Genomic DNA, 71075 nt, shown 5'->3' with positions numbered 1-71075 from the left:
TCCCGTGGAAACAAATGAGCAAGGACACTGCAAGCCCTGGGCTCTGAAGGGGTCGCCCAGGGTGCCCACCCCTCCTGGGAGCACAGTCGGGTCCCTCACAGCTCGGCACCCACCGGGCCCCAGGGGCAGGGCCACCCCTGACGCCCCGGGCCCCCTCCTGGATGGAGTTCTGAGGAGGTGGATGGGAATTACCTGGTCCAGTGGTTCTCCACACACGCCGGTCAATTGAGGCTCATCTGTCACTGTTCGTTAACATCCCAGGGTGCACCGGGAAGCGGCAAACAGATACGGAAAGGAAATTCGATTCTCTTCCCAACCCTCTCTCCCACGAAGAGAGCACAATGCACAAAAGGCGTCCCCAGTGGCAGCAGGGATGTTCGGCGGGACAGGAGGGAAATGGACTGGCAGGGAGGGCAGCTCAGGGGCGGCATGTTGTGTCAGAGAAGCCCCTGCAGGTCAATGTGGTGGAAAGAACACGGAATGTTGGAACCAGGCTGCCTGGGACTCGGCGTCTCCCAGCCATGTGGTCTTTAGCAAGTCTTTTCGTTTCCCTTTGTCTTAGTTTTTTCATCTGCAAAATTGGGATAAAATTACCATTAACCTCACACAGGCTTGTTGAAGGATTAAATAGGGTAATTGATGCAAAAGCTCACTGTAAACTTGTAGATCCTATACAAACGTCACTCTTACAGGAGTTCTGGAACACCACGCTGGACTCTAATGCTGTGGGTTCTAGATGTGGTTGGTTTCAAGCATTCTACAATGGTGGCTCCATCCGTTAAGCGTCCGACTTCGGCTCAGCTCGTGATCTCTCACTTCCTGAGTTCCAGCCCTGCATCAGGGTCTGTGCTGACAGCTCAGAGCCTGGAGCCTGCTTCGGATTCTGTCTCCCTCTCTCTCTGTCCCTCCCCTGCTCTCATTCTGTCCCTCTCTAAAAAAATAAATAAACATTTTAAAAATTTAATTAAAAAAAAGAATTCTACAATGGGTTCCAGAATTAATGGACAGATCTAGAACAGGAGGTGGCGATTTTTTTTAGAAAGGGTCAGATAGTAAATAGTTTAGGGTTCAGAGGCCATGCTGTGACTACTCAACTCTGCCACTGTAGCTCAAAAGCAGCCACAGGTGATACATAGGTGAACGGCCATGGCTGCGTGCCAATAAAGCTTTATTTACAAAAACAGGAAATACACCGGATTGGCCCGGTGAGTTCTACTTTGCCAGCCCCTGGTCTGCAATTGCCTGTGTAGAAAACTTGTTTTGGTGAAGGCTGCTTTTCTCCTCAGAATTGAATTCTCGCTCCTCTCCGTCCTTCCATCCCACACACCTCCCCCTCCTCCCACCCACTCACACACATACCTCTCTCTTGGCCCCAACTTCTTAACCTTCCAGACTCAGTTAGAGTCACCTCCTCCAAGAGAAAATCGCAATAGTCTCTTGGCCCTTGTCTACTTGCCTCGTGGATCGTGAGTTCCTGAGGGCAGCCAGCTGTGTCACCCCAGGCCCTCGGTCTCAGTGGATATTTGCAGAATAGATCTCCGGAAAGACACGGCATCCCAGGGAACTGGGATGTTGTCATTCCCTCGGGAGGTCTATGAACTGGAGTGGTTTCAAAACCCTTATGTCTGCCATAGTTCCTCTAATTGTGAGCTGCTAAGTCAGAGCTTGTAGAACAATCCGAAGGCAGGATTACCTTTGCAGACATGGGCCAACATACGTGCCCGCCTTACAAGCCCAGGGGCCAACCTGCTCTCTTTGCGAGGTATGCTGAAGCCCTGGGCAGCGGGCCAGCCGGGCAGCAGCGGGTCAGTGGAAGGTGACACTCCGTGGCCGCCCCCCTGACGGAAGGTGCTCCTGTCACAGAGCACACAGTCGTGTCTGTGACAGTGCAGTGGCTGTTGATGCTCCCCTCAGGGAGCCTCGGCCTCCACTAGCCTGGACAAGCGACGTGATAAGATGGAAGCTTCCGGAAGAGCGACAACCCTTTTGGCTTTCACATTTGCGGGCTTTCCTCGTCCTCCCCCTCCCGGGCAGAAGGAGACAGGCAGGATGGGGTTGTGTAACTCACCCCTGAGTCGCACTCGCCCCAGCACCGCGTTGGTTTTCTGCCTCACAGAGCCAAGTGTCCTCGGGACAGCCAGACGGGCAACTGTCGTTCAAGAGTCAAGGCTGGGGGATAGGCTCTTCTGCCCCTAGTACACCAGCTAAGAAGATGTCCCTTTTCATTACCATGGTGGGGGGGGGGGGGGACTCGAAACACGTGCGGGTGCACGCATACAGTGGGGGTTCATCGGGACGTGCAGCACACGCGTGTGTGCTCCCATCATCACATGGACCCGTCCTTAGCACAGGCTTTCGAGCCGCCTGGGTGGATGGTGGGGGCACGTGTGTGTACATGCGCGTATTGAGGCGTGTGCTTTTGTGTACGTGTGAGGCCGCGTTGCTCCTAGGTGTGCCGGAAGCGTCTGCCGGTCGGGCAAGTGCTTTTGCCCGGCTGGGTCCGCGCGTGTCTTCAATTCAGGGCTCCGCTTCTCCCGGAGGGCCCCGTACCTTCCGTCCTCCAGCCTCGGCAGATGGACATTTTACTACCTCGCTTTTGCCACGGCGCTGGGCAGCCTTGCCGTGGGAAGCCGGAGCGTGACGCGCTCCGGGGAGGCAGAGACCGAAGCTCTGATGCTGGAGCCCCAGAAAGTAACGCACCCCTGCGACGAGGCCCCGGGAGGCCCCGCAGAGGCTGCTCGTTAGTGTCACGAGGAACCGATGACTCAGCCTTTCTCGCCGCGTCCCCTGACAGCGCTCCCTCTGACTGGACAGCGGGCACACCCATTTGACGGGAGGCTCGAGGGGCTCCTCCTGGAGCCAGCCCAAAGCTGTTTCGTTCCAATCCCCCAAATGCCTCCTCCTGCCATCGAGGAAGATGTGGGGGAACAGAAGGTCACGGTGTCACCCAGAACGGCAAGCAGAGGGGTCTGACTTCGCCCCACGCTCTGGGAATGCGGGTGAGGCAACAAGTCGGGGGAAGGCCAGCCGTGCTGGAAACCACAGTTCACGGAGACAGCATTACCCTAGCCTTGGGGCCCCCCCGGGCGCTCAGCCCAGGGGGGGGTCCAGCCACATGCTCCCAAGAAGTAGACCCCCAGACAAGGACCTGGGAGCAAGTAGCTTATCTGGAAGGTGATCCCAGTCCGGGAGCACTGTGGGGAGCCCGGGAAACAACCCGTTGATTCAACGGGAGCCGGTGAACAATGCATTGATGAACAGGTTTTGTCTGTGGCTCGTGCTGCTGCAGTCTGTCTGCCCACCGAGGGCTGGGCACCAGCCCACCGAGGAACTGAGGTTCAGCCAACTCTCACCTCATTGGTGGAGGGCTGGCTGCCCTAGGGGCGAACTAGCGCCCTCCGCTGCAGACCCTGGAAAGGCCAGGGGCAAAGGGCTCGGCCACACCCTGGGGGTGGGGGGGAATAGCCTGGCCATCTGCAGGTGGCAGGCGCTAATCTGGGCCTCTGGACTCACCTCTGCTGCTCTCTCCATCTTCCCTGCCGACTCAGGCGGTGGCAGGAGCTCTGCGGGTTGGCCTCTCCACAAAGCTCAGGAGCCGGGATGCCCCCGCACCCCGCGCCGGGAGTCGGGGCTGGGTCGTGTGAGGCAGGGGCTGCCCGGCCATCATCGGCTGTGACTGCCCCGCAGAAGCTCTCCGAGCCGGCGCTCCTGGGAAGGGGCAGAGAGGCAGCCGGGCTGGAGGCTTCCGAAACTCTGCAGCCAGACGCACGGCGCAGCGATCCAGCCATCGCACGGAGAGTCGCTGGGTGCTGACTGCCTGTCCCGGAGACTCAGCACGAGTGAGACGGAAGAGGCTTCAGAGAAGAGGATTCCAAAAGTAAACACGATAGCGAGAACCAAACGGGAAGCCTTCGTGCATCTTTCCCACCTCCCCTGCCCTCTCCCCCCCTGCGAATCCCAGGCACGCTTCATCTGGGTCTCTCCTGGGGTTCCTCAACTTAACTGCTCCTCATTGTTGTTCAGCTCTGTCAGGGATGGCGATAAGAACCATAACTGTAATTGCGAGTGAGCTCCTCCTTTGTGTGGAGCCCTGTGCTTAGCACACACTGTTTGATGTAATCGCCACAACCGTGCAATAAATTAGGTACTCCTGTCTGTGTTCTAGAGAGAAGAAAGCTGAGGTTCTGAGACGTTCCGGTCCTCACCTTAGGTCACGCTGCTCAGAAGGGACAGAGATGTGTCTGGCTCGGTGCCTGTGGTCTAAACACACTTGCCGTCTCTTTCCTACTGTTCTGTGAGTTCCCGGAGGACGGGGACTGATCTCTTCACCCCCAGACGCTCCGCAGAGCCCGGTACCTTGTCCAGCGGGTGGGGTGGCCTTTGAGTTTAGGAGTTCCTCTCCTCCCTCTGTCTCCCCCGCTGGGAATTACTGGGTGACGTGCACTTCGGCAAACATCCACTGGAAGGTCTGTGACCAGCTCCAACCTCCGGTGTTTCAAGCCACTTCCCATATCCTTGGACCACCTCCCACGGGGAAGAGCGCAGGTCTGCCCGCCGGCTTTGTGTTCCGTTGGAGCGGTAAATAAAATTCAATCGCACGCCTCCCAGCTGTGTGGTCCCAGACAGGTTGCTTAGTGTCTCTGAGCCTCTGTTCCCCGCAGTGAGGGATTCTGCCTCCCTCCCAGGAATGCCGCGAGGACAGTCTTCGAGACATGCCCATCAGGCCTCCGGAAGGCAGCAGAGAGCTCGACTTCCAGGAAACTCTTAGAAACAGACCCCACCCTGACCAGACTGTGAGTTCTCTCAGGGCCGGGGGAGGGTTGTAACGTTCTGTCCTGTCTCTGTCTCCACCACACCCGTTCCAGGACCCAGCACCGTATGGATGCTTGACAAACCACCGTGCTGTTGAGCTGTCCCCAGTGCAGCGGTGTCTCTAAGACTTGCCCTGACTTCCCGGGCCTCGACCAGAGAACAGACAGACAGGCGGGGGCTTTGCAGCCAGGTGCAGACCTCTGTGTGCAGTTCTTTGAAAGCATAGCCCTTCCCTCCTTGCCCTTTGTTTTCCTTTGGCCACCTTCCTTGGTCCCACACCTACAGTCAAAGGCTGTGGCCACGAAGTCCCCCGCCTACGTTGAGTGAAGAGGCCCGAGGGCCTGCAGACAGACGAGCAGGGCAGACCGGCTCTGTCAGGACGTTAGGCCCGTCTCCAGCTCCCCGGCCACCGCAGGAGCACACCCTGTCACCCGGCCCTGACCTCTCCTACCGGTCCAGCTCTCCTGTGGTGAAGGTGCCACGTTCCAGCTGCCAGAACCCCGAGCTGGGGCTTCCGCTGCAGCCCGGGCCTGAGCTTCCCCCCCAGTTTGTTTCTTCCTGAGCCATCTCCCTGGTGGTGCCCAGGGGCGGCCCCTCCACCGTCCGCCCCCTCCCCTTCCCTGCCTTCCCGTGTTCCGAGGTGCCCATCCCTCCCTGCTCTAAGTGTTTTTGGTGCCACGATGCCTCTCCCTTCTCCCCTTCCCCTGTGATAAAATCCTTCTTTCTGACTTTATTCTGTACCATCTCGACTACAGGTGGTGGTTCTGCTGTTACGAGTCTGGCTCAGCAGCGGGCTGTCGAGAGATTCCCACCGTCCGGGCAGTACGTCGGGACCCATCGCGCCCAGCCGGGACCGCGCCCATCTCCTCGCTCCTTCCCCTGGGGGTGGGGGTGGGGTGGGGCGGATGCCTCTTCGCCCTGCCCCAGGCCTGAGTGGGTGGGGACCCTCAGAGCCCAGTTCCTCCCGTCCACCCACGGCCGCCGCGGCTGGGGCTCACATGCCAAGCCTGGCACCAGCGGCAGGCGCCATGGAGGGCAGACGCCTGGTGGGGGATGAAAACCTCCATTCACGACAATATCAAATCCCTGGCTCCGGAGAGACAGGTCTGCTGCCGGTCCGAGACACCGCCTGAGAAGGGAAAGGCGATACCAGGAGAGGAGCGTCTCGTTAATGCGGGCTCTGTTCTTTTCACCTGGCAGGCCAAACACAGCAGCTCACTTGTGCCTCTGAAATCCTAACTGGCTCCTGGCTGGGAGCTTTGGGGACCGCGTGGGAGGCGTTAGGCGGCGTGTGCCAGGCGCACCCAGCCAAATCCCAGCGCAGCCAGGACAAGGACTGGAGGGGAAGCCCTGGGGGTGGTGGACCACACCCACACCTACGCCCGCACTGTCCGGACGGGGCTGGAGCCCGCTCTCCAACCTCCCCGGAGTCCCTCAATTGCCTTTTGCTTTTCCCTGGACTCCTTTCCAAGTATCCACTGCAAGGTGAGTACAAAGGAGCCAGACGAGACGGGTGTGGAGGGCCCTCGGTAGTTCTTTGAGTCTGTTTCTCAACTTTTTAGGGTCACAACCCCCTTCATCAATCTGTTGAAAGCCATAGATGCTCTCCCAAGAAAAACGTGTGCCCCAAATCAAGCATGAAAATATACAGGATTCAGAGACCACTAAAGCCCACTCGGCTAGCCCTCTCGGGTTCCTGTGAGGAATATTTTCCAGTATCTCCTTCAATGGTTGGAGAGACCAGAGCCAAGTAGGAGGACTCGACCTGTCCAGGAAAACACAGCACGCAGTTGGCAGAGAGTTGATCATATTTAACATCTATTTGGTTAGGAATAAGTGGGACTCTTCACAGAATGGATTTTGCAAATATGAAACATCAAACTCAGAGAGTCAAAGGGCGTACACAACATTATCCATTCATTGTCCCTTCATGGATACATAGTCTCCTTCTTCCGCAAAGGAGGGTTTGTTTTGTTTTGTTTTGTTTTCGTTTTTTCAGTGTTTATTTAATTTTGAGAGACAGAGAGAGACAGAGCGTGAGCGGGGGAGGGGCAGAGAGAGAGGGAGACACAGAATCCGAAGCAGGCTCCGGGCTCCGAGCTGTCAGCACAGAGCCCGACGCGGGTCCCGAACTCACGAACCGTGAGATCATGACCCGAGCTGAAGTCGATCGCTTAACCTATTAAGCCACCCAGGAGCACCCCAACAAAAGGAACGGTTTTTGAGGGGAGCACGTGGCAGCCAGCAACTTTCAGTGTCCCTTATAGCCGTGTATGGTCTTGCCTCTAAGTTCAGCCGATGGAATGTTAGCAGATTTCTGAGTCCTATCTCTGGAAAGAGTGAGTGCACCTCACTTCCTTGTTTCCCCCATACCACTGGACGCAGTTGTGACTGCGGGATTCAGAGCAGCAATTCTGGGCCACGTGATCAAGGCTGGGGCCTGAAGATGGCCAAGCAACAAGATGGAAGGAGGCTGGATCTCTGACAATTGTGGAGCCAGCACACCAGCCTGGGACTGCCTAGCTGTTGTTTTGAGTTTCTCTGCCATAACATTAGAATGAAAAAAAAAATTTTTAATGTTTATTTATTTATTGGAGAGAGGGAGGGGGGAGACAGAGAATCCCAAGCAGGCTCTGCACTGTCAGCAGAGAACCCAATGTGGGGCCCAAACTCATGAACTGTGAGACTGTAACCTGAGCTGAAATCAAGAATCAGACGCTTAACTGATTGAGTCACCCAGATGCCCCTGGAATGCAAATTTTAACTGATAGCCTAAGAGACCAGAACATCGGTAGCCTCCACTTTTCCCTTATCCGGGTGGTCTCCAAGGCCCTTGAACAGTGGGTGTCTCTATCTCTCTTGCCCCCTCTTCCCAAACCTGTTGCCACCCCTCTCCTCCAGCTGGTGTCCCCCCTGGGACCACCCGGAAGCACTCCAGGGGCCTCCTGGTAGCTCTCTCTGGCACACCCCTCCTGCCTCCAGTCCAGAGCGGCATTTCTGAAATGCACACATAAACTGGACCCTCTACTCTCCAGCCCTTCAATGGCCCCTCGTTCCCTTCCCAGGGAAACCCACTCCACCCGTAGCCTGGCTCCCAGCCTGCCTCACCAGCACCACCTATTGTCACGTACTTTGTGCACCTGTGCTCCAACATGGAGAATCGGCTGTCCTTCCACCCCTTCTCAACAGCCTGGTGTGTTCATCCTTCAAAGAGCTCCTCCTTGGCCAGCACTTTCTCCAGCGTGCCCCACATCACCTTGTCCGTTACGGCACATGACTCGAGTCGCTGACATCGTCCACGTCCTGTGCGAGATTACCAGCACCCCGGTGCCGGAATGGCTTGCCTAGATCCCCAGGTGCCACCAAGCTTCCAGGAATGGGGACTGTGCCCGAGAAAACCCCGCTGAACAGAAATGCGTTGCTGGAATGAGAAACAGTACCCAGCCCGTTTTACACCTCTCTCAGGGACTGTCCTGCTCCATTGGGCTCTATCGATTCCTGTGCGGAGCTCGCTCCTTCCCTCCTCCTCTCCTTCCTTCCTTCCCTCCTCCTTTCCTCTTTCTGCAAGCACAATCCCAGTGCCAGCACGATGCCTGCAGAGGGAGAAGAGCTGTTGGGTTAGTATTTGTAGAATGCGGGGACACATGCGTGCAAGAAGTGGGTGTTACATTGTGTTATGTTTGCTGGGCTCTGAGCTGAGCACGGGGAGCACAGAGGCAGAGAGACTCTGGCCTGCCCCCAAAGCCTTCCCAGCCTGCCGGGTCAGAGGAAGCCCCGGCTGTGGAGGAAGACGGACGCGTCTGCTCCCCAGCACCTCCTGGGTGAGTCTCTGCAGCATTTACTTTCGCTAAGTGATGTAACAGGACCCGAGGAACTGGTCTTCCCCGCTCCCGTGGGCGGGCTGGAAGAGGTGAGAGGTGGAGTGATCCGAGCCTTCTGGCAACGTGATGAAGTCATTTGCAGAAAGACAGTTTTGTTCTGACTTGAGTGTTTTTCCACATGCCTTCATCCCCCGGCAGGCCCGGCTCGGGTCTTATTTTTTGATGGGCCCCAGCCCCAGCTGCCTACAGAGAATGGCCCCTGAACCCTTCCCCGGCGGCTATGCCAGGACAAGCGAGGTCTGTTCTCCACCCCGGGGCCCGGCACCTGGCTGTGCCACCCACCGCCCTGTGATGCAGGCGGTGCCCGCCGCGGCAGGAAGATGGCTCACGGGGGCCGTGGTCCAGGCAGGGCGGCCGGCGGGGGAGACCCATAGAAGCTGTGGACAACGGCTTCCCTCTAGCATGCCCAGAGCTCACTCCGAGGTATCTCTGCCCCTCTCTGCCCTCAGTTTCCTCACCTGCAAATGGAGGTGAGCATCACTGTGGGTCCCCAAGGTCTCTGGGAGAATTCAGTGACACAGGACCCTGTAGTAGGTCATCATCACTTAAGCTTTGACTGAATACCTTCTTGGGCTGGGACCTCCCACGGTGTCCACAGACCGATGAGGAAAAGAAATGGTCCTAAATCAGTGTGTGAAGGCAGCGTGAAAGGGGTATGAGCCATGTGCGGTGGGTGCCCGGATGAGTGAGCACTCAGCCCTGTGGTCAAGGCCGGCGGGGGGAGGTAAGGAAAACTCAGAAAGAGGTTCTTGAGTCAGGTCTTAACAAATGAGAAGCAGGGGGCACCTGGGTGGCTCAGCTGGTTGAGCGTCCAACTCTTGATCTTGACTCAGGTCACGATCCCAGGGTGGTGGGAATCGAGCCCTGTGCCAGGCTGTGCAATGAGCATGGAGTCTGCCTGAGATTCCCTCTCTCTCTTTCTCTGCCCCTCTCACCCACTCTCGCACACTCTGTCTCTAAATTGAAAGCGAAAAAAGGAAAAAGGAAAGAAACCGTGGTCAAAACAAAAGCAAAGGGAATGGGCGATCCAGGCAGGGGGTTGGAAGAGGCCAGCTCGGAAGAGGTTCTGTCAGAACACCTCCAGTAGGAGCAAGCAAGTCCCAGAGGGTAATGGTATCAGTGGGCAGGGGTGTCGTCTCTTCCCAAGAAGAGCACAGCACAGCAGCACGGCCCCAGGGTCGTCGTACAGAGCCCCAGCTGTGCCCTTGGCAGGGACCCAGACCTGACCCACATTTCCCAGCCTTTCTCCGTGTCCGGGCTTTTTGCCCTTCATGTGTTCTCTCACATGATCCAAACGTGGCTGCTACCCTGCCAGATACCTCACCTGCCCACAAAGATGCTCAAGGCAGGAGGAAGGGGACGGCCAGACTCCAGAGAATCCCCTTCTACTTACTTTCTGTCCCGAAGCTCCCCTGCAGGCACTCCAAGCTTCGTCTGTCCGGGCTGCTCTCACAAAGTATCAGTGACCGTGTGGCGGAGGACTGTGGGCATCCATTTCTCACAGCTCTGGGGGATGGAAGTCTGAGGACAGGGTGCCAGCAAGATCGGGTTCCGGCGGGAGGCAGCTGGAGGCTGTCAGCTTCTCGTAGTCTCACGTGGCAGACAGAGGGAGGGAGAGCTCTCTGGGGTCTCTTGTATAAGGGCACTGATTCCATTCCCAGGCGAGCCCTCGTGACCTAATCATCCCCCAGAGGCCCTACCTCCTAACTCCATCACCTTGGAGGTTAGGATTCAACATATGAATGAGGGGGCAGCAAACATTCAGTCCGGAACAATCCCCTGTTCTCACTCACTTTGTCATGGACTGGTCACCCCGGTTGTGAGGGAGACCGGGGAAGTGTCTGGGGAAGGGGATTAGGATTCCCGTGATCAGTTTACACGGGGGCTGTGGAGGGGCTTTGCTACAGTGTCTCTGCCTACCAATGCCAGCATCAGGGCTCCAGGAGCAGGGAAGACGGGCAGCTGGAAGGGGGAGGAACGGCCACCAGGTGGACAGTGAGCGGGGCTGTCACATGTGTCTGGGGCCAGTGGTAAGCATGAGGTTCCACGGGGCCGCGCATGGTGAGGGATAGGGGTGGGGGCTGGGTAGACAAGAGTCCGAACAGAAAGCTTCTGGGGCCTTAAACTGAGAGTACTTCATCTAAGGGCTCTGGACCTAGGGTTCGGGTCTGTTTTAGAACGAGAGCTTTGTTGGCTGTAAGCACTACCTGGGGGAGGGGGTGCAGAGACTTGCCAAGGGCACCTGTATTATTGAGGCAAAAGGCTGTGGGTCCCTGGGAGTGGGGCTGTGTTGTTCATTCCAATGTCCCTGAGACCTTCCCTGTGCTGCTCCTACCAAAAAAGGATGGCCAAGGGAACGAATGAATGAATGAATGAAATTCACGACCTCTCCTGGCTTCGGTTTCCTCTTCTGTATCTTGGGATCAATGATAACAGTTCTTGTCTTGCAGGACTGCTGTGAGAAGGTGAGGACGGCTGGCACGGTGCTTCACAAACAAGAGGGCTGCAGGCGGAGAGGAGGAAGGGAGGGTCATCTTGAACCCCCCACGGTGCCGAGCCAGGCCCCTCCTGCTGGCACCACTCACCACTGACCACACTGAATAGCCTGCCGGTGCCCATAGAGCCGCCCCAGATTCTCAGAAGAGGGGGCAAGGAAACACCTGGAGAGGCCCAGCGGGTCCTGCCGAAGATCGCGATGGGAAAGTGATGAGGATAAACGGCTGTCTGTCTCTGGTAACGCAATTAGGAGCTAAAATATTAAACACTTTACGACAGGACATATATCTCCGGCATAACGAGCTGCTTCTTGCAAAGCAGGCATTGTCTGGGTGGGAGGCAGGCAGACCCATATCTCAGACCCAGCAGCTTCCGCTGAGGGCAACAGAGTCACGTGCCGTCCTCATCTGGGGACTCTGACTTCACCGCCAACGCCAACATCATCATCATCATTTGCAGCTTGCAGTTGCAAGTTCCTGAGTGACTACTATGTGCCAGGAGCACTGTCGGGGACCTGTGCATACGCTGAGCCACTTTTTTTTCACGGCGAAACCCCAAGCCGGTTGGGGTTGGTGGGGGGGGGGGGGGGACACGGGACAGCTGGAGCTCAGAGATGTCATACGACTTGTCCACGGTCAGCCACCTCGCAGGAGGCAAAGCTGTTGGTTGCCATCCTTGCAGGAAACCAGGACAGAAGAACCAGATGGAGTGGCTTGGTAGGTAGAGAGTGGGCAATCTGGCTTGTCCTGGGATGGCCCGCAGAGCTGGTGCCCTGCTGTGCCCCTGGTGTCCCAGTTGCTGGGGCGCACGGTGGTGAGGCTGATTTGGATGCAGAGCACCCAGATTCCCAGGCTGTTTGTGTCTCTGGGAAAGGGCTGCCTGGCCACCTCTCTACTTTGATGGCGAGTGATGGATGATTCTCACGGGTTCTGAGTTGACACGGATCTGTGATAAGAACCGTGGATTCCAGGCATCAGCAAAGAGTTAGGATGCTTCACAGCACCTCTGAAAACATACTTTGTAGGCAGGCAAGCACTTCTGGATACATGTTTACAGAGCCTGTCTGTGTCTAGATCTGGGTTGCGGGGGTGGGGGGGCGGTGGTGTAAGAAGGAAGGCCACGCAGCCCTTACTCGAGGCGAGGGGGCGTTTGCCAAAACGCTTTTGCATTCATCATTTCGTTTTCTTCCCACGGGAATCTTGTGAGAGAAATGCAGCTTCAACCCTTTTTGTAGATACGGAGACTGAGGCTGAAGGCTTTTCAAACGGCGTGGTTGGCCCGGGAGACAGGACCTGTATTTGCTGAGCACGTGCTCTGTATTAAGCTCTAACAGACATGAGGTCCATCCTCGAGAGGCTTCCGATCTAGCCCAGGGGAGGGCTTGAATAGAAGCCATGCAGGTAAAGCAACAGCTATAAACTGAGATCAGGGCCATGAAGGAGAAGAACCAGGTGTTTGAAAAGGAAATAAGAAGAGGCTTACGTCGGTAAGGGGGACACCTCTCTGAGAAAGTGGCATTTATGCCGAGATGGAGGCTGAGTCACAGGAAGAGCTCCAGGTGAAGGGACCAGTGCGTGCAAAGGCCCTGAGGTGGGAAGGATCTGGCATGTTCCTGGAGCGGAGAAGTGGCCAGTGCGTCTGTGGGGAGATGAGCAAGACCCAAACCTTTGCAAGGCGCCCCCATGATGAGCCAAGCCTTCTGGTGTAGAGCTGAGCTCTAAGTCAGAGTTCTGACTTCAGTCTAGAGACTTCTCCATACCTCTCTGGGGCCTGGTCAGCCCCAGCTTTGGGCGGAGCCCCACCCTGCCACAAGGGAGCCCCTAGGCTCTGCCTGACCACCTCATCTGTCACGATCCCCCCCTCCCCCCCCCACCGCAGTATACAGACAGCCCCACCAGTGTGGCCTTGTGCTCCCTGCCTGGTGTGGACCTTCCACCTCTCCCGGACTACCCCCTTCCTTGAGCCGACAGGCAGCATTCCTCCGAGTCAGGGAGCGGGGGCCGTGGGGGCGAGCCGAGGGAGGGCTGTGCAGGCTTTCAGGAGCATTACATCTGGAGAGGGAGACCGGAATGTTTGTGTCTGAAATTTAGCTAATATCCCAGGAATTTCTCCTGGCGGTTCAGAGGGTTCCTAGGGGGACTGCAAAGCTGGGATGTCTGGGTTCTGGAGGCGGGCTGGCCTCGCTCAAAGCCTCTTTGTCCTCGTGGCTCTGCCTGTGTCGATCTGGCTAGGCATCTGTATGCCTTTGTGTGTGTGTGTGTGTGTGTGTGTGTGTGTGTGTGTGTGTGTCTGTGGGTACCTGAGTATCTTTCTTGGTCTACATCATGGTGTGACTGGAGTCTCTGTGTCTCTCCGATTCGTGGTACGTCAGTGGGTGAGTCCCTGCTGTCTGTGTGTCCTTGTCACTTGTCTGTACAGCCATCCGTCTCTGCCCTTTGCCTTTGCAGAGGTGTGGCTCTCTCTGGGACTCGGGCTTTGCCTCTTGTCCCTCCTTCTCCACCCTAGGGCTAGGGCTGGGTCGTGCCCTCCCTATTAGTAGGGAACAGACTACAGACAAAGAAGAAAGAGTAAGGGGTAGGAGAGACAGAGTCGGGAGACGAGTTCATGTGTGTGTTGCGGGGGGCCGGGGGGGTGTGTGTATCTGCTCCTCTGCCCAGTCAGGGAAGGGCCCTTGCAGGCCAAACCCTCCCTTCAGCCCCGCCACAGAGAAGCAGTTCCCTCACGCTGCCCATGAGTCCTCCGGCTCAGTGGCCTGAGTCACACCCCACCCCCCTGCCCTCTCCCTTCCTCCCATTTGGTCACAAAGCATTGTTTCATCCTCCAGCCGAGTCCCCTCTCCCCTGCTCCCCACCATGCCCTCGCCTCTTCCCGCTCCGTGCTCTGTCCTGGTCCCCCACCCTCCAGTCTGATGTGGCCACATCACGCTTTGGGGAGCATGTCGTGCCTTCCCTACTCAAAGGACTCCTCCTTAGGAACCTCTTGGAGCCACTCACTCACCCCTTCTGCCCGGAAGCCTCCCTGGACTCCCCAGGCGGGGAGAAGGCTCCTTGCTCCGATCCCCTTGTATTTTCTCCTACGAGCTTCTGTGACCCTCGCCCCTCAGGCTGGGGTTGTCCACCTCCTGGACTCCTGTCTCCCTGTAGATGGCAAGAGAGAGGGCATGGTTTGGCTATATTTCCCGCCACTGCCTGGAACACAGGGATCTCCACAATACCTGCCCTGGATGAGCAGAGGGCCCCCAAGGCCCTTAAGGTCAGTAAGGAAGCTGGGGGACTCGATTTCCCATGATTCCCTGCCAGCTTCTCTCTCTGCCGTCTGCTCTGACGCATTGCGCACCCCACACAGGCACAGCACGCGAAGACCCCGACACCGGCCCAGGTGCCCCGGACCCCGCCGATGCTCAGCAGCCTTTGAAGCCAAGCACAGGCCACCCCCCGCAGTGTCGCCCATGGCTGCCTGCTGGCCTCTCGGCCCCAGAGCCGCCATCATACAGCCCCTCAGGGGCCTCCGACCGCTGGAGGCCTCGTCACCCGTCCTGGAAACATCTCAAACACACGGACAGTCCATTCTAAACGTTTCGTTCTTTATGTGGTGTATTCGTTTTCTAGGGCTGTTGTAACACATACCACAAGTTGGGTGGCTTAGAACAGTCCCGAAGCCCAGAGGTCTGACATCAGGGTGTTGGTGGCGCCTTGCTCCCTCTCGAGGCCCCAGGGAGGATCCCTCCTGGCTTCTTCTGGCCTCTGGCGGTTGCTGGCAATCCTTGGCGTTCCCTGGCCCGTAGACACATCCCTCCAGTCCTCCCTTCTGCCTTCACACGGCTTTCCCCTGTGTGTATCTGTGTCTCAGATCTCCGTCTCCTTGTGAGGCCCACCCGCAATCCAGAACTCTCTCTCGTCCTGATCCTTAATTACATCAGCAAAGGCCTGATTGCCAAATGAAGAGACGGTTCACCTTGCCGGGTACTGGGTGTGTCAGGACTTGGGCATATCGGGTGAAGGAACGTAATCCGGCTCACTTCATGGCAGCTGTAGTTCTAGAAACTCAACAATAGCCCGTCGACCTGAATGGTTGATGATGACAAATGACAGAGCCCCCAGGACTGTCTGGGTTAGAGGTCCCCTAGCACACCTGGCAGCGGGCCCCCCACACGGTCTCTGGGTAAGCTGAAACACCTGCGGACACAGAAAGCCCATCACGCCCCGTGCACGCTGGCTTACGAGGGGGCCCGGGGTGGGCGGCCAGGCTGTCAGGAAGAAGGAAGGGTGCCTCCTGCCTTCCTGAGGGCTCAAGGCTTCGTCACTTTCCGACACTGAAGGGTAGACCCTGGTGAAACGAAGACGTCCAGCCAGCTCAGGAGGCAGAAACGGAGCAAGAAAGGGAGCAAAAGCGTTCCGAAGCCAGGCTCTCCCCGGGACGTGAGTGGGGTGGCGGCAAAGTCCTGTTTCCTGGTCCTTGCGCTACATCTGCTCTTGCAGAGTGGGCCTGGGGAGGCCTTCGGGCTCTCTGGGCGTCAGCCGTGTGCTGGAATTGCAAAGGCTGGCCCTTCCTGTCTCAAGGCTACGGCGAGGCTCTCCACCGCGTGGATCTGGGCAATCCGTGCCTACGAAGGCCGAGGCTGTTTTCGTGGCTAAGGAAGTAGCTAGAACGAGAACAGCAGCAGGCAGCTTGCTTTATGTGAATCCCGCACCCTCCAGGAGAGCTACAAGGCAGCAAACGGGCAGGCAAGTGGCATCGTTGAGCACCGACTGTATGCCAGGCATTCTTCTAGGCCAGGGGCTACAATTTCTCATCTAACTGTGCCAAGGGCCCTGCACGGCACAGGGGTTAGGGAACCCGTATTTTTTTCAGGGGAGGAAAGTGAAGCAAAATATCAACCAAGATCACATCGCCAGAAGGTGTTTAGAGATCTACAAAGAAGTCACTGGCAAGTGGGTTGAGGTGAGGGCCGGGGCGATGGAGAGGCAGGTTCATTATGAAACATGGATACAAGTCTTCGAGTCAAAAGGAATAAATAAGCGGCTGATTTCCCTGGAGGGGACTCAGGCCACCTTTCATTATTTCATTGGCTCAGGAGCCCAAACAGCTGCATTTTATCATTCCTCAGAAATCCATAAAAGGGATGGAAAATGCTGGTGCTTGTGGGGGGGGGGGGGGGAATGGATGAGCACTTAAATTTAATTGTGGCCCCCGCTGCTCCACAACGGGGCCTGAGATACCCCCTACCAGGTCTTGGGGTCACCGGCACCCCAGTGGAGAGAAATGCTTAGCCTCCAGCCCCAGGCCCATCCTGACCACCCCCTCCTCTGGCCTCCGGCAGCTTCTGTCCCGTCCCTCCTCACACCCAGGTGGCTGTCCCCAGTTGCTTCTGTATGTCATTGTGCCTGGCCTCCTGCCCCAGGCTGGGAGCTCCATGCGGCTGCCTGGCGGGCTGGGCTCTCCCGGCCACTGTGGGCCTGCGCACAGCCACACTGACAAGGGATCTCCCTCCCGTCCCGACAAGGGCCTTCATGCCCGGCCCTCCCAGCTCAGCCTTCTTGGCTGGAACAGGCAGCCTGAGCTGCAGGCATGGGCTCCGGCCCGGCCTCAGGTGCTGACTGTGTGATTTTCAGGATGCTCGGTTGTTGACTGTGCAGGGGACCCTAGGACTCGCAAGCTCGATGGTTCTCCTCCCTCCGTGAGCATGTGGATGACCTGGGCCCTGGGGCAGTGCAGGTTCTAACCCAGCGGCCTGGGACGCATCCCTTTCAACTAGCCCCCAGCGGGGGTGGGGGGAGGGGGGTCCAGTGCTGGCATATTGCAGACTTGTCCCAAGGCTCTCGGTCGTAAATGAGTAAACTGAGACCCAGAAAAGGGCAGCGCTGCCTGGGGTTACACCATAAAAGAGCGTGGCCGAGAGGGACTCTCACCCAGTGTTCCATCCCCTGGTCCGAGATTCACAAACTCAAATGCCTCGGGGACTGGAAAAGCAGAGAAACGACTTCAGGCAGACTGCCTCAGTCTGCTTACCTTGCACGCTGCACATGGCAGGACCCAGCCTTCCTGCTCCCGAGTGCCAAGGCCAGAACAGGTCTCCCCCAGGCACAGCCGTACTGTGGCCAGTGGCCCAAGGAAACAGGCCGTACGTTCCGAATGGCGGCACGCAGAAGGCGGGCTTTTGCAACTGGCAAACTTGGGTGCCCATATCAGCTTCATATACTTTTGACTGGAGCCTCTCCCAGCCTCAGTTTCCCTCAATGTACAGTGGAGACCCTACAGAGACTTCACGCCCGTGGAATGAGATGCAGAAGCAGTTCCCTGATCCAAGGCCGTGGCTCAGCCCAGAGGGGCCCCTCTCCTGGTGTCCGCTCCCTGTGACTGTGCTCTCCACACCCTGCCCACTGCCAGGGGCTCTTGGTACTAAGAGCCCTTTACACCAGCTGGATCGCCTCTCCCACCCCCGTCCCGATTTCCTGCTGCATTTTTCACTCAAGCTCTGGCTTTTTCTGGAGGGGCCGGACTCTGGAACAGCAGCCTCTCAGCCTACAGTGTAAGGACGGAAGGCAGATTTCATGTCACATACAAGCTCTGCTCGGTTGGAAGCGGCTGCCTGGAGCACTCTGGCCTGAGAGGAGCTCTGAGACAGGTTCCTATCCAGGGGGAGGAAGTGCGGCGATCGATTGGTGATGTCTGCCTTGGGCTCAGTAGTGGGGAGGGAGGGCTCATGTGCATGCTATTTACCACCCTTCGACCAGTTGCCCGGGCGGCAACCCTGGCAGCTCTTCACAAACCCTCGTTCTTATTCACTCACTCCTCAAAGCCACACTGTGAGGTCGCAGGTCGTACCCCATGGGATAGATGAGAAAAGCAGAGACACGGGGAGGTGAGGTGACTCACCCAAAGTCCCCCGTAAGCACCAAACGTAGGACCAGAGCCGGCTTTGCCTGAGTTTCCTTCCCACGCTTTTCCTGCTGGCCTCATTTCTCCCCAGCCTGGAACGGCCAAGGTCCAGGGTCAGGAGGACATGTCACGGCATCCCCAGACATGCCCCGTGCAGCGTTTGGGTCCTCTCTCCCTAAGCTTGTCCACTCATATCTAGAGAGAGCGCAGGCCTTGGTGTCTCCAGACCAGCCTGCATGGCCCTGGGAAGCGTCTCTCCGTGTCTAGGCCTCAGTCTCCCCATTTAGCTGGTGTGGGAATTGTGCTTTCTATCAAATCAGTGGACTGGACGATGGGATCCAGCAGGAAGTGCTGGCCTCCCAGGAGACAGCTCATAGCTCTTACCCCTGTCTTCCTCCTCCCTCCCCTTCTCCAGCAGACCTGATCCCTGCGGCTCTCAGAGAAGGGCCTCTGACCCTTCTCCAGCCTCCCCCGGGGGCTGTGGCTCATTCACAGGCCTGCAAACAGCCCCATGAGCAGCGTCCTGGTGGCCTGCAGGAACCTTACACCAGCTCACCCCCACCACCCTGAGACTCTGCCAAGGCCACCACCCCAGGACAACATTCCTGTGACTCAGGACAGCGGGGCCAGCCGCTGCTCTGCGTCGGTGTCCACGGTCAGACGCCTTTCCTGCATGCCCAGTGACTCAAACGGGTGCCTCTGCCTGGTGAGCCACAGAGGCTGGTGGCACCTGCCCGGAGCTGCGTCACCTGGCGGGAGAGTGGGATGAGGTCACGTCTGCACTGGGACTCAGCTGTGGTGAAAGAAAGCTCTTTGCACGTGTGGCCGAGCCTTCGGTTATTTATTTATTTTTGTTTGCAGCTCTCAGCCCAGCTCAGCAAACCAGGTCATGAGGGGGAGAAGCTCGTGTCTTTCCTGCAGCCTGATTCCCATGAAAAGGTCCCAAGTTTACATTTCTGGGGTTCTCAAACTAAAAGCACCACCCAGGTCGGGAACTCACGAAGCCGAAGAATGTCTTTGGACCAGCAAAGGTGATAAGCCACCCAAAGGAGTTGGAGGGTGTTCTAGGGACAAAGGATGAGATGGCAAGGGGAGAAACAGATCGTTAGTTTAGCACCTACTATGCCCTAGGCACTCTGCTAGACAGTGAGCTCATTTATTTTCCAAACAATCAGCGCGGGCTGGTGTGCTCAATCCCATCTGCACAGAGAACTTGTAAACATCACCAGCGGTTCTGATTTAATGGTTCTGGGTGGGTCCCAGGCCTGGTATTTTTTAAAGCTCCCCAGAGGATTTTCATGTGTAGCCGGGAGTAAGAACGGTGGCCCAGTGCGAGGCTTCTCAAACTTCTCCGTGCACAGTAATGAGTCTTATGGACCCTGTTAAAATACAGACTCCAGTTCAGCAGCACCGGGACAGAGGTGTATTTCTGTTCGGCTCCTGGGGGATGCTGCAGCTGCCGGTCCTTGGACCGCACTTTGAGTAACAAGAGCGTGTACACTGTCAGGTCCGTGTTGGCTAAGACTTTCGTCTGTGACTCGCTGGATCCCAAGCACCACCAACAGCACTGGAGGAAGACAGCCACAGAATAAATATTTGTCAAAGGCATAAAGAACTGAACGAGAGTCGGAGGTGGGTGCTCTGTGGCCGCCCTTTTATGCAGCGAGAAAGCCAAGGTCGATGCAACGCCGGGAGTCAAATGGGCTTGGGCAGGGGCTGACCTGCACGAGCAGGTGCCTGCTGGGTGACAAGGGGCCCAGGGATGACAGAGCAAGGGCTCAGGCTCTGGGCGTTGCCTCCGTCGGGCACCCACCAGCACTGGCCCCAGGAGTGGGGGCTGAGCCGGGTTGGGTGACTGAGCACAAGCCACTCAATGTCGCATTCACTCCCTTTCTCATCTGAAAGGTGGGAACGATCATATTTTTAATTCCAAATAGTTATTTTGAAGATTCAATGAGATGATGCACAGACTGAACATTCGATGATATTAAGAATTATTGTTCACGCTTGTAGCTATGATAACAGCTCCTTCTCTTTCTTTCTTTCTTTCTTTCTTTTAAATTTTGTATCCAGTAGCCACACACGCTGAGGTATTTATTTACAGGTGACATGACACTATGTCTAGGACTTGCTTTGGACGTTCCAGCAGCGAGGGAAGGAAGGAAACAGAGAAGACGGAAAAGGAGGAAGAGGAAGAAAAGAGAGCCAGGAGGGATAGATGTTCAGTCATTAGGGAAGCTGGGTGAGGGCCCGGGCTTCATTACCACCCTGTCTGTTTCTGATTGCCTTCGAACATTTCCACAATCAAAGGTTCCGAATAATAAATTAAAGAGTGATGAGGCAGGTCACATGCTTGGCTCGGCTGCTGATTCATAGCAAGTGTTCAGTGAACATCAGCTCTTGTTTCTCCAAGGTGAGCAGGGCTTGGAACACGAAGGTGAGGCAGCAGGTGGGGGGGGGGGCTAGCAGGTGTGTCCCCAACCCAGAGCCATGTGCCTGGCCACCCTGTGTCAGCAGGAGCAAGACTGAGGTTTGAGAGCCAGCCTTCAGCCCACAGGACCACACAGCTAGCAAAGCCGTGTAAGTTTGCTTCCAGAACAATTAGAATCAGAGGCGGTGGTAAAAATAATAGCCGAGAGAGGAGAGCCTGGGTGGCTCAGTCAGTTAAGGGTCTACTCTTGATTGCAGCTCAGGTCATGATCTCATGGTTCGTGGGTTCGAGCCCCACTTCGGGCTCTGTGCTGACAGCATGGAGCCAGCCGGGATTCTCTGTTTCCTTCTCTCTCTGCCCCTCCCCTGCTCTCTCTGTCTCTTTCTAAAATAAAGAAACATTTAACAGATAAAATAAAATAAAATAAAATAAAATAAAATAAAATAAAACAAAACTAACAGCCACTATGGAGGACCAACTATGCCAGGGCTTTTGCATCCATTTATTTAATGCCCACAAAACCCTGAGAGGCGGATGGCATTCTTCCCGCTTCGCAGATGAACAAATGAACACCGGGCCAAGGACACATTGTCTGCCACTGGGCATGCCCAGCATGCAGGGGGGCAGTCCCTCTGTCCCCCTTTCTTCATCTGCATTGTGTGTTTTGTGGCTTACTTTGGCTCGAGCTGTCACCCCGGTCCCAGCTCCCATTGGCCCCTCCCACCTTCCCTGCTCTCAGCTGTACCCAGCGCCTGCACACCCAGCGTCAACAGCTCTGACCCGCCTGCCAGGTCCCGGCAGGGGTGCCCAGGCACTCCAAAAGCACAAGCCCCTCTCCTCTCCCCCCTGCCCCCAGTTCCCTGTCTGAACCTAACAGGGTGGGATTTCCTCCAGGTCCAGGGGCCTGGCTGTTGCAAGTGCAAGGCTGCCTGCTCCTCCTGGCTGCACGCTGCGTCCTGCTGCAAATGCCACCGTGGATGGCAGCCGTTCTTTGCCCAAACTCCAGCTCACCACCACTGTGCAGCCTGGGAAGGGAGACCTCAGCCTTCCCCAGGCCTGTAAACACTGAAGCCACACACGCAGCAGGGCCCCCGCAGCCAATAAATCTTGGCCCCAGGGTTCTCTTAAAGAGGCAGAACAAGGGACAGAAGGCAGGCTGGGCCCCTAGGTAGCTGCGGTGGCACTTTTTGTAGCCAGTGCCCCCACCCGCCTCCCCTTATCCCAACCCCAGGAGGCAGAGAGAGAAAGCAAATGTTCATCTCGCACTTTCCGGCAAGACTTTTTGTCTTGCTTTATAACATTTAACTTTTTTTTTTTTCCTCTGCTGCTCACCCTGGGGACAGGATACTGTGGAGACCTACCTGTGGGGATGAACACAGGGTTCGTTTTCCGGAAACTGGAGCCCCTGGGCTGGTGGAGGGAACCAGGTGGGAAAACAGAGGTCTTGGGCTTTGCACCTGGCCAGGCTCAGGGAAGCCGAGGCGGACAGTTGGGGTCAGACGGAGAAGCAAGCCCAGGACAGATATATGTTATCCAGAAGCAGCATCTGTCCTGAGCAGATACAGCGGTGGCTGGGGAGGACACGGAGGCCCACAGTGCTGGCAAATGACAGCTGGACGCGGACATAGGGACGGCACCTGTTCATTCCACCCTGGGAAAAGTGAGGCCAGTGAAATCCTAACAGGTGGGGCCAGGGCACAGCCACGGCTAGTCGCTGCTTCTCCATTAGAGGTGATCTGGTTTGTCTGTTCTTGGCTATGAATATAGCTTGATGTGAGGGCTGATATTTAATCACATTCCCCTAGACATGCCGTGTCCTGTTATTTCTGGAATCGGGTTCCCGTGTGTCTACACACCCACTAGACAAAAACCTTCCCAGAACACTCAGCTCAGCATGGACCTCAGCAGCACGCAGCCTGGCAAGCAATCTGTGTGCCCTTCTCGGTCCGCACCTGGCACCACGTGCTGGGGAAGACGCGGGAAGACGCGCTAAGGAAGTGCACGATCTGATAGAAGCCGAGGGCTGTCAGCCCCACCCCGGCTCTGTGTCCTTTGATTATCTGTGTTGCGCACTGGGTAGACTTTCACTATTACCTACAGGCAGAGGACAGAGGGGCCAGGTGAGTGAGACAGAGCATAGAGGATGCTCTTCCCGAGAGGAGGGTGGCGGGCCTGGGGAGAATCTGGGATCGTTTGGATTTCAAGGATCCAAGCTGGAGGGCAGAACAAGAAGTCCCTGCAAAGCCAAAGAGCCAGAAAGCCCCAAGTGTGGGAGTTCTGAGGAAAACGAGTATGAAGACTGTGCCCGAAGGGGAGAAGCAGAGAGGAGGTAGCCCGGTCCCACACTGCTTTTCCAGCCTTTGAATCCATCCGGGAGCAATGCCTTTTGTATAACTACCCTTAAATCCCAAACTCGCATTTTACAGATGAGCCAGCCGAGGCCACGGTGGACAAAGCGACTGCCCAAGGTCACCCGGGTAATTGGGGTCAATCCAGATCAGGAAACGTGCCCCTGAGCTTTGTCTTGGATGCGTGATTTTATTATCCCGGTGTAGGCAACTGGTGAATGCGGAAATGGAGTGTGTTTGCTTGTGTTTTGAGGAAATGATTAACTTCTGACCTACTGACCCAGGTTACCCCGTTGCCAGAGTACGATCCACCGGGCAGGTCACCTGGGCCAAGGAGGCCTTGAGAAAGGGCGAGAGCCTCTGTCCTGAGCCAGACTACCTGCTCGGGCCACCCTCTGTACCTTGGCACCATGGGAGCCCATGAGGACACCCGTCCCTTGCTCGGGGAGAACATTAAGGCCCCGAGAGGGAAGGAGACCGGGCTGATGCCCCACAGCTGATGGGAGACACGCACAGATGTCCCCGGACAACGGGACACACAGCATGTCCTGGAGAAGAGGAGAGATGTTCCCTCCAGCAAGTAGCACTGGCTCCCCAGCCTGGTGTGGGGGGAGGGGTGCCCGACACGGGAGGCTGTGACTGCATCGAGCACCCTGAACTCTGGTGCTGGGTTTTCATGCCTGACCCTCTTCATGCTTCACTACAGCCCTGCGAGGCAAGCATTGTCCGGCCCATTTTACAGATCAAGAAACCGAAGCTCAAAATTACAGAGAAAGGACACGCATGTTAACAATGTTACAGTTAAGGCTTCCAACCCAGTCACCCTGACTCTGGAGACCTGTTTCTTTTCTTTCTCCCTCCCCACATGGTCCCCGCCCCTAGGAGTTCTTCTTCCAACAAGAATGCCCCAATAGTGGGGAACTGGCCCCCTATTTAACTGCTTTCTAAAAGTCTGTGTTTGGGGCACCTGGGTGGCTCAGTTGGTTAAGCGGCCTACTTCAGCTCAGGTCATGATTTCGCGGTCCGTGAGTTCGAGCCCCGCGTCGGGCTCTGTGCTGACAGCTCAGAGCCTGGAGCTTGTTTCAGATTCTGTGTCTCCCTCTCTCTGACCCTCCCCCATTCATGCTCTGTCTCTCTCCATCTCAAAAACCAATAAACGTTAAAAAAAAAAATTTTAAAGGTCTGTGTTTTACAAGTTCTATGGGCAGGAAGACGTCCCATGGAGATGGGTGGCCAGGGGCTGGGGAAGGGGTGAGCAAAGCCACCTCTTCCCAGGCCTGGGGAGAAAGGAAGCCTTGAGAGCAAGTCAAAAATGGACGACTACAGGGTGGCCTCTGGGTTCTCATGCAAACAGAAGGTCCCCAGCTTTGTCTCCCTCATCCCGTGCCCCGTGTTCCTATTCTTACAAGAGACGGAAACGTCTGAGAAGGAGAAAAAAAAAATGTCCTTTCACATGTACGATCCCCCATGCCCAGGGAATTTTCAGCTGTGACAACAGACGCCATCCAGGACCTTGCCAACGCTGGCAGTTTCTCCAGCGTCCAGCACGAATAACTTCCTCTCATGACCACACAGTGGACACCGGAGCCCTCGAGCGTACCGTCTCCCAAACCTCAGTCATCCTGTACGGCCCCCGGGGCTTGCTGTACCCAGCCGCTAGCCTTTACCTCCTGGCTGTTGCCGCCTGATTCGTTTCCATCAAGTGAATGTCATTTTAAGCTTCCAGAAATGCGTTTCAAATGCATTTCGTATCACCATCATCAAAGAGAAATGTGTCTTTTTCTAAAACATTACAATAAGTATGAAGGTAAAAAAATAATTATGAAAATAACAAAATTTTTAAAAATATGAAACAGGGGCGTCTGGGTGGCTCAGTAGGTGACGCGACCGACTTCGGCTCAGGTCATGATCTCGCGATTTGTGAGTTCGAGCCCGGCGTCGGGGTCTGTGCTGACAGCTCAGAGCCTGGAGCCTGCTTCGGATTCCGTGTCGCCCTCTCTCTCTGCCTCTCCCCTGTTCACACTCTGTGTCTCTCTGTCTCTCTCAAAAATAAATATTTAAAAAAATGAAAAAAAAAAAAAAAGAAAATATTTGAAACAGTGTCTGTGTACCTGCCCACACCGCTTTGTTCAGCCTGGGAAAGCTGCTTCTGTTCGACCCTCCCCCACCACCCAGCCCCTCTGACGCGTCGGCTGCATCAGTGCTCAGGCACCCTCACGACAAGGACTCCATCACACATCTGTCCCCCTGTGGACCTGCCAGTCCTGGGCCAGAGCCTCCTCATGTCCTCTGCCCCACGGCTCCTCCTCAGGACCGTCTTCAGCACCAGCCAAGTTCAGCTGGGGGAGCACACCGCTGCTCACCACGTGGGGACCCCAGGGCCACAGACTGTGAGGACGGTGGGACGCAGTGCGAGCCATTTACTGCCCATGGCACCACGCTCAGCCTGTCATGAGGACGCGTACAGCAGTTCGTCCCCTACAAACTTCTTTTTTTTTATGTTTATGTATTTATTTTGAGACACAGAGGGAGTAGGGAAGGGCAGTGAGAGGGAGAGGGAGAGAACCCCAAGCCGGCTCCACTGAGCTGTCAGTGCAGAGCCCGATGCAGGACTCGATCCCACGAACTATGAGATCATGACCTGAGTGGAAATCAAGACTCAGCCGCATAACCGACTGAGCCCCCCCCCCCCCCCCGCAGGGAACCCCCTCTACAAACTTCTTAAGGATCCGGTTCCACCGCTTAGTTCCAACTCAGATGTTCTCCCTAAAGCGGCTCTAATGCGAGCTCTAGAATTCCCTCCACCATCTAGACTCCTGCAAGGTGATCCTCGGTAAGACTTTATTTGTTTCAGTTTGGGAAGCACAATTCCCTTCTCTCTGTCCTGCTTTCCTGAAGCACCAGCACCTTACCCTGCCGTCTCCTTCCCGTTCCCACTGTGCTTGGCAAGGGAAACTGGTGAAATGCTTGGGTGAATGAAGATGCCGTTGGGTGAGCCACCTCACCCCACATTCTTCCTATGGGCTGAGGCTTTTCTCACGCACGTTGTTCTGCCATGTCCCACGGCAATCTGGTCAGCTGGGCTTTCAAAATATTCCCAGACGCCTCTCCTTCCCACCAGCCACTCTGCTCCTTCCTGGTCCAAGCCACCATCACGCCCCTGGAGCAGAGCAACCTCTTCCTAAGGGGTCTCCCGCTTCCACCCTTGCCTCCCACACTGCCTGTCTTTACTCAACACAGCAGCAAGTGTCCCTGTTAAAATGTAAACGAGATCACGTCTCTCTTTGGTGTAACAAGCTTCCGTACCTCCCTATGCTGTTCAGAGAAAAGCCTAAACCCTAACAAAGCCCTACCTGGCTTGTCCCTCCCTGGTCTGCCTCACCATCTCACACCTTTCTGTTTTCACCTCCTGCTCCTCTCTGCCTCGCCCACTCCGTCCCAGACACAGGGGCTTCCTCGCTGTTACCGACACACTAGGCACATTTCTGCCTAAGGACTTTTCTGGTGCTGTTCCCTTTGCCTGGAGCCCTAATACCCCAGGAAGAGGCCAGGTAGACATGTGGCACCTCACCAATTCCTGTTCTGCCCAGATGGATTTTAGTGGCTCCTTCTCTGGACATCTTACCTGAAATGGCATCCCAACCCTGTCATTTCATATTCCCCTGCCCAGATGGAGTTTCTGTCGGAGTATTTAGTGCCATTTGATATTAATATGTAATTGACAGTTCAGTATCCATATCTCCCTACCATCTCCTCTTAGCCTGCCCCTCCCTATCAAAATATCAGTTCCCCGGGGGCAGGGACTTTTATTTTTTTTTTGTTCTCTGGGATATCCTCACATATGGTGACCCATTGAATCCAGGGATATGGGGACTAGGGTACCTTTTTTTGTTTTTTTTTTGAGGAGTCCGAGGCTCAGAGAAGTTAAGAATGCTGTCCGAGATGATATGGCTGGGAACGGTTGGAGCTGTTACAGACACTCTTATCTATCTATCTATCTGTCTTCCGTCCCACTCTCCCTCTCATACTCATGATGATGATTCTGCCAGACATGGTCTTGTGTGCTTCAGTCCCTTTGCAAAGCAGGAGAGGCAGTTGCAACCAGATTCCCCAGGACTTGTTGGTCTCCCCACATCATGGATTTCCAGGACAAGAGGCTCCTTAGAGGAAGCAACCGACAAGGGCCAATAATTCAATGCCAGCTGCTGGGAAAGTAAGGTTTTTTGGTTTTTTTTTTTGTTGTTTTTTTTTTTGTTTTTTTTTTTGCTCGTTTTGCAAGAAAAGAAAAATGCCATTTGGCCTCAGAAAGATGTTCTTGCTGCCAAACACATGATTTTTGCACATGGTGAGGATGTGTGATTTTTACATATGTATTTTTTTTCTTTTTTCTCTTTTAGTAAAAACAGATTCCTCTTTGGCAACAGGGTGAAAGAAAGGGAGTATAAGAAGATTGCCATAGAAAACCATTACTTTGCGATTGCAGAAACCAAGAGCCAAGAGTCTGGAATTGCCATGGATGAAAAGGAATAAAGAAAAAAAAAAGAGGAAGTGAGGCAAAAGACTACCAGCGTTTATGAACCAAGAGCTAGATTTGGGAGTTGTGTCCATCCTAAAGCACCCCAGGTCTTCAAGAGTACTTAGATATTTCTAAATTCTGAGATGGCAAAGAAAGGGCAGAAGTGATGCCACTCTTCCCTTCTTTGCCCAGGGCAGACATTAGTAATCGATCACAGCATTCTTTCTCACTGAGCTGGGATGCAGACTTGAGACTCTAGGAAGCATCTACTGATTGATGAAGGTTGGCAAGTAAGATGAAACAAGGTTGCTCTTCTGCCCTAACCAACCCCTTCATTTTACATGAAGTGATTGAGACACAGAGAGAAGAAGCAAGCAGACAGAGGTTACACTGAATGTTCACATAAATAAGTCCTCTTTCAGCTTTGCTGCTGCCTCCCAGGCTAGGGCTTACTTCACAAAACTCCCCATCTCCCCATCTGCCAAGTCCCTTCACAGAGGGTGAGAAGTTCTAAGGTCCCTAAGAGAAGACTCAGAGAATTATGTCTGAGAGCTTAGGTTTCTCACCTCTCCAGACTCCCATCGGTATCCATGCAACAGGCCATTGCTCTCTGCACATCACCTCAGGTCAAGATGGATGCCCAGATGGATGAAAATCTCCGTTCAAGAAGCAAGGCTGGTCGCATATCTGTGAAGATCATTCTTAAAAGGGAACAGTTGATAGCTAGGAAGGCTCAGCATTCCCCCAGGACACTGTCACCTCTCTGGAGACAGTTCTTGTATATTTTTCCTGAGTCTAAGGATAAAGTTTTCCATTAGATTAGCATTTCCAAAGTGTTTTATGGGAAGCACATTCTCAAGATGTTCTAGAAGATTTTCCACAAGATAGCATAAAACTAAAATACAAATAACATAAAATAGAAAAGACATGTGGCCAAGTATATTGGAGGAATTCAGCATACCAAACCCTCTGGTGGAAACATATTACATCTTAGACTCTAGAAGGCCCCCAGACGTTCTTTAGTAAAGTCCTGTATATTGCATTTTTCAATATGTGTTTGTCCACAGAAATCTGTTTGCACGCAGAGTTTATTAAAGTTCTACTGGACCTTCTTTAATAAAGACTGATGTAGAGGCACCTGGGGTAGCTCAGTGGATTGAGCATCTGATTCTTGATTTCAGCTCAGATCATGATCTCACGGTTCATGAGTTCAAGTCCAGCATTAGGAGTGCCGGGCATGGAGTCTGCTTAAGATTCTCTCTCTTCTTCTCCCTCTGCCCCTCCCCGCCCTGGAAAAAAAAAAAAAAAGACCAGTATAGATGTAGCACAGTAGAGGGGAAAGAACAGAGGAGTCCGATTCAGAAGAACTACGTCTGAATCCTGGCTCTGTGTCTTTGATATTTTATTTTAAAGAGTTTGTACTTCAGTTTTTAGGTAATATAAAATCATCCAGATTTAGTTTAGATTTTTAAAATACATTTATTTGTTAGAGATAATATAGATTCATTATAGAGAATTTGGAGAACATAAAAATGTATAGGAGAAAATTAAAATTGCCCATAATTTCACCATCTAGAGATAAGCACTAGCTAAAATTTTTGATATATCCCTTCAAATCTCTTTAGTTTATTAAAAGAATCTGTAGACATTCACTTTTTAGAAAAACAAATCATATTATAATATGCATAATTTTATATTCCATTGGGTTTTACTTTTTGGTTTTCACGATAAGAAAAAAGCGTGATTAAGCAAAATATCCAACCATGTTCCGTGGGAGCATGAGCTTAAGTGATGTCACAGAATTATATCCTATGGATAATGTCTGGAATCCTTGAGGCCAGATGTTTCAGAAAACATTATTATTTGGACTTGAGAAAGTTAAGACCAGGCAAAAATGATACATTATGAAGCACCTACAGTTGAACGTCAACAGCAGCCTGGAACCAAATGCACTATGTGAGTCTGAAAACATTTGAACAATCCCACTGAGATAAATAGTGTCTGTAACAAACAAAAATTCTCCTTATATTCAGTCCAGGTCAGATTTCTGTCACCAATGAACTTGAAGCAAACTTACACAAACCTGTCAGCTCAAAGAGCTTTGTGGATTTCGAAATTGCACACATTGAAATGTAGGCCTGTGGTGTGACTGGCAATCAAGCCAACCCTTCATTGTTGACTGTTTTGGGTTGTGTCCAAGTTTTCATCATTGTAAGGAAGACTGCAAAGAGCAAGACTGTCTACAATTTTTTTTTTGCATATTCATGATTGCTTCCTCAGGATATGTTCCTGGAAATTGAACTCCTGGGTCACAAAGAAATAATACTTTCAAGGTTCTCAATGTATCTGCCAAACTGCTCTCCAGATAGTCGAACAATTTACGTGGCGAGCATCCTTGTATGAGATGGGCAATTTCACCACCCAATAGCCACACTGAGTATGATCACTGTTTGAGGAACGAATTCCACTTTGAAGAGCAGAAATTCCCATCTCTGTTTGAGTTGCATTCCCTTTACATTCCTCTTTTTATATTGTCTTTATATTTTCCATGCAAATCTTTTTTTTTAGATGTATTTATTTTTGAGACACAGAGAGAAACAGAGCACAAGTGGGGGAGGGGCAGAGAGAGACTGAAACACAGAATCTGAAGTGGCCCCCAGGCTCTGAGCTGTCAGCATAGAGGCCGACGCGGGGCTCGAACTCCCGAACCATGAGATCATGACCTGAGCCAAAGTCGGATGCTTAGCCGACTGAGCCACCCAGGCACCCCTCCGTACGAATTTTTTTATTGAGATGTTCATATTTTCCCCTTTGCCTTTCAGAGCTGTTTGTAGATTAAGTATATTAAAACACAATGGAAATCACATATGTTATAATACTACCCTAGTTTTGTCATTTGAATTTTATCTATGCTGTTTTAACAATTCCCCAAATTTAAAAAATAAAACATATATACGTGTGAAATTGAATAACAAAATGCTTAACACCATGTAAGAATGTCAAACAAAAGACCTTACCTGAAACTCAGCCTCCCAGAAATAACCTTACTACTGTTTTAGCATAAAATTTCCTAATATGTTCTGCTTCTGTCAAACAGGGATGTATCATTTTGTGTATAGCTTAGCCTGGTTTGCTTTCACTTATTTTTATGAATTTTGTTTCTGGTTTAATAAATATTCTGTAACTCAATTTTTGTGAATACATAGCATTCCATTGCATCCAACCAGCACTTACTTAAATATTCCCTGGTTTCAGACATTCAGGTTGTTTCCAATTTTCATCATTATTTGTAATGCCCTGGTGAATACCTTTGTCCCATCATCCGTTCTCATGTCCCTAATAATGACTTTGTAATGAATTTCTATACTTTCTGGGACAAAGAGCAGGTATATTTTAAGTTCTTTTCATTGTTTTGTCAATAATAGATATAGATTTTTTAAAATTTTAAGTAAAGTGGTTTTCCAAGAAAAGAATCATCAGGGTGCCTGGGTGGCTCAGTTGGTTAAACCTCTGACTTCAGCTCAGGTCATGATCTCGCAGTTCATGAGTTCAAGCCCCGCATCAGGCTCTGTGCTGACAGCTCGGAGCCTAGAGTCTGCTTCGGATTCTGTGGTGCCCTCTCTCTCTCCCGTCCCCCACTTCAACTCTCGGTCCCTCTCAAAAATAAACAAACATTAAAAAAAAAAAAAAGAAAGAAAAGAATCACGCATAATTTTTCCACCCAGAAGCAGGTACTATTGGAAGTGTTAAACTTCATCTATACCTTTTCATCTGTGCATGATGTTTGTATAAAAATAACAGGGATTATGCTGGACACACTGTCTTTTATAGAAAATCGTTCAACTTTGCTACATCGTCAACATCTTGAGTACAGATGTAATGTTCAACCAACAAACTCTTACTGGTCACATTATGTTGTTTACACATTCTTTGATTTATTTCATCATCTTTCTTTAAGAGTTTCAGGGTTAAGGTGATTTGGGGGTTTTGTTTCCCAAATTCCTGAAGTTATCTGTGCACTGTGATAAACACCATTGTCGTATTCTGAATTATGTCCTCAGGACACATATTTACATACGGTCGCTTCCAGTGAGGTCAGTGAGTCAACAATATGTCCATTTTTGAGGACATTGATATATACTTGTAGATTGCATCATGGTCTTTGACCCGATTTATGCTCCGTTCCGCAGTGTGCAAGACTGTTTTCCAGAACCCTGACAACTATAGGGAATTATCTTTTAATTAAAAGTATTTGGTGAAATGTGGCATTTTACTGCTGTTTTAATGTGCATCATTTTTTTTTTAAACAACAACATCAAACAGTCTTTCATATGTTTACTGACCATTTGGCTTTCTCTTCTGTTAATTACTTATCACGTTTGCCTGTTAGAGTGTTCGTCTTTTTCTCATTGTTTTGCAAGCTTTCTTCATAAATTAAGCTTCTTAACACTTAATATGCTGTGGTTGTGGAGTATTTTTCCAGTTTTACATTTGCTTCTGATTTTTTTAGTATGTTGTTAGCATATAACAGGAGGAAACTTACATAGTCTGACCTACCAAACTAGTCTTTGTACCATCTTCTTTCAACATCTTCCTTAGAAAGACCCTCTCTGGTCCCAGCTTCTAAAAAGACTGACCTACATTTTCTTCTAGTGCCTTTGTGACTTTATTTTTATATACATATCTTTAATTCACCAGAAATTTATTTTAGTTTATCACGGAGCTAAGGATCAGGGTTAATTTTTTTCCAACATCATTTATTGAATAATCCATCCTTTCCACAAGGATTTGAAATGTCACCGTTATCACATACTAAATATTTATACATACTCCAGTCTGTCTCTGGGCTTGCAGTTCTGTCCCATCGATCTCTCTGTCTATTCTGGGGCTGAGGGGAGAGAGATTTCTGGGGTAGAACAGGCAGGACTTGATAAGTGATTACACTTGGGAGGAGCTGAGGAGGCCTTCAAGGTCTGAGACTGAATAACTGGACGGATGGTGTGGCCATTAATCAGGAAAATGGAGATGGGGGAGGGCTCGCTCTGTCCCAAGTCTCTCCTCTTTTCAATCCATCACTCACATTTCAGGGGGAATAAATTTTTTAATACATATTTATTTAATATCTTGGAAAAATCATGCATGCACAAGGTAAAAAATACTCAATCAGTACAAAAGGTTTACAGTGAAAAGTCTCCCTTACAACTCCCCTTAAATTCCCCTCCACAGAAGCAACGCTGTTAAGAAATTTTGTGTGTATCTTTACAGGATTGCTTTCCTTACATAAAGCCTAGATAGACAGACCCCTCCACGCATGCACGTTCACACACATCTTCTGGACAGATAGAACCATGCTACAAACGCCATGCAGCACCTCGATTGTTGTACCCTCAATGATTTATCTTGGAAATGGTATCATATGAGCACACCTCGTTGTTCTTAATCTCTACTTGAAGTTCTACTGAATGATGCACCATCATTTTTTTAACCCAGCCTTTTCAGAAGGACACTTTAGGAATTTGTTCCCATTAATTTTTCTTCTTGAGCATAGAGCTGACCATGTTTCTCTTCTGTGGAAAGTTCTCCCCGGCTCTTCCTTACCAACAAAACACAGCTGAGAGCTCTGGGTCTGAAAACTGGAATATTCACAACATGGCCTCCTTTCCTGTCGAAGCTCACCTCAAGCCATGTCTCACCTTGGCCCTCGGACTCACCACCTCAAACTTCTTGGAAGCCCCTCCAATTCTCTATGCTTTTTCATGTTCTATGGCCTTTTAGATGCAGTCTCTGTTGTCTTAAAACTCTGCTCTGCCTTGTCCAACTTGGTGGGGGGGGGAGCTCTTACTTTTCCTTCAAAACTCTGCTCCATATCCACTTCCTCTGTGAAAACTCCTCTTAATTCCTCCTCACCTTTGTAAACATATGTACTTGTGCATTTGGGCACATACATGCACACACGTGTACCTGCACACACACACACACACACACACACACACACACACATACACACATGGACCAAATGAGTTATGTCATCCTCGGTGCTCTCAGGGCATTTTCCTCATGCTCCTAATGCCCCAAACTTGCTATGTTGTAACTACTATTCATCCTTTGCAACAGGGGTACTTGGGTAGCTCAAGAGTTAGCTCCTCTGGGCAGACTCCCTTGAGCCCTCCCTTACCAGTGACCATTCTACCTCTCACTTCACTCTTCTACACCTATCACAGGATCCATGGAACTTCATTTCTAGAATTTTCGTGGCCCTTTCCTTCCCTGTAGAGTAGAAGATTGTGAACTCATAGAAAATACATCATTATCTCCTTGGTTGTTGCAGTTCCCATGGTCCAATGCCGTGTCTGATACGTCAGGTGCCCAGCTGGGCACACTCAACTTTGATAGAGTAGGGAGGCCATGCGGTTGGTCATGTCAGTGCCTGTCCTGACTGGCCAGGTGCCCATGCCCCTGCCATTACTGGACACCACATTAGCACTCCATAAATGTTGATTGAACAGTAACCATTATTTATAGGTCTATAATTCTCATTAGACTGCCTCTGATTCAAAGGCAGGATGTGTCATGTTTGTTTTTAATTCCTCCAGGACCGATAGCAGTGCCTGACTTGTAGTAGATAGTCAGTCCGTGCCTGTTGAAAGACTTGAGCGGATGCATACGTATAGAAACAGAATTGCTTTGGGGTCGTGCTAGCAACTAAGCATGGCTTCCCAGCCTCTTCAGTTACTGCTTACCACTGTCTTAGGAGAAGGGCAAAGTCCTTAAAGTGGCCTTCAAAGTCCTGCATGGTCTGGCTCCTGCCTGTCTCTATGAGTTAGGGTGATGCTCAGCTGTGAGTGGTAGAAACTCCCAAATAGCTGTCACTTGAATATGACAGAAATGTCTTTCTCTCATCAACACGAAGAGACAAACGGTCGTCCGGGCAAGAAATGCAGGTCCTTGGTCGTCAGAGACCCAGACTTCTCTTTTGTCATTCTGCCATCCCTAATACATGATTCTACAGCGTGGTCTACGATGGCAGCTCGGGCTGCGGACATGATATTTGAGCTTCACCCAGAGGGAAGGAGTAACAGACAAAGAACGTTACCTTTAAGAACATTTCCCAAAAGGTGCATGTAGTACATTCCATTGACTGGAGCTTATCTACATGCCCATGGCTAGCTGCAAGGGAGGCTGGGAAATGTAGTCTTTATTCCAGACTCTCTTGGGCCCAGTTGAAATAAAAGGCTCTCTAGTGAGAAATGAAGAGGAAACTATATCTTGGGGGACAAAGAGCAGTCTTTTCTATACTTCTCCACCCTGATCACAACCATGTTCCCTTCCATTTCTCTTCTCACCACCTCCTTCCTGCCACGCCCCCCGGTGACATGAGATGTCTGTTCATGTTGTTACCTCTCCCCCCTCCCACTTCAACCTAATTCACTTCAAATCATCCATCTGAATTCAATTAAACCTTTATCTGCATAAGAAACATCCTCACTAAGTCAAAACATCATTCATCAGATGTCAAAGGGGTCATGTACCTCCCCTTTAAAACACCTGTCATAATCCCAAGTTTACATGTAGTTGTGAGATTATTTCCCTAACATCCACCTTCCTCCCTAGACTGTAAGCCCCACTGGGCAGCCATCTTGTCTGTCAAGCACAGGGTCTTGTCCATATTCGGTTCTCGATAAATTAGCAGGGTATATTGATTAATTAATTGTGTGTATAGTGGGCCATTTGAGATACAGCTCTGGGGCCAGGGAAATATGTCAAGCTACAGACATTCTTGCACAGACATGCATAAAATTATGGGAATAGTTAAGGTTCTTCAGAGTAGAAGAGAAAGAGACAGAAGAAAACACATACCATTTATATGTATTCCATAGATATATATGGCAGAAAGCTAGAAAGAAAGAAAGAAAGAAAGAAAGAAAGAAAGAAAGAAAGAACAAGAAAAGAGAAGAAGAAAATGTTCATTTGCCATGTCTTGTGATGGGCTCATCATTTGAGGTCTTATTCTCCTTCGCGGCAGCCCTGAGACCTAGTTCTTGGTGCCCCGATGAAGAGGGACAGACCAAAGCTTAGATAAAAGGTAGTGTGACTTGTTCAGGATTTGGGCGAGGGCCATCTGACTCTAAGTCCATACCTCTTGATGGGGATTCGCCACTGAGAACTTGCTCCCGAGGAGAGAGAAGTTGAGGAGAGGCCAGTGTCTGAATAGCACAGGGTACAGAGTCCTAAAAATCCAGAAGAATCGGAAGGGCCTCGAGCAGAGAGGCCAGTGGCTGGGCCCATTGGAAGTCACTGTGGAAAAATGAGCCCAGAAAAGTTGTGACAGTCCCCCGAACGATGAAGGATGGGCAGCGCCCATGTGTGTGTCTCTGGGATCTGTATCTTCTAGAACAATTTAGTAGTAAAAAGAGCAGATGGGGATGAGACTTTGGCTCTAAGGAGAGAATAACCAATGCTAGCTAATGCAGTAGAGGAACCCCGCATCTCAGTGGCTTATCCCAGAAGAGGTACGCTGCGTTCCTTTCATAGTCTGATGACAATCCTGGCGGCTGTCCTGCACGGTCCTTTTACAAGTAGTGACTCAGTGACCCACGCTGCACCCACCTTGCAATTCCATCTCGGAGACCTCAGCGTCCAACTGCATGACAGGAGAAGGTGCTGGGTGAAGGCTTGCCTACTTGCTCTTAACTACCTCCCAGCAGAGGTGGGATCTCATTTCTGCTCATTTTCCGTCGGTGAGAATTAGACCTACAACTGCATGGGGTCTGGGAATACGCTCTAATCAGGTGTCCTGGGGGAAAAAAAAGTGGCTCCTTAAATACACAGAATTGTCTCTGCCACTCAAAAGCTTTCTAGACTACAGGATAATTTGGCACCGTTATAAGCAGAGGTAGAGGGACTGGCAGAGAGGGAGGTATGAAGGCAGGAGAGAGTGGGTAGGGCCTGGTGAAGGGCTCTGGCTGGAAGAGAGGAAGGTCCCTTCCGAGATTGGAGGGTGGAGAAGGTCCAGGCCCTTCTCAGGAGCCTATTTGCATGGCAGGGAAGAGCTCAAGCTCTTGAGCCAGACTTTCCAGATGAAAATGTTCCCTTCACCATTTACCAGCTAAGTGACCTTGGGTAGGTCGCTTAACCTCACCATGCCTCGGTTTTGTCATCTGTGAAATGGGAACCTGTGCCGTATTTGTGTGTATAAAATAAGTTAAGTTACGGAGTATGGACTGGAGTACTAGACATATAATAATAGTTCCAGAAATACCCTAGATCCATACAGCCATTCATGTGTGATACATGCGCACACGTGCTTTGATCCAAAAGGGTGCACCCACAAATCCCGGGCATCTACTGCTTCCCGCTCGAGCCCCGCACGGTCACCCATCAGAACGCGTATGTGGCCTTCTGGTGCGCACATGCTCATCCTTCATTTAAACAGGCTCCTCCAATTGAGCACGTGGCGGTTTCCGGTCCTTAATGACGCTCATCGTGTAAAGAGTGCTAGAGCGAGCATGCCAGGACTCATGCCTCGGAGTACATGGGAAGGTCGATCTGTTCTAGAGGTGGAATCGTGGGGTTCAAAAGTACATGTGCTTCACTCTAGAGACCACTGTCCCCAAACTGTCCTCCATGAGGTGGCACCTTCCTCAGTCCTCCCCGGAGCCCTCGATGAGGGTGCCTGCTCCCCTTGTGATAGATGTCTGTTTAATGAGTAAGCAGGGCTCTTTTAGCCACTTGACACCCTAAAGTCTATGAAAATCTTAGGGATATGGAAACACACACACACACACACACACACACACACACTCCAAATTAAGAAAAGAACACTGCTAGCTCCAAGTGAGTATTTAATTCGCTCCCCAAACTGGGAGGTGGCTCTGTCTGGAGACAAAGAACAGAGGCTGGAAGAGGCTTGGGCTGCCCTTGTCCTCCTCTGTGCTCCGGCACCACGTGACCTGGGCAGGACGCCTAGGCTGCGTGAGCCTGAGACGCTGCCTCTCTAAGATGGAAATACAGACGTCTTAGTACGTGGGTACCTAGGACCATGCCTGACACATAAAACGTCCCCTATAATGTCATCTACTAACGTCTTATGTCAAGAAGGCACCTGCAGTCAAATATTGCATCGTTATGTATAAATTATATCTACTGTGGGATGCAGGTGCAACTTCATATCCTGCTATGACGAGGGGCGGTCCCCCCGCAGGAAGGTAGTTCAAGCCCCGAAAATGGCTGTGTGGGTGAGTGAGGGAACAAACAAACCAATGGAAGTGGAGAGAAGATGACAGGTGCTTGGGGGCGGGGTAAGAGAACCCAACGTCCTGTGGCTCCTGCTGAATGCAAAGAAACCCAGCCATGTTCCCATCTAAAATAAGGGCAAAGACTAAAGCCACAAGGTCTGGGGAGAAGTTCCCACATGTGCAGACAAACACGTGAGGAGCTCGAGGGCATGGCAGATGCTTCTGGTCACACTGAATCACATGTAGATAAAGTCACTGCATTTTCTGCTCTCTGCCAGTTCTCCTGCTCAATGTCTGTTCCCCTCTTAGGCAAGCTCCCCGAGGACACAGATTTCTGCCTGTTTGATTCCCTGGTGTGTCCTACGTGCTTAGGAGCGCCTGGCACATAGAAGGCTTTCAATAAACATTTGTCAAGTGTGATTCAACAAAATTGGAAGTTTCATTTGGGAGCTAATATGTCTCTAACACACCTCCAAGACTTTTGAACAAAGAGACAGAGGTTCTTGGGCTCAGAATCTTCCACAGCAAGAATTGAACCACCTTGCTTGGGGGTCGTTGTGTTTATTATGGCTATCTGTCATGGTGGTCATGGGCTGCTCACGAATGTTCCAGCTCTCCTCCTAGGCTCATGGTGGGATTGCACCCCAGCCCACTTTAGATGCAGGCAGGCCAAGTGCCTTGCCTTGGCCAATGAGATATGCCCCAACGTGACAGGTGTCACTCCCAGGCAGGACTTCCAAAGTCAGTGCCTGGTTTCCATCACCTTCCCTGCATGGGGGGCTCAGTAGCAGGGGAAGCAGGTGCCGGACCGGGCTGGCTTCAGCCTGAATATCTAGGTGGCTTTGAGGAGTCAACCTCCCTCGCCTACCATGTTTGCATATATATCACTAGAAGGAAATGCCTTCTTGCCATCAGCTAGATTTTGAGGTCACTTACTGTCATAGCCCAATCTGTCCTAGTTCTGGCCATCAATTCTGCTGAAGGACAGGGAATGCCCACGGAGTGGCCGAGCATGGAACCAGTGGAGGACACGCTGACACAGAAACAAGAGACTCAGGGGACCCAGAATGCCTCCCGATAGAGGGCAGAGAAGGTCCAGCTGAGGGTAGAAGCATGGGTAAGACTCCTCAGGGGAGGGAATCCAGCCTGGCCATCGCTGTAACCACCCCCCCTGAGGCTCCAAAGCAGAGCCTTGTCCTTACATGTGCCTAATACAGTTTGCTGGATAAATGATGGATAAATGGATTAATTTTAAGAAGCCCAATGCAGTGATTAGCATTTGGACCTCTGACAATGGACAGATCAGGGCTCCAAACCCAGCTCCATCACAAACTGCACATGTGACTGGGAACCAGCCCCTTAGGCGACCTGAGATCCAGTTTCCTCATCGCAACAACGGGGATGATCCTAACACCCAATAGTGATATGAAGCATCACACGCAAAGTGTTTTGCTTATAACACCTGCCAGTAGTGAACACCAACGGGTTTCAGCCCCGACAATGTGACCCCGGCCAGTGATGTCTTCTTCAAAGTCCCTTCATTGCTAAATGGACATAATGCTATCTAGTTCACAGGCTGGCCATGGGCATTGAATGCGGTGACATAAAGAACCTGGCACCGTACCAGGGACGGTCAGCCCTGACGTTCCCTCCCTCACACGTTCCTGGAGAATTCCATGGGATGCAGGCTTGGAAACAGGATCCTGCCACACCCACCAGGGTCCTGTTTCCAGGTCTCACGTCTCCAAAGTAGCACCTCATTATGACAGATGAAGCCAACCAAGGCCATTAATGGAGGATAATGGGTTAATTTGTTACATCTCTTGGGGTCAAATCGAGAGTTGAACCCCACAGTCTAATGGCTTTGCTCGGGCTCTGTTAAGAGGCTGCGTGGCAGGATGGGGTACTTAAAGGTGATCTATCTCTCGGGGCTGTTGGAACAAAGGTGACGGATTCTTCCTCGGTGCAGCGGCCCTGGGGATGCTGGCGTTCACAGGCAACAGTGAGCTCAGGGCTAGAGAATTCAGAACAGGCATGGGAGGTTCTCAAGCCTAAAGATCCCTCTCTTTACAGCTACAGAGCTCTACCCCCAGCCCCAGCCGGACCCTTCACCGACACACTATTCACCAGCCGTTATTGGTCCTGTCCCCCCCTCATCTAGAAGCTGCTCTCTTTTCCATTGACATTATTGAGCACCCACTGTATACCACGCCCGGCACATTACCAATGGCCGTTTCATTCAGCCCTTCTAGAGACTGTGAGTTACACAGCATTGACCTCATTTTCTAAACAAAGCACTGAGTTTGGGAAATGATCATTAAATGACCCCAAATCAAGGGAGGGAGATGACTCATGTTCTCATCCAACCTCAACATCAGTTCCTCTCCTATCTCATTACCATGCCTCTCCAGGCTCTAAAGTAAAGAAAGCCCGCAAGGATGACAAACCGCGTGTTCAACAAGGAGCATGGGGAGGGCCCAGGGGTGGCTCCGAGGAGGGGGATCGAGGACACGGTCTGATGCCCACGGGAGGAGAGGTGCCGCCGAACAGATCTCTGCATCAGGGTTGCTGGGCTCGCCACACTAGAGGTTTGAAAGCTGCAAGGCTGAACCCCCTCGTCATGAGAGCTCCTCTCCAGGAAAGAAAGTCTCTGCTGTGTGTGACAAGTGCAAGTGACACCTCAGAAGCTCTGGAGCCCAACCCTACAACTTCCGGGGGAGTCAGCAGTTTCCCCGAGGTGTCGAGCAGGCTGCTGGGAGAAGTCCTGGCCGCCCATCCGGGGCTGCCATGGGCCCTGCGGAGGCTGAATGGGACGGCCCCGTTCTGCCCCTCTGCCCTCTCTCGAAAGGGAGCATTCCCTGAGCGCCCCCGGTGGGGAAGGGGGCCCAGGCACTGCCCACTCCGGTCTCCCAGCACCAGCCTCTCCAGCCCAGTGCTTCACCCGGGATATGGTGGCAGGTGTGCTGGGAGGAGAGAGAGGCTCCAAATCTCCCCACTGTGAGGGTCTGTTCCACCGCAGTGTGCTTCCTTTCCATCTGTGAAAACTCCCCAGCACAGGGACGGCAGCGGGTTCTGTGTAAAACCCAGTAGCTTGGAGGCAGGTGTTAGGAAGGGCTGAGGCCACATCAGGGTTTGGCGGAGAGGAGCGCCATGATCCGTTCTCCAGGGCTGGGGACGGGAGAGCGCCTGTGCCGTGAGCTGAAGCAAACTGCAGGGTCCCGAGACCCCGGTCCTGCAGGCGGGTTCCAGGAGCAAACTGGGGAGCCTGCAGGGGGTCAGGCTCCATGTTCTCCAGCCGTGTGGGAGTATATAAATCCCATCTGTGGAGAAACATCCGCATTTCCCTCATAGGATCTGAATGCAGTTTACTAAGGTCAGGTGATCACGGGTTCGCAATTTACACAAGGTCAGTATCTTTCACACAAGGTCACAGGCGTCTTTACACAAGGTCAGTACGACTGGTGGACGGAGGCAAGAGCTTGGACCTTAGTGTCAGACTGACTTCATTTTAAGTTCCACTTCTGCCATTTCCTCCCTCTGACGTGTGCCCTCTGTACCTGCGAGATTTTCCCCTGTCAATAGGGCCCAGTGAGAGAACCCAGCCTACAGGTCAAGGTGGGGATCATGCGAATAACACAGGTCAATCACTTTGCCCAACGCCCGGTGGATGTAGTGTGCTACCAATGATCACTAATTACTACAGTTTTAACAAAATGCAGCCCCCCCCCCCACCCCGGGAGCCTGGGTGAGTGAAAGGGTGGTCATAACTTGTGATCGGCCCGTTAGCTGTGCCTCGGCAAGTGGCCACCTTCTCAAGAGTTCAAAATCACACGTTTAATGAAGCCACGGAAGCATCTTTCCTACAAACATGCTTGCACTGTGTGGCTTAACCGAGCTTCTCTTCAGAGGGGAAGGCGGTGCGGCCATCTGCTTACCTGCTAGGGGCCGGCCACGCCCACCGCCAGCCTTGGTTAACCGTGTCAAGGGGCTTCATTGTTATGCCCCTGAATCCAAACTCTGCCCCCCCCGAATCACCCCTGAGACTGAATCCGGGACCCGAATCCAGGAGGTCCCCCCACTACTCTGAGCCCCAAAAGTGCGGCTGGTGGGAGATAGCCTACCTGTTCCACTTGGCAGCTTTGCCTGCTGAATACCAGAGCTGCTGGGAGCCAGTGAGTGGGAAAGGCACCTTTGAAGTCCTCTCTCATGCTGAGCTGCAGAAAGCGGCTTGTTGTCTTATGCAGAGAGCAGTTGAGGATATCAAAGGGAAGACGGTATGTTAAATTTTGAGTGATCAATGTTTAATAGTCGGACTTGTAAGCTGTCAGGAGTGATGTTGAAGGAGAGATTCCCTGTGAATTGCAGGGTTTGCAATGTGACGGCAGCGGGGGGGACCAGCCCTCAACAGTCCCCGAGTGTGAGCAGGGACAGCCACAGAGCTGTGGTGGGGGCCCACACCCTACCACGCACGGACTTGCTCTGCGGGCTTGACCAGAGTGTGGGCATGATCGGGAACGAGGGGTGAGTGGGGGTATGGTCTCCATCTGCCCCAGACGCAGTCCTTCATGCACCGGTTCATTCATTCAGCAGATATTTAAATGCAGTGGAGGGGCGGGGGCGAGGGGGGGGGCTTCGTTGGTCATGTGCCCAAAAGAACCTAAAGATCTAGCACTTGCCAGGAAACATTAATTTGCTTTTTCACTGAAACTTCTCTGGAAAATCCCAGCCTGCCCTAAGGCATCAAGGGAAGAGGCAAGTGTCACCTCTGTGCTGAGGCAGGAGGCAGGTGGGTTCCAGAGATGGTGATGCTGGGATAGAGTTGGACCGTCAGCCTGCAGGTAAGCCCTGGCTCAGTAGGCTGGTTTTCCCCTGCCTTCTGGACATCCGAACATCCGGGGGTCTCTGTCATTTACCCAAACAGCTCGGAAGGCAGGAGAGAGCCTGCGTCCCCTTGCCTCGTTACCACCAAGCCCTAGCAGATCTGGAATATGTCTTCCCAAGACCACGAGAGAGGCCCTGTCCTGCCCTTGCTGGCTGCCGTCACAGCCAAGAACATGAGAGCCTGAGTCCCAGGCTCAGCCCTATTCCCTCTGGAGCTCACTTTCTTGTCAGGGAGGCTGCGGGGCTCAGACAAGGCTGTGAGTGGGGAGGAGCTCTCCCTAAAAGCTTTTTTGGCTGGAGAGCAAGAGACAGGTCAGGGATCCCCCGCCGCAGCCTTCTTCTGTTCCCAAATTCGGGCATCCTGAGAGGATCTGGAGAGGCTCAGAGCAGGTTCCAGGAGATCCAGTTGAGGCCCGGGATGCGGAGGGAGTGAGTGGCATGACGGCGAGCCGGGGTCCCAGCCACCTGCATCAGGCAGCGTCGCCGGACCTCCGTGGGCCCCCACCGTCTCCTCCGCAAAACGCAATTTCACGACTCTGGGGGATTAAAGATTTTATTCACTTCTTTTCAAAAGCCTCGGAATTCTTCCTGAACATCAAATAACTGCTGGCAAACACATCCTGATGAGTAACGTGGAGTGAAATAGAAGCAGATGGGCCTGCTCGCTCTGGCCTGTGCTCTGGAGGAGGAAGGGAAAATCACATTTGGAGTGAGGCTGGGCTCCAGGCCACAGGAAGCCCATCAGCAGGGCGATGCAGATTTCCAGGAGGGAGGGGTCAAGGTCCCCTAGAACTTGCCAGGAGATGGGGCCGTGCCGCCTGCCATCTGGCCTTGTCAGGAGGAAAAATGAGGAAGGGTCCCGGCAGCTGTACTCGGGGGTACCGACCGTGCTGCAGTGGGAGCAATGACCCCGAGGGGCCCTGGCATCGGGACTGGGGTCGTGAGGCAGGGAGCCAGGGAGCCTCCCCCTTTTATTTATTCCCCAGATACGTTCAAATCAGCTAAAGCACAACATTTCCCGGGCCTCTTTCAACTGGGGGATACCCTGAGACAGATATGGTCAATGAGAGCAGCAGGTATCTGAAAAGGGACGTCTGGAAAGCTTGTTTCCCTTCTTTAGACACCGCCCCCTCCCCCTTGCCACTTCCTTGACCTCGAGGAGCACGGACTTGACCCCACACACCAAAGATGGTGGAACAGGAGGAAGAAGGTCAGACACCTTCTTCTGGAAGAGACACTTTCTCTTTCTGGAAAAAGTGTTGATTGAGAAAAATAAATTAATGTCCACCTAGGCAGATGTCCTTTGGATATTACATGACACCGTTGCAAAAGCAAACCCTACTCCTGGATCGGCGGCCCCCGCGATTTACAGGATTACAGGATCCCCCCACCTTTGCTGGTCTCCCCTCCCCTCCTGGAGCTCAGCTTCCCTCCCCAAGCCCTCTCCAGCTGCCAAGGCCCCGCTCCAGGCCCAGCTCCAACAGGAGGTGGCCCCTCTGCAGACACCGAGGCCTCAGGCCATCTCATTCCTACCCCACCTGAGACCTCGGGCCGTGACCTGCCACCCCACCTCCAAGACCATTCCACGCTAATGTCCTATCTCTTCAAGCAGAGCCCGGACGTTAGACTCATAGATCCTTGGATGTCAGGTAACAGCCACGCAGTTTATCTGGGAACGAGGGGTTTCAACATGGCATATTATGATGGAGAACATTGAGGGCAAACCGGGATGAGTCGGTTCCCCAAAGATGTCAGGGCCACACGACTGGCATGTCTAGGTACCCAGAGAGCCAAAAGCAGAGCCCAGAGTGGTAGCTGGGGTGCCTACTGCTCTAGGGTCTTGCCTCTCCACCACCAAAGCCGAGGTTGGACCGGTGCCTGTCCTTCCTTCTTGCACTGTTCCCTCCTCTCCTGCATCCCCCAAAGTGCCCTTCATTTGCCCACCCAAATCATCTTTCTCAAAGATGGATCTAATGACCTGTCTCTCCCATTGAAAACACTTTTGCTGGCTTATCTCCATTTGACATTCAAGACTCTTGCCTGCTGGCTCTAACCTGACCTTCAGACTCATCTACCACTTCTGCCCTCCTGCGGACCCTCCACCTCCCCGTGTTTCACCCTCAGCTCCCTGGAGCTTTCCCCTTTCTCAGAGCGGGGGGGGTGCCCCTTCATAATCCTGAGCCTGTGCACATGCTCCGTCCCCACCCCTTTCCTCTGCACCCCTGACCTTGTCAGCCTAGCTATTGCTGCCCCTTCTGCCTCTCCCTCAAGGCCCAGGCCATTTACCATCTCCTCTGTGGAGACTTCTCTGACCGCCCCTTCCATAGGCCGAGTGCCTGGGCCATCTGGTGTTGTGACACTGGGCCCACTGCCTGTCCCTATTTACTTACCTGGTACCAACACCAGACCTAGGTTCCTGAAGGGCTGTCAACGTCATGTCCCCAATACCTGACTGTATCTGCACATAGTTGGCTTACGGCCTGTTGAATGAATGAATGGATGTATGGATGGATGGATGAATGAATGACGTGGTTTCCTCCAAGCAGGGCATGCACTATCTTGATTAAACAGCCAATAGTGTGCAACTGTCATATTTTGCTGCCCCCCTCCACATTCCCTCATTAGCAGCACCTTGATTTCCTTCTGGAATGTGCCTCTTCCCCACTGTGTGTGGTCTCGGTGGAGGGGAATTCGAGGCTGCTGCCTCCCATTACAAAAGCCAGCTCCTCGTGTCTCCCGGCCCACTCCAGGGAGTAAGCACGTGTCCCGAGCGCTCTTCTGGGACTTTGCATCTGGAGTGAGCGACGCAGAGCGTCAGCCAGGCTTATTGGTTGCTGACAACAGAATTCAGCTTGGTCAGATCAAAGCAGTAGGGCCAGGTGGGGGGCGTGGGTTTACTCGAAAAGGGGTGAGGTAGTCCACAGATTGGCCGGGAGTGCCAGGAACAGGCACAGGAATAGGCAGAGAGGCCAGGCCACAGCTGACCACAGCCGACCACAGCCGAAGCGTCCTCACGAAGCTAGTCTGATGAGGACACCGAGGCTGCATCACTGAGCGCAAGGGGCCACACAGGGGGCACAGGTGGTGCCATTCTTATCAGCAGTGCCCTGCAAGGGGACTTTGCTGCTACATTTGCTGCCCCCAATCTCCCGCTGCCAGCAGAGATGCGCTTGGCCCCTGTTTCATGGCCTGGCTCGTTCCTAGCTCAATCTATGGGAGAGGAGCTTGGCAGCTGACCAACCCGGGCACGCACCCGGGCCCTAGCAGCAAAGGATGCTGGGACCGCACAGATCCACAGTGGGAGGCTGACTCTGTCGCTTCCCCCCAAGACTTTGAAGGTAGGGAATTTGCCAAGTCTAGGAAGGAGGGGGTCATCACATGATGGGCAACAGAAAAGAATGACAAAATCCACCAGGCCCAGGGACAGAGAAGAAGGTTGGAGGTCACGCATCTCAGCCGTGGTGGCATGGTACCCAGATGTTCCCCTCTACCAGGTGGTGGCTGTGGTTCCTAATTCGGGCCCTTGGGAGAGGCCTGGGCCACCCCCCCCTCCCCGAGTCTGCTTCTCTGGGCTCCTGTCACTTCTGTGAGCTCCCGACATCCTGCCAATAAATTCCTTTTTGCTTAAGTTAACCAGTGTTAGTGTCTCCCGGCCGCAGCCAAGCAAGGCTAAGTGAAACCACATGTAAACACGAGTCCGTGCTGCTTGTAAAACACCAAGGCAGTCCCGATAAGGCCACAGGCCTTCTGACATCCCCCTCTCCAGCATGCTCCCCAGAGGGAACCACTGGTATGTGCTGGGTATGCCTGTCCCAGAGTTACTGGCCATGCTTCTGTACAAGAGTATGTGGCCCTCCTAAATACCTCCGGGAGATAAACTTCTATTTCGCAGTGCCTACGATCTCTCCAATTGTAAGATGTGCCATTATTTGACGGGCTACCAAGAAGGAAAAAAAAAATTGCCAATGAAACATGTTAAGATCTATCAGTTGTAAACTGCATCTTGATTGCTGGTGTAAGATGTGAAAAATATGTGTGCATTAGAGTAGGGGAAATACGGTCACAGCAACAACTCACTTACCCCTTCCCACCTAGGCACTCAGGCAAGTACTTTGCTCGTGCTGACTCAGTGAATCGTTTATTCCACGCAATCGTTTCTTGAGGCCGAAATAGAGTTCGCCATATTTTACAGGTGAGCAAACTGAGGTATAGAAAGGTTAGTTTATTTGCCCAAGGTTACCAGTCTAGTAAGTGGCGGGACCAGAATTCAGGGAGATGCCAAATGTAGAGATTGCTGGCTTAACAGCCAATGCGACGGCGTTCTGCCAGTGAGTGCCTGTGCGGATGTGCGTGCGTGTGCGTGCGCCTGTGGGTCTACGTGTGCACACGTGCGCATCGTGTGTGCCTATGTGGTTGTGTGTGCGTGTGCACGTGTACAGGCGTGTGTAGTTTTTAGTTAGGGAGTATCACGTTGTGTGTACCTTCTGCACCTTGCCTTGTTCATCCAATACTCTCCTGATGACCTTCCTGTATCATTACATAGGTGTCTTGCTAACGGCTGAGATACAGACAAGGCCATAAGGCCTTCGCCGTTCTCCTGTTGATGGGCATTAAGGCTGTTTCCGTTTCCAGCTCTGTGTAACAAAGCTTTAACAAAGGTCCTTGAACAGGCGTCCACGAGCCCATGTGTGAGTGTTTCTCTTGGGTAGATAATAGTGGGATTGTTGCATCATAAGGTACGTGCATTCTGAAGTTTAATAGATAAGCCACGCCCCCCCCACCAAAGCCACCCCCCTCATTTGTACTCCCGTGAGCAACCACCTCCAACCAGGGGGTGCCTGCATGTGATTTATATCTTAGACTTTTCCTTCCTCACCCTCAGGGGCAAGGGGCTGTCTCAGACCTCACCCTCCTTGGCATCTGAGGCATTTACACTGCTGACCTCCTCCTCACCCCCAAAATCGCGCCCTCCCTTGGCGTCCAGAAAAATCCACCTCCTTGATTCTGCCGCTCTACATTGCACATTGCTGTCACCCGCTCCTCACTTCAGCTGGCTGGTGCCCGGCCTCACTGCCATGTTGCCTGAAAGTGAGCTGGCCCAGAGGAGGGGTGCTGGATGGTAAAAGGCATTCTGAGGCGGCAACAGAGGGCATCCGTTGTCAAATAGGTCTGGTGGACACTGGAAAAAGTAAGGTTGCTGCAGAACTTCTCAGGGCCTTTATCGGCGGGCCAATGTGCAATGGCAATCTCCACTGAATGCAGGAGAACTAGAGACAAGCAGCCCCGACCGGCTCTATGTACCAGACAGCAGGCGCGTGTGCTGAGCCAGCCAGGAACGTGAGCCGTTCAGGGCTCTCCTTCTTCCTGCTTTCCACTGCAGCCCAGGCCCCCTGGGCTTCCACGGGACCCTGTCCTCTGCCCAGGTCTGCCTGTACCACATCTTACCCTCCACAATCCTCCCTGGGCAATGCAGAGGAAAGAGATTTGGCTAGGAGCAGAAGACTGGCCACCTGAAACCCTTGAACCGATTATTTAACTTTCACTGTTCCTCAATTCCCTCACCTGTAAAAGCGGGGGGGAATACAGTACCCACCTTAGGGGTCCTACTGTGTAGCTTAAGTGCCTTCATATGGAGAGTGAGAGCAGGTGGAAGGTGCTTCGCACAGCGAAGAAATAAGACCTTTCCAGACAGCAGAACTGGATTCCCAGTCTGTCCATCTCCCACCGTCTGTTTGTCCCTGACCACACTGCCCTCTTCCTCGGGATCCTATTTCCTCGTTCATTCCTGGAGGCAGATGAGCCACACCAGAAGGTTGGGTAAGTCCCTACCTTCAAGGGCCCCCAACTGTGTCTTGCTCAGTGCTGAGTCTCCCAGAGCCCAGCGTGGAAACTACCACGGAGCACTGCCCAGTGAGTGTGGGGTGAGCTGGACTGAACCAGGGGTCCCTAAAAGGAGGAGGAAGCACTGACCTGACAGATCAACAGGATAGTCACAGCACTAGGACAGACTCCAAGGGGGAGGGAGGGGTAGAGATGTGCCAGGCCAAGAGTCTACCTTGCATATGTTGAACGTTCAAGGATATTATTTAGATTGCTAGGAATCTAGGCAAGGAGGGAAGCATTCAGGAAAGGTCTCATGCAGAGGAGGGACTCAAGATCAGCCTGGCAAGATGGGTAAGCGTTTGCACGGCTTGGGGAACAAAATTGGATATTGCAAGAGGGATATTCACAGAGCAGTCACAGGTGGAGAGAGCAAAACAGGGGTAAGTTCTGGGTGGTGACAATTCAGGCACCTGCGTAGATGTCTGAGGATCTCCACTCTGCTCGGGGTGAGACAGACACAGCTTCCCTGCCAGGCATGTGCACAGATAAGATCTCTCCCCCAGTGAACAAAGCCAAGGTCTCCCACCCCGCCCCCCTCCAGGCTTGAAAAGCCCTCAGTGGGCAGCACTGTGGGCTTAACCATCCCCTAGAGAAAGAGGGAGTCTCGACAGAGACAAATGAGACGCGACATCCTCCTCGCTCAGCCGCCCAGGAGACCCAGACACCCCTCACGCCCATTATGAGCTCCCCTCCTCTTCTCCCTCATTATCTTCGCCGGGGTGTCCTCAGGCCAAAATAACGCACCCAACCCCTGCCTGTACCTGGGTATCATTATGATGACTCCCACTTGAAATTATTTGTTTTTCTCTATTGATCTTGGTTCGACACTGGAAAAATGTATTCTTTGTAAGGCATTCCCAAGGGCTTAATTTGTCCATGTTGGAAGCCTTTTTTAATAGGATTCTGCCCCATTGTTTATTCTGAACATTGAGTTCCGAGAGCTGAGATTCAGCTCTTTTAATAGAAACTCATTACCGGGGTCCCTCTGCATCAGAAAGCTGATACTGGCACTGCAAGGAGGAGACAAATTAGGAGGCTACCCAGGACCCGTCTGATCAGAAGGCCCCTCGGGAGGCAGAGTCACCATCTAACGCCCGCCACCCCCTCCTGTTAGGGAGACCTGGGGGTGACAGCCACCAGGTTGGTCAGAGAGCCCACAGGCCCATAGCCTACACTGGAGCTCACTGGCGTGAGGCAGCCCCCTCTATCCCTGGCCAGTTTTGGCTTCCAGAAGTTCTTCCTATCTTGAGTGGACCCTAGGCTCCTAGAGCAGGGTTTCTCAAAGTATGACCTCAGGTACCCCTGCATCAGAATTCCCTGGGGTGCTGATGTAAATTCAGGTTCTCAGGTCTCCTCCAGGCAGACTTGCCTGCCATGTGGCCCCCACCTCTGGGAGCTCTCTGCTTTAGAGGACCTTCCTTGTGCCCAGGCCTGGCTGGGCTCCCAGCGCCATCAAGGTGAGGAATCCCAATATTGGACCTGGTCCTGTGTGAATCCCGATTCCCATCTCTTCCTCTTTCGCAGAGACTATGTACCACTTCTACCTTGACCCCACAGCCTCCAAGGGTTGACCAGATGTCCTAAAGACCTCCAAGGACTGAAATCCATGGGATCATCCCAGGGCCCCGTGGTTGGGCCTCTGTAGCAGGTAGGCAGCCTAGCCAGTGAGTTGCTCCCAGGGACCAGCAAAGTATTTCTTTCATAAGATCATGTGAGATTAGGCCAGCAGAATGGTGCTCACGTGATTTTGGAGGGACTCGAAGTGTTTTGCCTCACCCACGAAACAAACAAACAAACAGACAAACAGGCAGTCTTGGCCTGGGGCCCCTGCCTGCCTTGGGGCCAACCCTGCCCCCAGACCGACGACATTAGAAGCATTGAGGACGAAGCCCAGGAATCTGTATTTTTGCAAACATCCCAAGGAATTCTGACACTCCCTGAAGTTGGGAAATCTACCGAAGTGCGGTGATAAAAAAGGGAAGGGAAGGGTTTTTAGAGTCACTCAGAACGGGGTTCAAGCTGTGGTTTGCAGCTAGCCAGCTGGGTGACTGTAGGCAAATTCTTCACCCTCTCTGGGTCCCACTTAGAGCTCATAAGGATTTTTGTTCCGGGATGGTTTCAAGAGGTCTTCTAGGGGCAAGGCAGCCTGCAAGCCATGCGTATATAAGGCTGGCCCCACGCGTATGGCTTCCCCAGTTCCAAACCCACCATATGGCAGCAATCTAGGCAACGAGGCCTGGAATCAATCCATCAGTCAGTCAACAAATATCTACTGAAACCCTACTATGTACCAAGCACTGTGCTCAGCACTGGTGAGACCAAAGCAGACGTGGTCCGTCATCTCCATAGGGGAGGACAGGTATTGAACAGATGAATGACAATTCATAATCATTATTCAGTTGCAGTGGAGATCGGTCCTACCTGAGGAAGAGCAGCGTGGTGTGGAGAGCAGGGAACATCCCCATGCAGCCGTCCGAGGCAGGCAGGGAGGGCTCCTCTGAGGAGGTGGTCATTCCGCTGGGACCTAGAGGTGGGCTGGCCGGGCGAAGAGGTAGTTTCTGTTCTGCTTTCTGTGTTTCAGGGATGCTTTTTCCTGCCTATTATAGCTCTTTCTGGAGGATAACTGAAGACGGTTGATTTGGTAGCTGCCCTACACAGAATCCGTTCGAACTCAGTGGGCTCGCAGTGGGCGGGCAGGCAGGCAGGAGGCATCCCGCAGGCCCGACTGTGTGCCAGCCGCCGCCCTAAGTACTTCCCCCTTGCCATCTCATTGGATGCCCACAGATGTGGACGCCCACAGTGGGCCCGCGTGTGGTTTCTATTTGTATCCCCTTTGAACAGATGAGGAAGACACAGAGGCTCGAAGAGGTTAACTTGTCACCTAAGTAAGGCCGCAAAGCTAATAAATGCTGGACCCAGGACCCAAGCCCGGGCAATGTGACCTATCAGGCCCCTAGGCTAAGACCTCCACGCCCCTCCTGCGACACTGTCTTTAGAGCCCACTCAGGGGAATCGCCTTTTCCATGGAGAGAGGGACCCAGCACACTGGAAAGTGACCTAAGACAGAGTTCACTTGAATGCTTTGACAAGCAATAACCCAAGAGGGTTCGAGGGCGACAGAGCTGAGGTCCTGTCCCCACAGCAACCAGGATGACTTCAGGCCTCCGCAGCCCCGTTCTGCAGGATGAAGAGCTGAGAGCAGGAAAGTGGTGCTCCCAGTATGTGTCTCGCAGCTCTGGGCTCCCCCAGACGTGCCCTGGGGTCGCCTTGGGTGGGTACAGGGCCATCCACTCCTGCCAGCCACCCCCAGATAAACACTGGGCCCCCCAGAAACAGCTGTTGGAAGACAGTCTCTGTGGCCATGAAAGCCGCGACAAGCTTTCCTTTCTAGCATCCTCCTTAAGTCCGTCTATATTTGTGAAGCACACATCGTGCTCTGCATGGAGGATCCAGGCAGCTCCCTGCCCTTGAGGAGCACCTAGGCCAGGGGAGGAGGCGTCCAGGGTCACTGCTCTGAGTAACTAGGTGTCATGGGTGGCAGGGTAGGTCCTTCCCAGCTTAGGCAGGAGCTCAGGAAAAGGCAGACGCCAAGCCGACATTTGAACCCAGGATTCTTGGCACTCAGGGCCATGTTTTCTTACCCACCCCCCCTCCACCCGCATCAAATAAATTGACTTAGGCATCAATAGAATGGCCATTTACTCGTGTAAAAAGCTCCGGGTAGAGTCTCGGGAGGAGAGTGGGGCTACAGGGACAAAGGCCCAGGGAAGGCAGGAGTCGAGTCTTCTGACCAAGGCAGAGGATCAGGGAAGAATCTTAAGCCAAGATGGGTTTGAACAAGACTGTCTTGTTTAAAGGTCTGACTGTCATGGTCAAGGGTCTGCTGCTGATGAAGGCAGGGTGTTGGGGTCTTCTACTTGTCTAGCATCGTACCAGTCCTCCCCCTCATGATCATTAATATTTATTGAGAACCCCGCCGGCCAGGAGGGTCTGAGCTGTGTTGCAGCACAACCACAAGTAGGTCCCAAATCTCAGGGGCTTAACACAACAAAGATTTGTTTCTTCCTCACCCAGGACCCATCGCAGATCCCGGCAGGTCTGCGGGGTGGGTGACCACCATGTAGGGCCTCACCCACCCGGTTGACAGGTCCTCCACTGTCCAAAGCTGCCCCGTCTGCAGCATGTGACCCACTCAGTCACCATGGCCGCAGGGAAGATTGGAGAATGGAGCACTGGCTTTCACGACCTAGTTCAGAAGTGACACATGTCACTTCTGCTCAGATTCCGTTAGCCTGAACCCGGAACTTGGTCCACTCGGCCTCAAGGTGGAGTGGGACGGGAAGGACTGTCTTCCATGTGGTTGGAAAAGCAAGACACAGTAGCTGAGTGCTAGCGATATCTACGAGTGCTGATTCTCTGCCAGGCATGGATCAAACACCTTACCCAGATTATGTCACTGACTCTGTACAGCAACCCTTGTTACTTGTTACATCGGGGGAAACTGGGGCCCAGAAAGAATGAACAGAAAGAACCTACCCAAAGCCACCCAGCTAGGAAGGAAAGACTGATACTTCACACTCAAGGGGCTGGGACTTAATCCTCACTCTTCCTCCTCCTAGACTCTCAGAGGTTGTCGGTGCAACAGGACTTCAGAGACGGGCAACTTACCTTCAGCACGCAGTCCTTCAACTGGCCCAGTGAAGGCATCCGTGTCCTCTTGGCATTAGAGAGATGGGGAGAGAGACACCATTTTTCCCAGTGGCCTGGGACGATCTCCAGCCTCCTGGGATGAGAAGTTACCAGACTAAAATATTTCCCCGTGAGGGAAGGAGGGAAGTGCATGGGATTGCAAGTCTGCCCTGAGTGGCTTCTGATGCGATGAGAGAGAGAGCACGTGGGCTTCCTGGGAACTCTGCAGCTTGTTCAAGGACTCTTCAATCACAGACGCCAAGTGCAGGGAGCAATAAACAAGATCGCGACTATGGCCCAATCCGTACGCTGGGGGGTCCGAGATTTCCATTTCAGGGCAGGGGATATAATAAGTAACCATTGACTCGCATATCCAGGTTCATTGACTTGAAAGGTCATATATTGATGGACACAAAGCCAAGGTCAATATTTGATTTTGAGGAACCATAAATCTTGATATCCATGGAAAGAGGCCATCAGTGCAGGTGTTGCTGGGTAGGGACAGGGACACATTCACGACGAGGTAATCCTGCCTCCTCTGCGATGGGTTAAGGACGCCCCTGTGCAGAATATTGGGAAGGAGGCCTGGGTGTGGTTATCAGTGTCAAGGTAGCTCTGGGTAGCCGCCTACTTTGAAGAAAGTCCACAAAAAAGAGGAGCCGGGACTGCCAGAGTGGAGCCGTTTCTTGCCCCCGTTCACACAGATGAAAAGAAATACCTGCCCTGCACCTTCTCCCTGCTCCCTGTTCCTCCTCCCCGCCCGTGGTTGGGGTTTACTCCCACTCTTACTGAGACGGGAGGTGGATGGAATTTCCCCATATCTGCTCTCCAACCCCCTACTCCCTTCTCCTTCAGTGCCCTTTTCATCATCTCCCCATGCGGACTTGGGTGCATTCCCAAAGAAAGGCATGCCAGTGGAACCAGAACTGAGGCAAAGATGCCAACATCTGCCCGTTGCAGTCCCTGCTCCGGGCCCTGCCCCCACCTCAGCACCCCATTCACAGCAGGGCCACCCAGACTGCTTCCCATCCCCACACAGTCAGGCATCTCAGGCCCTTGTGCGTTTGCTTACGCGGCAGCCACTGCCAGAAATCTCCCTGCCCTCCCTCCCTCTGTCCATACACCTCCGCCCGGGGAGACCTCACGAATCCCCAAACGCCTCCTTTGACACTGTCTCCTTTGTGAAGCCCTCTGCACCTCCTCCATCTGCCCCCGTAGCCACTCCGTCCCTGGTCTAACACCCGCTTCATCCCTTAAGCCGTTTTTTGCCTGAGTGGCCATTGGTTTTCATTTTCCCATGATTGAATTCTTGAAGGACGGGGCTGCTCCTTACTTCACTCTCCGTCCCCACTGCCTGACCGTGGCAAACGGTATGTTTGCAGAACGGATGGCTGAACAGCAGGAAGGACAAATACGCCAGGGAAGGGCCTCGGCATGCAGTCTGGGCGGAAGGAGGGAGGGGAGAGGGCGACCTGCAGGACGAGGCAGGGGAGAGGCAGTGAGCACGGGAGGCGGGGGTGCTGTGAAGCATCATCCTCTCTGGTTCCTCATCCTCACAGGCAGCTGCCCTGACGGTATTAATCAAGGCCCGAGTGCGTGGAAATATCAGTCCACTCTGTTCTATTCAAGTTCCCTGGAACTAAATTATGTTGTCAGGACTGGACAGAGCAGGAATGGAAAAGACCAGGCTGGATGACACGGGGCTGTTAAAAGGAGATGAATGAGCCCAGTGGTTTCCATTCAATTTTTCAAGGTTTCCCAAGGCAAGTCTGACAAATACCACCTTATAATTTCCAGGCACCCTGCACGGTCCCCTCCACAGACTCATTTTTTTATTTCTGCCCGTCAGATTAGAAGGACAAGGGATCCTTCTTGCTGTCTTGCAAATGGGGCAATGGAGGAACTGGGGTGAGGGAAGCACTTTGACCAGGGTCAAGGTCGGGCCAAGGTCAGGGCATAAATCAGTGACACATTCAGCAGGAGGATGTAGAACTCTGAGTTCAAAGAGGAGTGCCCTCTCCATCACCCCGCCTATTCAGCTTCTTCTGCAAAATGGAGCTGGCCAGACCCATCTCTCAGGGCTGCTACAAGGTGTCAGGGTGAAAATGCACCTGAAAACCCTTGAAACGGGAACGACGCTATTCATTCATTCATTCATTCATTCAACCGGCGTTTACAGAGTACGTGAGTACGTACCATGGGCCAAGCCATGCTAGTTCTTCCTATTTAATGTCTACACTCGTAAAGATCTAGAAAGAGGCTGAGAACTAGAGACGGACACAGCTGGGTTGAATATCTGTCTTGCCACTTGGTAGCTGTGTGATATTGGGTCAGACGTGAGACTTCTCTGATCTTCTGCACAGGGCGACTGTCAGGACAAATCACTTCAAAATAGGACAGCGCCCAGCACAATCCCCTACTGGGGATAAGTTGTAAATAAGAACTGCCGCATCTGAATGTGCCCTCCCCCCAAAAAGCAGGAGACTCTTCCCTCTGCGCGGGAAGAGCATCCCTTCAAAATGGATGCGTGTGCCTGGCTTCCGGCTCCTCAGTGTGCTGCAGTCGAGCGCATCTCGCAGCCCAGTGGTGAGTGAGCCTCAGCTGTAAACAAAGGACTAATTAAATTAGCATAAATGATTTTATGTAAATTAAAGACCCACGTTATGACTGCTTATTGGTAGCAGCATCAAATCTTGCCACAGCACATGCTTGTTTAAAATTAATGTGCATAAATGCTCCAAATATCATATTATTAATAATGATAATAATGGTGATGAGGATGATGATAAAAAACACATTCTATAACAGTGCCTCCTGGCTGGCTCTAAAATCTCAGCAGGGAGTGTGCTGAGTGTCACATTCCTCAGGGAAGCCGCCAGATTACGCAGCTCCTGCCCAGCCTCCCAGCCCGCACTTACGGTGCCATTTTGGTGTCTCCTGTCGGGTTCAGCTAACCTCTGGCCTCTTCAGATCCTGTCCATCTTTCAAGGCTTACTCAAGGCCACTTCATCTATGAACAAGCCCAACCCACAGGAACTGCAGAGATCTCTCCTTCCTTTTGATCTTTTAAACATTTTCTCCCCGACAATCTTTCCATCTATTGTCTCCTTGGATGCACCTCAAATCTGTCAGGTGGGTGGCAGGTATATTTACGATTCCCATTTTATAGATAGACTAATAGAAATCAGAGAATAGAAGTTCCCCAAGGTAACCTTGCTAGGAAATCACAAAGCTGAACTAAGCTTCCTATGGCTTGTGTGTGTGTGTATATATATATATATATATATATATATATATGTGTGTGTGTGTGTGTATATGTGTGTGTGTGTGTGTGTGTGTGTGTGTGTGTATCTCCCTGAAATAAGAGACCTAAATAAGAGGCTGGCATATAGCAGGTAATTAATGAACATTTTTAGGAGGGAAGATGTGAATGAACAAATGAGTGAATGGAAAGTTTGCAGAGTGCAGTCTTTATAATCCCTCAGTGTAATAATGGTCTTCCTCTTTCTTATTACCTATCCGGGAGTCAATCCATCAATGCCCCTGTAAATGTTTGAGGGACAGACCATACATCAGTAAGTACTCATCAAGTCTAAGTCCAAATATAAGCTCATCCACGTTGCTGAAGAGAAGACATACCCAGACTTTCCCTAGCCCACAGAGCATTTTGCGAGAATTTTATTTATTTATTTATTTATTTATTTTTGTGAAACTTTTCATTTTTTTAAGTTTATTTATTTTCAGAGAGAGAGCGAGAGAGGAAGTGGCAGAGAGAGAGAGAGAGAGAGGGAAAGAATCTCAAGCAGTCTCCATGTTGTCAGCACAGAGTCTGACATGGGGCTTAAACGCACAAGCCATGAGATCATAACCTGAGCCAAAATCAAGAGTCAGATGCTTAACTGACTGAGCCACGCATGTGTCCCAATTGCGAAGCTTTTACAAAGGCATCCCAGCCTCCAACACAAGCAGGCTTGGTAGCTGAGCTAGAGTTCACTTCACCCTTTGGGCCAGGTGCCAGCCATATGTGGTGGCTTTGCATTGATCAAGGACTTCAGAAGGTTAAGGGACTGGACATCCCTGCCTCCCCAAGAGTTCCATGGCACTTATCTCCTCATGATAGCACTAGGCAGGGACTGTCTGCCTAGAAGGGTGTGTGTGAGTGTGTGAGTGTGTGTGTGTGTGTGTGTGTTCCACTAGGCTGTGAGATTTCTCAAGTACCAGACATCAAGGGTTGTAGGACAAATGCTGGTTTCTGAAACAGACCAACTTGGGTTGGAATTCTACCCCTAGTAGCATCATGAATGCACTTCTGGGGGCCCATGAACTTGGATGGAAAAAATGACACGCTTCGGTTACAAATGGAGGCAACAAGCCACAGTAGTATTTGCAAATATCTGAGATTTTTGTCACCGGTAGAAACCACACGTCTCTGCCTGTTCCATTAAAGTTGTTGCAGATGTTTCAAAATATTGAAGACAACAGGGGTCAGCAAACTTTTTCTGTAAAGGTCCAGAGAGTAAATATTTTAGGCATGATAGGCCGTTCTTTCTCTGTTACAACTACCGCTCTGCTCTTGTCGCTCTAAAGCAGTCTTGGACAAGAGAACCTTGAAAGGGTGGGGCTGAGTTCAAATAAAACTTTATTTACAAAAACAAGTGATGATCCAGATGATAGTTTGCTGATTCCTGATATATGCAAGTCATTACCTTAAAGCTGCAATAGTTATTAAAATCTTGTCTAAATTTAAATTTAAAAAATTGTTAATGTTTATTTATTTCTTGAGAGAGAGAGACAGAGACAGAGCATGAGCAGGGGAGGAGCAGAGAGAGAGGGAGACACAGAATCTGAAGCGGGCTCCAGGCTCCGAGCTGTCAGCACAGAGCCCGATGCGGGGCTCGAACCCACGGACCGTGAGATCATGACACTTAACTGACTGAGCCACTCGGGCGCCCTAGAATCTTGTTATTTAATGCCTCGATAAAGAGGCACATAAATTGCTATATCAGACTTTTAAAATGTTTGGAAAACTGCATTTCAATATCATTAGTTGCCCTTATGAACCCAGGCATTTTGTTTGACGCATTTAAAAATGTATTCTGAGCTGGATTGCATAGACTTCACCAGGCTACCAGGGGGTCCTTGACCCGCTGAATGTGAAGGACCCTTGTTATTTAATTTCTCTCAGCTTTAGTTCCACCCCCCCCACCCCGCACAGATTGGCAAAGCTAGTAATAATAATATCCAAGGCAGAGGGTTTTGAAAGGACGCAAGGCAGTTTTGAATATAGAACTAGCTTAACTAGAAAGTACTAGAGAAATTTAAGATATGAACATTTTCATTTCTCCAGTGGTGCCCACTACAGCCCTCGGTACATACTGCTATGTACTATGTACTGAATCAATGTCACTGAATCATGTACTATGTACTATGTACTATGTACTATGTACTATGTACTATGTACTGAATCAATGTCTGTGGCCATCACGTGAGTTGAGCCAAGGGCCTGGCATCCGTCTCTCCAGAAAGATCCTTGAACAATATGAGAGAGAGAGAGAGAGAAAGGAACAGAGAGACCGGAGAATGCTGGCGGCTCTGAGCATTATTTCACAATTGTCTATGCAAAAGTCCTACCCATCACGTCTATTTAGAAGTTGCACTGGGGATATAAACAGGAAGGGGGGTGGGGGGGAGATGGCGAGTTTCGAGCAGACACTTCCTGCTGACAAGGCAGGTTTTAAGAGCACTACTTGTGCAGTTTGTGAAAGCACATGAACCTTGAAATAGAAATATGGACCTCTTAATTCATCTCTCCCTTATTTGATAAAGTATAAAGTAAATGAATGCAGAACATTTTCCCTTTAATTACACAAGGAGAAATGGGTAGGGGTGCGCGGCAGGGGGAGCAGAGGATGGCGGGCCAGAGGCCACGGGGAAGCACTGCGCTACCACAGCAATCGCAATGCATGGAGGCTACGTTGCGGCTTTGTTGAGATTTCGGTTGCGGAGAAAGAGGTTGAAGCTACGGGTCACGATCAGATCTACCCAGTGCCAAGTGCCTTCCAACTGGGATTCTGAGATAGGCACTTGGACGAGGGGGTCTCTTCTGTCAAAGGGCTTACCGTTCAGTTAAGGAAACAAGTCTGCAATGCACAAAGCAGGCATCAGGATGGCCGGGCAGTTATGACCCTGCATTCCTGAGCAGGAGACTGGGCCTCCGAGCAGCCCTGTGCAGTTGCTACTGATGTGCACTAAATAGTTCCAGTTCTGCCCTTATGGAGCTGACATCTGGCACGGAGATGGAAAATACAAATAAACCCCTTGAATAAACACGTCAGACATCGAGCCTCCGCTCCTAACCCTCCTCACCTCTGGATTCTTCTGCTATCTGTCCCCTTCGAAACGCTGCAGTTGTCTGTCCCAGTGAGCGTGAGCCCCAGGCACAACCAATTTACGTAGAGGCAGTTTAGAGTCAGGGTGCCACAGTATTCAATTATTTCAAGTTGGAATAGTTCCTCCCAGGCTGCCAAGAACCCATATTTTATTCAGTTTGATTATGATTTTGTCAAATTAAAAATTGTTCAGGTTCACAAGAGGATGACCAAGGGTTAGAAGATCAGAGTTTGTTGGGAGTTGAATTGTGTCCCCCCCAAATTTATATGTTGAGTCTCAGGTCCAAACACCTGAGAATGTGACCCTATTTGGAAAAAGAGTCACTGCAGATATAATTAAGAGTAGGCAGGCCCCTGATCCAAAATAACCGGTGTCCTTTTTAAAAGGGGGACTTTTATGGGGCGCCTGGGGGGCTCAGTCCGTTAAGCTTCCGACTTGATTTCGGCTCAGGTCGTGATCTCACAGTTTGTGAGTTCGAACCCTGCGTCAGGCTCTGCACTTGGGATTCTCTCTCCTTCTCTGTCCCTCCCCTGCTCATGCTCTCTCTCTCTGAAAGTAAATAAATACACTTGAAAAGAGAGGGGGACTTAGATACAGAAGACACACGGGCACGTGGAGAACTCCACGCGAAGAGGAAGACAGAGACTAGGGTGATGCGTCCGCAAGCCAAGAAGCGTCAAAGGTGGCTGGCCCACCGCCACAAGCTATCGGGACGGCGTGGAGCAGATTCTCCCTCACAGCTTCAGGAGGAGCCAGCCTGGCCCACACGTTGCTCTTGGACTTCTGGCCTCTTCTGGAAAGAATAGACTTCTGTTTATGTTCTGCGGTATTTTGTTACAGCAGCCTTAGCCAACTAATACAGTGTTCTCATTTGGCTTTCCAGCTGCCGGATGACCCGGGCAAATGACTTCTCTGGACCTGCGCTGGAGAGGCAGCAAAAGGCAGCGGTCCAGAGTGGGGGCCGGGCGCCTGCCTGCCTGCCCGGCCTTGAATCCCTGCTCTGCCGTTTACTAGCTGTGTCATCTCGGACAGGGCCCTGAGCCTGCCTGTACCTAAGTTTCCTGCCCTATAACAGGACAGGAGAGACTAGCTGGTCTCCAGGTGGCCTCCCATCCTAATTCTTGACAAGTCTAACGCATGCACTTTTAAAAAATCATTGCGAGTTAGCAGGAGAGGCCACTTCTGAGATGCGAGGGCCATCTTAACAGGCCCCCAAGAAGAAATGGCCCCGTGGCAGAAGACAAAAATGGAGGAACACGCCAGGCAGAGCCAAAAGATGTTTCTACTGTAGGGAGGATGTTTTTGGACCGCTCGAGTTACTGGGCCTTCTCTGAGTAGAAACCCCAGGGTGGGTGAGCACAGCTCCCAGTGTGGGACTGTCAGGACATGGTGGGAACGAGCGTGATTGCCACGGGAAGCCAAGGATGGATGGTCTCTTGACTGACCACGTGGTAATGAGTTTGACCAACACCTCTGAGTCCAGAGGCACAGGAAAGAAACGGCAATGTGACCATTCCAAATGTCTTCTTGCCCAGGGAATTTTGGTTAATGACTAATATTTTTTAAAAAAATGCTTTGTTATGCTAAATATTCAGAGTCTGTCCTAAAATCAAGAAGTGGCTTAGAATTCAGGCCCTTGAAGGGCCCAGGAGCGTACCCCACACCCCCCACCGCTGCCCCTCTGCAGTGCTCTCCAGGGAGGTCTCCAAAGGAGCCAGCTCCCTACAGACCTGATGGCCACGCACAATTAAAACCTTGGCGGGTTTCTCGCAATATTTACCGCTAACTCACCGAGGGGCTTGTTGAGACAGATTCTTAGTGTTGCATGAGAACAGGATGTTCCTATTTCTCTGTCGGGAAGAAAAAAAAAAAAAGGCAAGGGAGATAGGAGACAGAAATGAATCCCACGACAGCACAACCTGCACAGCAAAAATGCCAGCTGTTCCTGGCACGACGCTGCAAGATCCCTCAGCCGTCAGCTGTCTGGTGCCCAGACCCAGACCAAATGCCATGTGGGTGGCGGAAGAGACAGAGATCTTTGCGGGTGTCCCCTGGACATTCCCGCCTGGGCAATGCTCAGGCCGTGATTTCAGCAAAGAACAGAAGAAAGCTGATGGCTCCAGGGAGACAACGGACTTCCCAAAAAGCACCAGCTGATTCACAGGTAATAACTGTGCGGTCACGACGCATCGGGCAAAATGCCAGGTACCGTTGGCCCTCCGCACATCACGGGTGACATTGTTTCAGGGGCACCGGGTCCCTGACTGGAACCACAGAGATCATAACCCCAGGTTTTGGTGAATAAATAACAGATTGAGCACCCACTCTGTGCCAGGCAGAGTTAGGGGAGTTGGGGACACAACAGTAAATCGGTAAATACAACAGCCAATAAGTGACCCCCACTCTAGCAGAGCAAGGGTGACAGGCGACAATGCGGTCTTCAGAGCATGCAGAATTGTTGTGAGGACTGCAGCTTACAACGTGACTTGCAACGTCATCGTCCCTCTTCTGGGCTTCCGTGGGCTCCTCTGTAAACTGGGACAGAGAGGCCGACGTTCTCCTATGAAGACACTGGCGGTTTCTTGTTCGGGCTTCATTCTGTCACTAGCTGTGTGACTTGGGGCAAGTCACTGAACCTCGTGGAGCCACGGAGACTGTCAGAGGAGTGTTGGGGAAACAGTCGGGTTAGTGTAGGTCGATGGCTTTGCCCCGCACCAGGTATGAATCCGGGCTCTGCCCCTTAAGAGCCGTGTGACCTTGGGTCAGTTACTTAGCTGCTCCTGAAGGCTAACAAGGGCAGAGAGCTCACAGAGCTGGTGGCAGGGGTGGGACCGTGAGGAAAGGGCCAATACCTATTGGCAGTGGTGATAATGAGCTTCTCACAAAGCTCACAGCAGAGAAGAAAAGAGATGTGTTGTCCTCTGACATGACCGAGCATTCTGTCCCACTCCAGGAAGAAGACAGCCAACCCCCGGGAAGGCCTGGGGCATCCTGATGAGCATTTTCATTAACAGCCTGAATAAGGACATGGAAGGCCAGCTTATCAAATTTGAGTCTGACATGAATTTGAAAGGAAAGATAAATGAATCAAATGAAGTTCTGATCCAAAAATCTTTCAACAGGTAGGAATGATAAGTGGTAGCCAACCAGATGGAACTGAAAAGAAGAACCTAAGTCTTGTGCTTGATCCCCCAAAAGCTGACTGCACATGCTTAATGAGGGACACAAGATTTAATAGCCACAAGGCTTAGAAAAGATGTGGAGTTCTAACCAAGAGTGGGTTTAGAAAGGTCAACAGTGTGGTCTCGCTGTAAAAATGTTATTGCTAAAGTGGGCCACATTAATAAATGTATAGGGTCTACTGTAAGGGAGGTGACAATCTCCTAACCTACTGGGGAAAGTCAGAGTTCGGTTTCTATTTTAGAAACCATTGGTCAAGAGACATACCGATAATCTACAACATGACCAGAAAGCAGACATCAGAGATCTTAAAATCATGTGTAAGAGCAATTCGCCAGGAAACAGACTCTAAGATGGAGATTTCTGTATAGAGAGTTTAGTAGGGAGTGCTGTCAGGAACACACCTGTGAGGGAGTAGAGCAAGCATCTTTGGGCGGAGGGAGAACCATGTTGTGGTTGCAGTGAAAGCCCCAGCAGAGCCTCCGGTGCTGGCATGGCCCTTCAGAGTTTCTGAACTGGGAATGAACCTCTGTACCCCATATCAACCAACCATTGGATGTGGGCTGCTCCCACACGGGAGGCAGGGTAGCTCCTTTTGGCCAAGGGTAGTTCCTGAGAAGGGACTTGGGAAACAGCACTCCTGGCAGCTGGGAGTGAGTGCTCAGTCCTAGAGCAGGCTCCAGGCACTGTAGCATCACACCACCCACTACAGTCCACCCCTTGCAATACACACAGCCACCTGTTTTATATCACAGCTTCTTGGAGCAAATTATCCTGTCTCCTGCATTCTGGTTGTCTCTTTTCCTGGGAAAACTTGAACAAGAGGAAGTTTAGTGAGACCCACTGTAGACATCATGGCTGCAGGTGGTACTCATAATCTCCTTCCCGGGCTACCTATTCTAGATTCCCTTCACGAGCATCTAGCACCTATGCTCACTCTGTGGCTCATCTGGTTTCATGAACCAGACTCTCACCCCTGAAGGGTCTGAATCTCCGGTTGCCATCCCTTTCTCAGGCCTCTCTGTGTTGCATTATAGGCTATTGTGGTTCTCAGTTTACCATCAAAATTGGGCAGGAAAGAACAAGAGACTCCCCAGTGTCTTGAGGCCAAGCATACTCTTTCCTGCCCTTTGTTTGGTTCAGCAACATCTCTGCTTCTTCCCAATGATCAAATTTTCTTAACCCTGCTAGGGTAGCGACTTTGTCCCTTATTTACCAGTCTTTCAACTTAAATAAGCAGCCCCAAGAGACTGGGTGACACCACAGCCTAAAGTTTAATGTGACTTCCTCTGTCCTCTAGTGGAGACATTTCCCCTCTGGAAACCAGGATTTCTAGGTCCACAAGAGCCTAGTGGTGTGGAGACAGGAAGCACAGATTTCCTCAAGCGGGTCCCTGGGAATTATGGTAAGTAGAGACACTCCTGTTTTTACTTCTTGGTCCCCACACCCATTCATTCTCTCTACTAGGAACATAGCATCATTAAGTGGTCATTGACTTAGGGTACATGCTGTTCCCTGCAGGATATCCCAGGCTCACAGGCATCATCTCCAAACTGGTGCCTGAGCAGCACTTTCAAAGATTATTCCTTCACTCTCTCAGGTGGCAGTGTCTGAGAATGCAGTATGTGATAAACCCAAAGGATCCTAAGGTCTGTCACCCACTGTCATACTTCCGTGGCTGTAAAGTGATTCTCTTGAATCATGTGATTCAACGTTATATGGGATCCATAAGCCAACAGCTATGTATGGTACAAGCTGAGGTCCAGCAGGTGGGAAGAGTAAACCTACATCTAGAATTTATGCCAATTCCGACCAAAATGAATCACTTCCCCTTCCAGAATGAAAGGGGGACCAATGCAATCAACTCGCCATCAAGTGACCAGTTGATCTTCTTGAAGGATGGTGCCATGTTGGTGTATCAGCATTAGTCTCTGCGGCTGGCAGGGTAGGCATTGGACAATACGAGTATCTTCGATAAACAGAGATCCCATGCTATTGGTGCCACATGTAGCCTCTATCCTTGCCCCCATGGTTTCCCTATTCACGAGTCCATTCGTGCCAGCTTGAGGACAGTCAGTGACAGAGGCTAACTGACATCACGGCATCCACTATCTGAGTCATTCCATCTACTTAGCGCCTCTTCGAGGGTGCCTGCTCTCTACAGGGTGGTGATATGTGATCCAAAGATTTTCACTCTTCATGACCACTCCCATAGTTTCATCCACTTGCTTCTCCTGTGGACCTTCTTATCACTTCTCAGCTTTCTCCTTTCAGGACTATGGCCAAAAGCTCAGTTATCCACTGCTTCCCATGAAGCCACTTAGGTTCTACTCCACGCTTTTTCTCTTTCTTTACAGAATTGATGGCCAAGGACACTGCCTGGGGCTCTGCCTGCTGGGAGGCTTTATCCTCTCTGCTGTCTTTCAGGGGCATCCTTGTGTGGGACTATAGGGTAGCGGTGGTTCATTTCCAGCTTGTACCTATGTGTCAAGTCAACACATCCATGAACAGAGCTTGTTTTTTATTGTTTTCTACTTCATCAGTTAGTCTTAAGGGACCTCACCCACGGAGCCACTGGTGGGACCTGAACAACAGTGGTGGGTGACATGGGGGGTTGTGTCTCCTTCTTGGGCAGCTTCCTGGTGTCATCCGGTCCCATCATGCCTGATCCCAGGTGTACCACTTCTAAGCTACAATAATCTCATGACTCAGTGTTTGTATATGAACCCAGGTCACGATGAACAATTTTGGCTTCGTGGTCACTTAACGTCTCATGGTCATTGGCTCCATTTGTACCCGTGCCCAGAAGCATGCTAAGAGCTGTTTTTTGAATGTCTGAGTCTCCACTGCAGATGACGTGGCCTTGTTCCAGAACCCTGAGCGTCTACACGGTAATTTTCCTTTTGGAACTCACCATAACTCCACATAGTTTCCTTTCCTACTACAAATAGCTGTAATACCTTAGAGTCTGCCCAGTCATGTAGCTCACGCAGCAGGGCTGCTTGCACAGAAACCTGCATCGGCTACAGGACTCCTGCCCACCGAGGCAGGGGTCCTCGGTGTCCCGCGATAAATGGGTTGGAGCAGCTTTTCCTAGTGTGGAGTGTACTGCCTGCAGAATCCAAGGAGACCCACGAGGTGTGTGCTTCCTTCTTAGTGCTGGAAACTTTGAGATGCGATCGTTTGCCTTTACTTTGGAAGAGAGTCCTGGCCCCAGAACACCCACCTCTAACAACGTCACGGAGGAGGTGACTCCCCACATCTTTGTAGGGTTTAACTCCCTCTCGCTGGAGTACAGGTGACTTACCAAGGCCCCCAACTCCCTCGCCAACTCTTGCTCTCCTGGTTTGATTGATGTGATCTCACCAATTAACCAGATCAGTGAGATGTTATACAGTTTGTCTAGACAGTTCGAGGTCTTTGGGACTATGTTGTGATGGAGGACAGAAGCAGCAAACCATGGTAAAAGACCTTAAGGGTGAACAGATTTGCACCCCATGAGAGTGTGAACTGCCCTGGCCCTCTTTCCTGATAGGGATCTGTGCACACACACCCTGCAGTGCTCAGAGCTATCTTCTGTGCTCTGGTACAATCACAGTCCCTCCAACTGGGGTCAACTACCTGCTCAAATTATCGTGGCCCACTCTCGTCCTCCAAGACCCAGCTCATCTTTGGAGGCTCCTGCTGGTGAATGAAATGGTAAAATGGTGGGGACCAACCACTCCTGCATTCTTTAGGACTAAAGGTGGCACCAGTCTCTGCCGTTTCCCAGCTGGGAGGCAAGATTGTTTTTCATTTTCTATCTTAAGCGGGGGTAGGGATGGAAGAGTTTCAAGGCTTCTACTTGGCCTTTCCCGCTAGGACACCTTGTGGGACACTGGGTGACACTTCCCCAGTGTGGCTCAGGGGATGCTCTGGACCCATGTGAGTCAGTTCTGTGTCAGGAGCATCTGTATAAGCTGACCCCATACACATCCCACTCTAACAGAGGCCATGATGACTGCAGGGGCCCGTTTACCAATGTTAATCAACTCTGGGCATTTGCCCTTCTTCAGTACATGAGCCCTAAAAGGACGGGGGCAGTCATCACTGACCCCAGTTGCTGTGGCGATGCGGGTCCTTCCCTACGGGGACCTATCCTCTTCTTTAGTCAGTACATTCTGGGCCTGCAAAATGGCTCAGATTCAGAAACTGGACAAGGGATCACAGGGTTTTTGTGTGGTTTTCTGTTTGTATTTTTTTTTTTTTTTGCTTTTTATTTTTGTTTTTGTTTAAACTGGGACAGCCGCTTTTAGCCTCCTGATCATCTGTCTTTAATTTTTTTTTAATTTTGTATTTATTGAGCAATACTCTTCTGAGCTGCCCTGAGGGCAAGGTGACCAATTTATCTTAGTCTGAGCAGGACTTCCGTGGCGTTAGCGCTGAAAGTTCCTTGTCCTAGAAACCCCCTGCATCCTGACGGTCACCCTACCTCAGGGACATGGCGTTCTGTGGCCTCACCCATCAATCTGCAGGCCAGGCCCACCTGGCCACCGCTCTGACCTCACTGCTCGCTGCGATAGTTGTCCCCACCTTGCTTCTGACAGGTAAGCACCGCCACCTGCCTCTGCCCTTTCCTAAGATCCCAACTGCTAGCTGGGAGCCCAGGTTTGTGACATATGACATCACCTACAGCCATGCTTAGTCTACAGACAACACACCCAGTGCCCCCCCCCCCCCACTGCTGGTACCCCCTCACCAGCATAGCTGTCCCTGCTTTGGTAAGTGACCTGTCATCCAGGCCCTTCTGTAGCTGCTAGGCTTTTCAGCCTTACACAGAATAGCCACTCTAGCACGCTTCCTCCTCTGACTTGCGGATCCCCTCTCCTGCCATGTGCCACTGCAACTATGACATTTCTACCTTACATAGCGTGGGCCATATCTTCTTCCAAGCTTCGAAGAACCACATGAGCAGCACGTTAACATCGGCTTCCAAGGTCCTTGTCAGGGTGTGAAATCCTACACCAAGGGAGTTGCCCCCATACTGATAGCTACTGCCTTCCACCCCTCATTCAGCGCCCCCGATTTCTCATGCATGCGCCCCTGGGCCCTGCCAGCATGTGTGGTGGGTCCTGTACCTCCTTTCCTCCTTGAGAAGGCCCCTATTCGCTGGCCGATTTGTATAGTGACTTAGCCCCAGTGTCGGTCCAGTGTCCCAGAGGGGGACGGAGGTAGGTCCTGAGCGGGCAGATGCCGTGGGAGATGGAGGCCTCTGCATCATCCGTAAGCAAGGGTTGGGGAGCGCTAGACTTCAAGGTCAGGGAGAGGGCCACTTCGGCAGGCCAGGGGCTCAGCAGGTCTGGGGTTCAAAGTTCTCAAGTTATTGACCCAGATACTCCCATCACAAGTCCGAAGGTCCCATGCAGGGCCATGACCTTGGCATAGCCAACTGACTCAAGGTGAGAGGTCAGAATGGCCTCTTGTCAGGGCTCCACTTAGGGTCCAGAACCTCAGCACTCTCCTGTCTCCAGCTGCTGGAGAAGTGGCTTTCTTTCTATGTAACCAGGGAAGCCCACGGACTACGACACATTGCCTTCAACTGGTAATTAATCACATATAGCCTTTTATTGGTTTGTTGTTGTTGTTGTTGTTTTTCTGGTCTGGGGATTGCACTCAGCACAAGCCAGACACTCCCATCATCTTTATAATTACTAATTTCCTCAGCCTCCTGAAATGTGCCACCTGCCAGGCATTCCCTTCCACCAGGACCCGTCCCACCAGTTTCTCCAGGTGGGCGGGAGGGAGTCCCTACAATTGGACCATCATCCCCCCAGGCTGGGAGCCCTCAGTCAGGCATCCACTACCAGTGATAACATCCTTCCTGTCTGCTGGCTAGCAGAGGTCCCGTTCCACAGTCCTATTTGGAGTCTCTTCCTCAGCCCACTCCTGCTTCGACCGTCTTTGGTCCAGTTCCTGGGACTCTGCCACAGAGATCGCGTGCGGGACGTTATCGGAGAGGATCCCTGGATCGACTCCTGTGGGGACTGAAAAACGCAAGATTGGGCAGAGGGGGAGGCTGAACTGCGTGCGGCGGAGCAGACCCTTAGCCCCCCACATGGGGGTTCTAGGACCGGAAATGACTTTTCAGAGATTCATCTCCTAGTCATTGGCCGTGGCTGTCCCCGGCGAGGGCACAACCTGGGGCAGGCCAGTCCCTTCTGCCCAGGGCAATGCCTGAGGAGGGACTCAGCTGCCAGCCAGCGGCAGGCAGCAACCTCGGCTTCACGAGAATGAGCTCCTTGGTGCTGAAGGAGAGTTTGGGCGTTGCACGTCTGGACCCACCACGCAAGCCGGGTGACGGAACGCTAAAGGGACAAAGATCTGGGCAGAGAAGGTTTCAGGGATGTGAGGTCGTGTTCAGAGCTCTGAACGGCTTCCCTGCGCTCGCTCTGTGGGGCTTCATCAACAGCGGGTGACAATCGTAAGACAAATTTTGCCTCAATCGAGGGAAGACCCTTGGGCGGTCCTGAGTCTCAGCAGCGAGGGTGGGGCAAACTCTGGGAGTAGTGAGCTCCCCGTCTCTAAGTTATGCAAGCAGACACTATTCCACCAACTAGGGAGCCTGTTGCGGAAAAGATTTGAGCACCAGAGTGAGACAAAACCCAACAATCTTCATGAGCACTTCATTCCGATCTTGACCTTTGGAGACTCAGGGACAATTACTTCCTGAAGAGTATTGCAAATAAATCCTGAGTAGCCCTGCTCTTAAGCATCTGCGGCAACGCCCCTCATCTGAGCCTTACTTTCTTTTAGGGGTTCCAAGTGAGACGCTGGCTGGGTCTGAAGAGGGAGACAACAGGGTGGGTGGATTTGATGCCTGTGCAGCAAGCCGCGGAGTCCATGGGGACGTGGGCCGTCCTCCAGAAGGAACCCTGCGCCTTCGCCGCGCCAAGCCTCCCGGCTGTCACCGCGTGCCCCTCCAGCTGGAACGCGCGTCCGCCAAATCTGTGCCCGAAAGGGTGCACGTCCCTCTGTGTGTACACAGACACGCACACAAGCTCTTCCCAACACAAATATATATTTAAGATTTACTGTTCTGGAAAACCTAGTGAATAATGTAAATGATGAAAGCCTGCGTCTGGCAGAAAATATTGTTCAGGCTGCCTCATTGAAATTCAGCCTCTCATGCACACTTGGAAATACACACGCCGTATGAATTATGGATTCCGGGCTTTATCTCTCACTCGACACATGAATGTTTGATAAAGATTGTTTCCAATATTATATTTTGTCAAAGCGCTCATCTAAAATTCAGGCAGAAATGCTTTCCGGTAATTATGCGCTGACTTCACGGGGAGCAGGGAAGGGAAGGTAGAGCGTGCCCCTCGGTGGGGTCGCGGCTGTGTGTGCGCGCGCGCGTCTGTGGGTGCGTGTGGCTTCTCTCGCCCTGGGTGTTTTCGCTTAAGGGGAGAAGGGACACGGACAGCGTTGGCCCTGAAGTTCTTTCTTCCTCCCGCACACCCTCATTACGGAAGCGGCTGCGAAAAGGTCTACCCCGAGCCCTGCAAACACCTGATAGCTGCTTCCTTCCTCGGATGCATTTAAACTCGCTACCGGCTCACTGGCAACATGGCCCGAGTCTGGCCTCCCAGCGACTCGTGCTCCCTGGAGCCTCGCGCTAATCTTCTCCAACGCGCTTTCTTGAGCCCCCCAAGTCCCACACTCCACCTTCCTTCGGTGGCACTTTTGCGGAAGAGGGCACCTCCCCGGCGCCCGGACTGCCTGCGTGACTCCTGCCGCCCGCCTCCCATCGCTAGCAATCGCATCGCTCCCTGCGGACTCTACCTCGGGATCCTTCTTGACACGCGGTTCAGGCGACCACCACCAGTCAGATGGCGACGGTGTCCAGAAGGCACTCTATTGGTCATCACTATACTGCAAGGTAAAGTTCAACTTCTGGAGCGTGGCCGTTTATGACGTTACCCTAGCCGGTCTTCCGACGTCATCTCCGGCCATTCCTGCCCCACCCTTTCCAGGTTCTCTAGTCCCCACGTTATGCCTTTGTTCTGGCTTTGCCATCTGTCCCCAGGGCTCTCCATCCCCCTGCCTCCTTGGCGAACTCTTACGCATACCTCAAGACCTCTTTAAAGCCTTCTTTCCCTCCCCCAGGTGTGGAAACTGTGTCTTCTGTGATTTCAGGCCCCCTCTCTATTTATCTGTCTCCAAATAATCATACAGTGTGAAACCCCCAGGGAAGTTTACTAACGGGGAGTACTCATGCTGCCTAACACAGTCCCCGCGAGTGACCTAGCAGGTGCATGGGAGTCACGGTGCAAAGGACATGTAGGTTCTGTGCTCACAAATGGCCCTGGCCTTCCTGTATCATAACACAGACACTGGAAAGGTTTCCCCTTACCTTCCCCAGTACCGAAGAAATCATTATGTGTTTGGTAGCTACAGATTTCAGAAAAAGCA

General features: G+C 52.1%; 2 long non-coding RNA genes across 2 annotated transcripts; one reads left to right on the top strand and one right to left on the bottom strand.

The window, feature by feature from the left end:
- Positions 1–43016: 43016 nt before the first annotated feature.
- Positions 43017–47161, bottom strand: LOC132685259 (uncharacterized). The gene is made up of 2 exons (XR_013550629.2): positions 46975–47161; positions 43017–43158 (listed from the first exon to the last, which is right to left on the bottom strand). It is a non-coding gene; the product is annotated as an uncharacterized LOC132685259 (long non-coding RNA).
- Positions 47162–47301: 140 nt separating this feature from the next.
- Positions 47302–53462, top strand: LOC132685260 (uncharacterized). Its single transcript, XR_009613024.3, has 3 exons — positions 47302–48296; positions 49887–50010; positions 52982–53462. It is a non-coding gene; the product is annotated as an uncharacterized LOC132685260 (long non-coding RNA).
- The last annotated feature ends 17613 nt before the right edge of the window (positions 53463–71075 follow it).

Source organism: Panthera onca, chromosome D2 (assembly GCF_046562875.1).
Source record: "Panthera onca isolate mPanOnc1 chromosome D2, mPanOnc1 haplotype 2, whole genome shotgun sequence".
NCBI lineage: Eukaryota > Metazoa > Chordata > Mammalia > Carnivora > Felidae > Panthera > Panthera onca.
Note: the sequence above shows the minus strand (reverse complement) of the source record. Positions and strands in the feature narration are given on the sequence as shown.